The sequence below is a fragment of the Periplaneta americana genome, chromosome 7 (genome assembly GCF_040183065.1).
Source record: "Periplaneta americana isolate PAMFEO1 chromosome 7, P.americana_PAMFEO1_priV1, whole genome shotgun sequence".
Taxonomy (NCBI): domain Eukaryota; kingdom Metazoa; phylum Arthropoda; class Insecta; order Blattodea; family Blattidae; genus Periplaneta; species Periplaneta americana.
In genome coordinates this window covers 117460627-117532715 of record NC_091123.1, presented here as the reverse complement: position 1 = coordinate 117532715, position 72089 = coordinate 117460627, and the positions used below count along the sequence as shown (strand labels likewise).

General features: G+C 38.2%; 1 protein-coding gene across 1 annotated transcript; it reads left to right on the top strand.

Annotated features, from left to right (window-relative positions):
- Positions 1–26262: 26262 nt before the first annotated feature.
- LOC138703383 (glucose dehydrogenase [FAD, quinone]-like) lies at positions 26263–71750 on the top strand. The gene is made up of 3 exons (XM_069831209.1): positions 26263–26716; positions 63420–63682; positions 70308–71750. The coding sequence occupies exons 1-3, from the start codon at positions 26538–26540 to the stop codon at positions 71660–71662; spliced, it is 1797 nt and encodes a 598-aa protein (XP_069687310.1). The 5' UTR covers positions 26263–26537; the 3' UTR covers positions 71663–71750.
- Positions 71751–72089: the final 339 nt, after the last annotated feature.

The window sequence follows — 72089 nt, the reverse complement described above, 5'->3', positions numbered from 1 at the left end:
GTGTAGACCGTTGACTTTCATAGGGATAGTGCGAGCGCCCTAAGACCACGTTTACAAAACTAGAGCAACGTTCCTGGATCAAAATTGAAGTGACACGAGGTCGTAGTGCACAAGAATGTTTTCAAGGACTGCGTGAAGCATGTGCCGATGCAGCGTTGCCATATCGCACAGTAGCACAATGGGTTAAAGCGTTCCGGGAAGGCAGGGATGCCGTTCAGGACAACCTCCGTACAGGACGACACCGCATGGAGGACAACACAGTTCAACTCCTTGCTTCCCTGTTGGATGCTGATCGCCGATGGACTGCGCGTGAGTTAGCAGCGGAAGTCGGAGTATGTTACAAAACTGTGCTCCACATTCTGCAAGACATTGTGGGTTACCGCAAATTAGAGGGCATTAGATACCCCATGAAATTTCCTAGGTTTAACAATGACAAGCCTTGTTGGACCGGTACCAAAGGAAAGATGACGACTTTCTTGGACGAATCGTCCCTATGGACGAAACCTGGGCTCGCTCATACGAACCAACCAAACTTGAAACGTCAATCAAATGAATGGAAGCATCCAGGTTCTTCTCGTCCGAAGAAAGTGCGCGCTACACAAAGTGCTGTGAATGTGATATTCACTGTGGCGTATGACATTGATGGGGTAATACTGCACCACGCTGTACCTCCAAGGCAGACGGCAAAAGCGGACTATTACTGCAGGTTCCTGCAGCACCACCTTCTTCCAGCTCTCCACCACACTTGGTAGTACAGAATCCCATCATTCTTCATGATAATGCAAGGAGTCACACTGTTGCTGCTGTCAAGGACCTCTTGCGCCGTTGGCAATGGGAGATTCTGGAACATCCACCGTACTCACCCGATATGAGTCCATGCGATTACGATCTTTTCACCAGAGTGAAAGAACCACTGCGAGGGACCCCGTAAAATACCAGAGATGAACTTATCCGTGCTATAGGGCGGTCAATACGGAACATCAACAAAGGTGGACGCACTGATGGTGTACGACGCCTTCCAAACATTTGGCAAAAGGTAATAAATAAGGGGGGACTATATAGAAGGTACGCAAATGTTGTTCCCCTGTGAATAAAGCCATATTAGAAATATCGAACTGTTGCCATTACTTTTTATCCAGCCCTAGTATTATGATGGGAGTTTCCATGTATGACAATCAAAAGGACAAATGAAAATCGTAGATGATTCAAATGACTACTACGAATCAACAAGTATGTTAAGGCGCTTGCCTCCTGGTCTGAAGTTGAGCTCGGGCGCGGGTTCGATCCCTGCTTGGGCTTTTTCAGAGGTTTTCCCCAACCGTAAAGGTGAATGCCAGGTAATCAATGGCGAACTTCCGGCCTCATCTCGCCAAATATCATATCGCTATCATCAATCTCATCGACTCTAAATAACATCGTAGTTGATACAGCGTCGTTAAATAACCAAGTAAAAAAACAAATAACAAATCAACAGCGGGCACAATGTGTTCTTTGGTATGCTGTATGGTGTGCGTAATGTACCTAAATACGATTCCATAATGTTGTGGTATCGAACATTTGTAGAAACAGGTTCTGAGTTAAAAACATGCAGGCGAAACCCAGTACGAGAAGCAGCGATCTCTTGGCTTGGACCCCAAACTCTCCAGTTCAAACCCCTCCTGACTTCTTCGTGTGGGATTTTGTTAAAGACATTGTCTATTCACAGATATCCAGGAACATTGATGATCTGAGAGTGAAAATTACTCAAATTTTCAACAAATCACCCCTCTTATGTTACAACGGACATGAATTGAATCACCGTTATGAGTTGTGCAGGGTGCGCAATGGGGGTCATGTTGAACTCTGAAGTTTCAACAAATTAAGAGTTCAGTAGTAAATACACTCAGGGACAAAAAAAAACCGGACACTTCTATATTTGCTTGTATTTTGTTGCCAATTATTTCAAAATGAAACAAAACCCATTTAAACAAAATAATTTTTCATTTAGCACCTTATACGACAACATTTGAAAAAAATCTCTGATGAGAAAATTTACAAAAAATTACAAAGGGCGTATAACTATGGCATCGTTTGGTCTAACTGTTTTTTTCATTTTATGGTGCCTTAAACATTAAAAACTCTTTTTAGTAACGGGTATTACCCCCTCTGGCTTGAATAACTGCATCCATACGTCTTGGCATGCTCTCAATTTGGTTAGCAATGTCTTATTGAGGAATAAGTTCCCATTCTTCGCCAAGTACTCGCCTCAACTCTTGTAACGATTCTGGTCTCGGTCGTCTACTCTTAACAAGCCGTCCCAGCATGTCACACACGTGTTCAATTGGGTTCATGTCTGGACTCCTTGCTGGCCATGGAAGAACATGGATTCCCACTTCTTGGAGATAATCTCCGACCGCATGGGCAATATGCGGCCGTGCATTATCATGCATTAAAACAAAATTATCGCCTACAAATTGGCCAAATGGCACAACATGATCAGCCAAACATTTATTTATATACCTATCAGCTGTTAGTCTTCCATTTTCAACAAAAACCAACTCTGTACGAGCATCCGTACACACTCCTGCCCAAACCATCACTCCACCACCTCCATACGGCACATTTTCGGAAATGCAACACTGTGAAAATCGTTCTCCCCTCCTTCTCCAAACTCTTTCACGTCCATCAGGTGAGCACAGATTGAAACGGGACTCATCGGTGAACAGAACACAGCTCCACTGTCCATTTCTCCAATCCCTGTGATCATTTGCAAAACGCAGTCGTTCAACTCGATGCATCCTGAGAAGTCTGGGACCAGTTGCAGGTCTACTTCATATCAGTCTACTTGCTTTCAACCTCCTTCTAACTGTTTTGGCCGAAATTGGGCGTCCATGCATGTTAACAAATTGCTGGGCTACACTAGTAGCTGGCAGGTTTGCGCTCCCTAACAACTCTCAACACCATATATCTGTCTTCATTTAGATTTGTAGCTCTTGGACGACCCGAACCTGGTCTTCTGGTATATTCTAGGGTCTCTCTATACCGTTTTATGGCATCATGGGTTGTGCTTCTAGCCATATTCATAACATTTGCAATGTAACGTACACTGCGTCCATCATCGTAAAGGGCTACAGCTCGAGCCACATCTTCAGGTCGCATCTTGTTTTAAGACAAATGTTGCAACCCCACTTAAACTCAGAAAATGTAAAAATAAAGAACTAACGAATGATAACGATAATGAAGCACAAAATGGTTGAGACAAAATTGTTATTGCTGAGACTCCGAAAGCAAAATTGGAATATTTGGTTGTAATGGCTTGTTTATAAAACAAAAAAACAATCAACAATGTATACACGTCTCCATAACAACAGATGGCTACCATAATATTGTATGAGAAGATAATGTTTTGCAAAATACCAGCAAATATTAAAGTGTCCGGTTTTTTTTGTCCCTGAGTGTATTTTACGGTGTTTTTATTTTATCCAAACGGATCACCCTGCATAACGATTGCAATTATTATTGAATCTAGTCTAAACATCTGTTTGAGGAAAGTCCAAAAGTCAGAATGAGCGAGAAAATTGTACTAGCAGACGTTGCCAGTTTTATACAGGTTTTAAAATGTGAGCAAACTGCTCATATAGCGGCAAATGCCGGGTTAAACCATATCAATAATAATTAACAGTGGGAATCCGCGGATTTCTGGAAAAAATTATTAAATCCGGGGACATTCCGGGGACGAATTTTGTCCGGGGATAGAAAGTAAAAATCGGGGACTGTCCCTGGGAAACGGAGACGTCTGGTAACCTTACTCTATCGTTAATCACGATGTCTTATACTGCAAACTTGTAAAGCCATCATGTTCTTCATTCCGACAGGATTGAAGACGGTCCACCTGCAAATCACATCCTTATCGTCTGAGAGGACGAAGCAGAGATGTTCGCTGACCCACCGAGGGAGATAACTACTCACGTAGATTTTCAACTTAAATCCAGTTATTTTATGTCAATTCGAAAAAACAAGTTATAGAGTGTGTTTTGTGTTGTAGATTATTTTTCGGGGTACAGATTCAGTTGCATTCTTTCTTTCAATAATGTATTAGAATTTCTTGCAAATACTTTTTAGTATTGTTAAATTAAATGGAACTTGTTGAAGAAAGTACCTGAAACTGAGAAAATGAAATTATTTAATTCGATTCCGCAAATGGTGTGGAAAATAAGAATGCATGCTTAAAATTAAATTATATAATATAAATGCAGTCATGCAGGATAGTTAAGGTTATTTACAATATTTCTGTCCTATATTCTAGTCTTCACGTCTCAGGTAAACCTGTGCTATCAATCTTATGGAAAAGATCTTACTAGAATTGTCTTCGATTATGCTGCGTAAAACTAAGGAGAGGTAAATAATAGGATGTGTCGAACGAAGCCGCTGAATGTTCATTGAGTTGCCTCTTCGTCTAACAGATGGCGGCAGAGGCGTTATTGAGTCGTTCATAATAATGTGACAACTTTCATAGCAAAAATACATAGGTTGGATAAAAAGTAATGGCAACACTGCTGTCACGTGACGATGGTGCGTTCGAGAGCTGCCAGCTGTGTGGACATGAACAAGGACTGTTAGATGAGTTAGTGCAGCCAGCGGCGACAGTACTCCATCAATCTACTGCAGTGTGTAGAACGATCATTTTTCATAGGGATATTGCGAGCGCCCTAAGACCATCCTTACAAAACTAGAGCAACGTTCCTGGATCAAAATTGAAATGGCATGAGGTCATAGTGCACAAGAATGTTTTCAGGGACTGAGTGAAGCATGTGGCGATGCAGCGTTGCCATATCGCACAGTTGCACAATGGGTTAAAGCGTTCCAGAAAGGCCTTGTTGCACCGGTGCCAAAGGGAAGGTGACGACTTTCTTGGACGAATCGTTGCTATGGACGAAACCTGGACTCGGCTCGTATGAACCAAACTTGAAACGCCAATCAAATGAATGGAAGCATCCCGGTTCTCCTCGTCCAAAGAAAGTGCGCCCTACACAAAGTGCTGTGAAGGATATGTTCATTGATGGGGTAATACTGCACCACGCTGTACCTCCAAGGCAGATGGAAAACGCGGACTACTGGAACATCCACCGTACTCACCCGACATGATCCATGCGATTACGATCTTTTCACCAAAGTGAAAGAACCACTGTGAGGGACCCTGTACAATACCAGAGATGAACTTATCCGTGCTTTAGGGCGGTCAATACGGAACATCAACAAAGATGGACGCGCTGATGGTGTACGACGCCTTCCAAACATTTGGCAAAAGGTAATAAATAAGGGGGGCTCCTATATAGAAGGTACGTAAATGTTGTACCCCTGTGAATAAAGCCATGTCAGAAATATCGAACTGTTACCATTACTTTTTATCTAACCCTAGTATGACACATTTTCTTCAGAAAACCTCATTAACGCAGATGTTCTTCAATTATTCAACACTATTCAACATTGTACTTCGGATTGAACCAGACATAGAAACTGTCACTTTGCACAATATGGTGATGATACACTCAGAGATATATATATATATATATATATATATATATATATATATATATATATATATATATATATATATCAAAATGCATATACCAAAATTTAGAATAATTTAAATCAAATAGTGGTCTGGCTAAGGGACTGCAAATTAAAAAAAAAAGACATAAATAATATTCACAAGAAGACGTCCTCAAGAACCATTTAAATTAAAAATTCTGAATCATCCAAGGAAAACAGAAACAATATGTTTGAGAGTTAGGCCACGTCACAGATTGTCCTTCAGACACATAAATATAACAGCAGCCAAAGAATATGCAAAATTTCTGAAACTATACTCTCTATTCAAGTCACCATCAAGGATAGAGTGGGTCACGAAACTAGTAAGTTTGTGTTCAATGGTGATATTATATAAGTGCTTATAACTACATCCAGCAAAGTTCGTAAGTGAATTTAAACAGCTGAAGAAAGTGTGGAAATATTAGGAATATTTGTTTTACTCAAATAATATAATATTTAATAAGTTAAATACGAACAATTTGTTTATCTGAAACAGATAGTGTTTTGTTTTTATCATAAAATAAAAGAAGGCATTGTTGCATAGCCTTCAATATGCAATCACATCAACAAGACGAAGGCCAATTACCCTTCCCAAATCAAGGCCCTCTAGTTAACTCTTCTACATCACGTTCCTTGATATATTTTTCAAAATTAGTCACAAAACGACAATATGAAGAAATAACTGAAAATAATTCTTCTAATTCTGATGAAAGTTTTTTCACACCAAATAAAAAACAAACAATTTCAGCTTCTAAAATACATTCTAAATATGTAGTCGATCTAACTACCGTCCACAACAAGTTCTCCCCTCTCGAGGAGATGGATGATGAAACTGATAATGTGACTCCAGCATCAACACAAGAATCAACTTCTACTAAGCCTACTCCCAAAATCAGAGTACCACCAATATTTCTTCACGAAGTAAATAATTACCAGCAGATAATATGTGACATAGATTCCATTGTTTCCAATGAATATTCAACACAACAACAGAACAAATTCTTGAAAATTAATACTACTACTGCTGCTGACTTTCGTTTAGTTACAAAATTCTTAGAAGAATCACAGCTCCCTTATACTTTTCGTAATCCAGATACCAAGAGACTGGAAGTCGTTTCACGCAATGTTCCTCATTCTCTAACAGATAATGATGTTATCTTGGAGCTTAAATCCCTCAACCTGCCTGTTATTAAAGTTACCAGGCTTTTCTATAGGCACCTTGCGTGGATCTCAAAATCGTACTGGTGGCGCCGCGCAGTGTCTCAATTCCTAATTAACTACAGCCTCGCAGTCATTCACTAGTCATGTGTGATATAGAAATTACATGCAGCTTTCTGCCGATAAAAAGTTGTAATATTAGTAAGAACGGGTTCATTGATTCAGTGTTCTGCCCAAGGGCAGGTCTTTCACTGCAAACGCAGCAATCTCCAGTCTTTAATTATTTTATAGACTCAGTGGAAAGTTCAGTACTGCTAGAGGAGTGTAAAAATGTAACTACAAAGTTCCTGAAATATCAGTGTAGTTGTTTGGCATTTAAATCAGATTTCAGACCATTGAATGAGAGTGAACAGTCATATTACGAAAACATTGATACACTTATATTTGATGTCATGTCGTGTGTAATATTTATGCGTGTATAATGTCTCTATAAATTACGTATTTTAATGTGATTTAATTCTAATAGTAGTCTTAATTACACTTCCTGAATAATGGGCGACTGGAAATTCTCTAAAACACAACACATATGAACAATATCAACATTCTACCTCTGATTGAGGTTCTAGCTGATACGTACATCCGTTATCAGGCTGTACACCTCACTTGACGATATGTGTCAGAGTAAGAACAATATTGTTAGTATGCATATGAAGTCTAGACTAGTGTAATTTGTAAGCTAGTCGGCGATATATGCAATGGAAGGGAAAAGGAACTGGCCACCCTACCCCATGATATTCTGGCCTAGTTGCCTCATAAGTGGTGCCTTGTTGGTATCACTTGTGAGGTTCAGACTTCTCTTTGGACAGTTGAATAAACAACAAGATCAACATGCGGAAGCAGTTCAATTGATAGTTTGTGTAAAATGTTATACTGTATATTTTAATTCGTTGAATGCACTTTCAACATGAATTCGAACACTGGCAACGCTGTAAATAATTTCGACTTCTTCAGCTGTTAATTTACCATCATGCAGATACGGTGGAGTAACAACAATGATCCCTTTATCGGAGAGGTTTGTTATTATTCCAGGAAAACCTGACTTCATCACCACCTTCTAATAAAGTCAATAATCCGCAATCTGTTGTTATGAATGTGTCACTCGATCTGCCACGGTAGCATTCAGATTTGAAGGCCACCATCTGATCCACGTTGGGTGGCTGTTCCACTTCTGAACAATTAATTGTCACTCTACATTTTTCAATATTGCAGGCATTGTTTCCTGAATACTTTCTCTGCTAGGCCAAAACCCAAAATTACAGTAACCATTGTGGATGTCAACAACATTAAAGTGGCGGGGAAAAAAAATCATAATTATAATTTGTACGATTAACTCCGAACATCACCCTTATAGGAGACTACGACAATCCAATTTTCATTTTAATTTGAAAATATGAATAGGCGATTTTCTTTACTAATCTTACTCTTGGACAGAATTTTTCGAAAGCTTTTGATGTGAAATTCACTAATAAAAATGGCAAAAAAGAATATTTATGGTCTACATCTTGGGGAGGTTTGACTATCTATGGTAGCTATTTTTGGGTTAAATGATAGAATTGGAAATATTTCTTATTATGATTCTACGGGTATGATTGTGTTTCAATTGGCAGCAATTTTAACAATACAAATGTCACTCCCATTAAGTCAGGTAGTTCTGTCTCATATTTTATTGTAGAATAATCTCGGAGCCTTTCATTTCTTTAAACATATCATTTGTTCCTGAACTCTTGTCATAACATTTATGTGACTTCAGTTCGGCATGTAATGGAATAGACACTTGTATATACAATTCTCACAATTCAACTGTGAAAGAAAAAACAAAACCACTAAGAATGGTTTCATTTACTTCTGCCTATATGGCTGCTTCATTTTTCGAAATAACACTTGTTGAGCATTCGCCTTCCATAAAACTTAAATTTTCATCTTTTCTTCTTCTTTTTGCTTCTCTTTCGTACCTTTGCGAGCTAGTTGAGATGAGGCAGAGGTTTTCTCGTAATCTTTTAGAAAAATACTGAGAACGGTATGCTAGTTTTGGGGGTGTCCTAATCTCGTTCCCAATAAAATGAAAACCGTAAATTCTTGAAATCAAGAATTAAATATCGATATGAATACATTTAAGGGGAGACTGTACTGCTGTCACTGATATAATGCGATATATATTTGGAACTAGGAGGAAAGAATTTATGAACGTACTCCAGTCGTGTAGGGAATTGAATATTTGTGCTATTGGCGACCTGCTGACTTCATGCCTAAGTTCAGATCAAAACAACACATGGTTCTTTGTTTGAATGCAACATGGGTCGTCCGAAAAAGTTTGGGAAAAGAAAATTTCTTGGAAACCAATGGAGAAATAAAGATGGTAGTGTAAATACTGTAAATAAGTGTAAAAACAAAGTGAGTGAGTCCGTGAACAGTGTAAATATGAATGTAGAAACTGTAAATACTAATGTAGAAAATGTAAGTAGTAGTGTAAGTGCAACACCACATGTAGATAGTAGGCCTAAGGATTGTGAAACAACACCAGTTAGTGCTTCTAATAAAAAACTTGCTTCATCGAAGAAACTGTTTGATGATCTGTGTAAAGAGGAGTCTGACAATAGTTTCGTGGCAGGCAAACAAAAAACTGGTTACCTTCTTGTTGATATTGACTTCTGTCTGAAGCTATATCTAGTTTTGTACAGTGTAAATATTGTAGCAGCACAAACTGTATTTCAGTTTTAGAAAATAGTAATTGTCGTAGGGGTTTAGCTGTAGATTAGTGCTAGTGTGCAAAAACTGTGGAGAAGAACATACGTTTCCTTCCTCTAAATATACAAACAATGGGTATGAGGTGAATTTGAGATTTGTATATAGCATGCGTTGCATAGGAAAGGGAAGTGCTGCTAGTAAAGTTTTGTGCTCTGTATTGAATCTTCCCAAACCACCTACAAGATTCCAGAAAGTAACTGAAGCTATAGAAAGGTCTCTTGGAGAAGTGACAACAGAGTGCATGGTTGAGGCAGCAAAGGAAGCAGTTCAAGAAAATGCTGGTTCAACAGATATTGCTATTGCTATAGATGGGAGCTGGCAAAAACGTGGCCATACTTCACTGAACGGTGTGGTCATAGCATGGCTGTGTAGTGACAAAGAACAAAGTTGATCACACTAGTAACTGCGTTAAAAACTTTGATGGAGCAAGTGGAACGATGGAAGTTGAAGGAGCGGTGAAGATTTTCAAGAGATCTATAGAAGAAAGGGGTGTGAGGTATTCCACTTACCTCAGAGATGGAGACAGTAGAGGTTTCCAACAAGTTGTGAATGGGAAACCATATGGTGAACATTTTAAAATTGAAAAATGGGAATGTTTAGGACATGTACAGAAGAGGATGGGCAATCGACTGAGAAAATTAGTGAAAGATATGAAAGGGCAAAAACTAGCTGATGGTAAGATCATTCGGGGTAGAAATAGATTGACAAAAGACGCAATTGATTTATTGCAGCTGTATTATGGCAATGCTATCAGAAATAATACAGATGATATAAATAAAATAAAGAGGGCTGTGTGGGCAACGTATTTCCACAAGTTGTCAACCGACGAGCAACCTCACCACCAGCTGTTCCCTAAGGGACCAGACTCTTGGTGTAAATACATTGTGGATAAATCAGCATATAAACATCATGGATTACCAGTAGAAGTGATGACAAAATTGAAGCCAATATACAGAGACCTTGCTCATCCAGACCTCTTGAAGAAGTGTGTACACAGATTGACACAAAATCCAAATGAATCCTTCAACAATTTGGTGTGGTTGAGGTTTCCAAAAACTACATTTGTGGGCTTGAAAACTTTGAAAGCAGGAGTCTATGATGCAGTAATCAGTTTTAATGTAGACAACATAGGACGAGCTAAAGTGTTACAGAATTTAGGTATAGCACCGGGTTATAATACATTGACATTTCTCAGAGAGTTTGATGATATTCGAGTGGCAAAGGCAGATCAGGCAGTTGAATTGATGTCCAAGGCAGCAAGACAGAAGAAGGGAAACTTCAAAAGAAGAAGAGAAGATGAGGAGGCCAACAATCCAGATTATGGAGCTGGAAAATTTTGAAAGGTATATGTAAACTTTAAATGCAATTATCTCATTTTTAATTTTTTCAATATGTAAGTGCACTTTACTAAGAAACTACTAAAGTTAGGAAGCTGAAAATTTGTATGCTCCTTCCCTAGACTAAGCTCTTCAATCGCAAGCAAAATTTTTTGTGCATAGTTTCAAAATTTTCTCTTGGCGAAAAATTATCTGTTGAAAATTTCTTACAAAATTTAAAGTTTAAAAAAAATAACATTAATTCAAAATAAATGAAATGAGTATTGGTTTTTGCTTGCTTTTGCTCACAGAATCATAGATAATAACATATAAAAAATTCATTTTTGAACCTGAAGGCCCGCTCCCATTTACTGGCATCTTTCTTGATTTGACGGTTTTTTTCTGCTATTCCTTCTGTATGGCCAGTTTCTCTGGAGTGTCAGTTAGTATGGCAGTATGTCTCTTTTATGCTCGACCATGTCGAAATGTAGTAATTATACACCTGGTAGTAGCCCTTTAATGGACCTTATTAAAGTACACCTATTCATTAAAGTTGTTCTTCAACAAATCTGAAAGCGCCGTTGTACCAATATGAAAGCGCAAGTATCGATTATTCTCGGATATGCAATTGAAAGAGGACTAGCGAAACGTCACGGAGGCTGGAAATCCAATACTGTCGCAGAAGGTTATGTTCTGTTACTATAATTAGCGTTAATTGTAAGTAATATTCAAATAAATTCAATTTGTCATCTCGTTTTTCAATGTCTAAATCAATTTCAATGTTATATCAAGATTAATGTTCATTTTACTCTCTAGATTATATCAAGGTCAATGACATTTCTTCCTCGGAAAAAATCAATACTTTCGCGTCTGCGCACACTCACAATTTACGAGATTGCACAAGGTCAGTCACATAAGAATAACATGAATACTTATGAATAATTTCAAGTTAGAAATATGGTCGAGCATAAAAAGTCGTATGAAACTTGCCTATAATGGTACTTAAGACGCTCGTATGAAAATTATGAAACTTGCTTGCGCTCGTTTCATAAACATACCATTACTAACATTATAGACTCGTTGCATAATGTACTATTTTCTTTCGCGGTGTGATTGCTTTCTGGGTCCGGCTTTAGGTAGTGGACGTACAGATTCAGGTGATAATTCAATATCACGAATCTCCGACGTGGATGGCACTGGATCGACTGCATTGGAAGTAGATGGCACAGGATCATCTCTTGATCCGTTCTACGGAATTGATAGATTCATCTTTACACCCCAGCGCGTGGACGGGGACACTTGAGTGCTGCACTCGGCTCACCTTCACCTTCAACACTGGTAAGTGACACGTGGTCGCATTCCTAATGCTGGGAAATAGCACAGGTTACAGCGCCCATCAATTAGGAACGCGTCTGCGCATGCACGTGATGATTATGATAACGCTGCTAACGAAGTTCTTTGACAAAGATATTTTATAAAATAATGATATAAAAGTGTAAGGCTGGTATTACACTATCTTTGACAAAGAACGATCTTTTATAAAAAGGTATATTATAAAATATACAGGGACATCATTTTATTTTTACTTCAATTTTTATTCTACCTGAGTTTTTTAATGTACTTCACTCCCACCCCTTCTACTAATGCAGTTCAACCGTCCTCCACACAGATCCAAGACCGCATATACAGTCATAGTAGCCTTACGGTCATAGTAAACAGTACGTTCCAAAAATATGTTCGCGTTTTCCAGTGACGAAAGAGCTTTCAATATTCAATCATTTTCGTACAGGTACTGTCGTCCGTTTGCCTATGTCGCATCCTGGTTTCCCCCACCAGCTTTTATTCGCCAGCTAGTGGCTGGGCTGTCTTAGCTCTTTTCTGAGAACATTAATTTCTGTTGGGAATTGGACGTCTACATAATATTATACAACTGTTTAAAATAACTGAAATAAAAGGGCCTCGTTAAGTAATTAACTGTCACGTGATTTCCTCCCTTTCTACGACCCTATGACATAACCACTTGGACGGACAGTAGATAGTATTTCTGAGTAATTTTATCTTTTCGGATCGAGCAGAAGTGAAGATTGAATTTACAGTACGTAAGGTACTCTTTTATAGAGTAGGTACAGAATTATTTCAACATGAGTTATTAGTATGAAGGGCGAAACTAGTAATTGGGATTAGGTACAATAGTCTATAGTGCGATAATATGCACAAAAGAACTGAAGCCTGTATCGAAATGAACGGTCACCATTTAAAAAAAATGTGCTTCTAATATCCATATTAGATTATTTTTCAATTTAACTTCATTCTCTATGTTGTACGCTAATGTGCTGTAGACAGTATAATATACACTGCATAATGAATTCGTCCACATGGACAACTCAGTTCGTGAGTAAAAACACTCATTGTTAATACAGTACTGTATTTTGATTAAACAAAAACCTAATGAAAATGACCAAACTCAAAAGCGCGATATTTCCTAGTTTACGTAAGTGGATGAACTACTTTTCTTCCCTCCTATACCTAGTAAAGTGATTTGTGTGTATATTACTCCAGTGTCATCGAACTCCAGTCGTGGAAGGAGGTTGCAAACGGTGTTGATCCAGAGGTATAGCCAAGTTAATATTAAAAATGTTAGTAAAAATAAAATGATGTCCCTGTATAAAAGTGTAAGGCTTGAATTACACTATCAAAGTTCATTGACAAAGATCTTTTATAAAATATATGAGGGGCTCACAACCAGAGTGAACCAAGTCCACCTATGGTCAGTTTGTGGATTAATACAATCTCGGATCAAGAAAACATAGATTTATTCATTGCCGTAACAAACAAAGTCCATAATTCATTTGTTACTCTACAGAGGACAGCATTTCCTATTATTATTGATAATGTAGAAATCAGCAGTCTTGTAGGAATATTCCTGTTCATTACTAGTATAATCAACTACATTAGTATTTTGAGAAACAGAATAACTTATGAACTGGTGAAATCGACCAATATTACTAGTATAAAAATAAGGTTATAGGCCTACTACTATTATACTATATATAATGAACGGTATAGGTAAAGTGCTGAAAAGCTTGAAGAGTTGTTAAATATAGTGGGTCCTGTCATAACAAGACAAACAAATAGAAGTGTTGCATTATCAGCAAAGTTCAAATACAAATTGCTCTACAAATCGGGATGTTGATTATTTTCCAATGCCATCTGGTCTTTCTGTCCTAAACCAGCAATACTTGCAGAATTTTTTCCTAATAATGTAATACCAATCCATCAACTGCAGTAATTTTTACTCGCTTTCCTCCTCCACTGCGAGTTCTTCTGACATTGTCAACTTTAGCCTACACATTAAATATAAAACGACAATAATTTATAAATAGATCAAATATAAAACTGAAAAAAAATTAGAGAATTTTTCATCAAGTGGCATTCATGTCGGCAGAAGACTCCACTAGCTACATCATATGTTCATATTACGATAATGTGAACTTGAATTGGTACTTATCAAAGTTGCTTTCTTAATTTTGGGCCAGTAAGTGTCCCTAACGTATGCATAATCTTTGTTCTGAGTTATCAGTTCCATAGCTTCACACATTACAAAATTGTTTGTCCATTCATGTACTTCATTTTTTGTTAACATAACTGAAAAAGCACCGAATAATGTACCCACTGATTCATTAATTATAATGAGTATAGTTAATTTGCTTTGAACTGATGGAATTTCAACCAAAAAGAGAAATCAAAACCAAAACACAGACAACTTAGCCTTCTAACCTCAAATAACAATACATAACAATGACTATAAACAAACGAATTTAATCAGTTGTCTAGTGAAACCTATCATGTGACTAGTAAAAATTGTCACCAGTTACTAGACTAGTAAAATAGTTTGAGAAGTCGACTTGGTTGGCGAGTTGGCATAGCGCTGGCCTTCTATGCCCAAGTGTGCTTAAATGCGACACGCTCATGTCAGTAGATTTACTAGCATGTAAAACTCATGCGGGACAAAATTCCGACACATCCGGCGACGCTGATATAACCTCTGCAGTTGCGAGCGTCGTTAAATAAAACATAACATTTAACATTTAGTTTGCGAAACAGAATCTACTGGAGCTGGTGAAATATAGGCTACTCTAGTAACTAGTAACTGGTGAACTACTAAACTAGTATTTTTGAGAAACAGGCTCCTGGAGGCAGACATTCAAGAAAGACGACCGAAGACTACAAGTGACTTTGTAGCCTGATAATGTACAGTGTGTCCACAGAAACATTCCGTGACTATAAAGGTATATAACGTCACTGTAGATAATCGTATTGAAATGAAACTAGTGACATTAGAAAGAGAAACTCAAATACTTTTAGTACCTCACAGACACTAAATGTAGCTTCCACGTGTAACGTTGCAGACATCGAGGTTATATTCTCACTCATGTCACACGCGCTCCAACATATGTAATGGAATGGACTTGATGGCGGCAGTGATACGAAGTTGCAGTTCTTGCAGATTTTGAGGTAGTGGAGGTACGTAAAAACATTCTTTATATAACCCCATAAAAAGAAGTCACAGATGGTGAAGTCAGGAGACGTCGGTGGCCACATACAGAAGACATTAGCCTATCTTGGTTTCCGGCGCGACCAATCCATCTTCTTGCAAGTTGATCATTCAGAACTTTCCGAATATCGAGATGTCAGTGAAGAGGTACTCCTTCTTGTTTGAAAAGAAATTCGTTGATTTCTTCGTCTTCTTCATCATCTTCATCTTCTTCCAATTGTGGAAACAGCTACTCAGTGAGCATATCAAGATAATTCATACCGGTGACAGTGTTCTCTTGAAAAAAAAAAGGGTCATACACTTTCCTTTTCGATACGTCACAAAACATATTTAGCTTAGGGAGGACACGTTCAACCTCCAAAGTGAAATGTGGATTCTCGCTCCCTCAAATCCTATCATTGTGCGTGTTTATTTTTCCGCTGATGTGGAACGTTGTCTCGTCACGAAAAATGAATTTTACTGACAGGTCTTCATCATCATCCTCCATTACTATCAACAAAATAATGTTCACAGAAAGCAAGTCGTTTTGCAGGGTCGTGAGGTTTCAACTTATGCACTAATTGCAGTTTGTAGGGGTGAAATCGCAGACGAGTATGTAGGACCTTTGACACCGTAGGTTTAGGCATGTTAAACTGCAGGCTAGTTCTACGCACATACTTCTTAGGACTACGTACAAATGTCTCCCGCACATCTTTCACAATTTCCCCATTGGCAGGTATTTTCCCTGAATGGTCTTTCTTATGTTGACATGTTCATCCATGCCCTACAGAATATCTGTACTACCTCAGAATCGTCTTCTCTGTAAGTGCCGCATGTTGAAACTCTCATCTGAAGGCACACTGAACTCTCACTATACTCCGTGTGCTATGGTATTCCAACACACACCAACTACGCCACGTGGGTCCGCTATAAATGCTGCAGAATTCACACTGAGTTAAACATTCATAACCAGGGAAAGGATTTATATGTAAATACATATTTACTTATAAAGCTAATATAATTTATATTTTGCATTATCTTTATGTTTCACAATGTGTAGGGTTGAAAAATCCTACTTTTATTTTCCATATTTTTCCATATTTTAGAGTTTAGTACATATTTTCGTTAATTTCCATATATTTTCCATATTTCATATAAAACAGTCCATATTATATTAGGTTTAACAATAAAACAAAACAAAATTCCATTAACTTTTAAAAATACATTTCAACAATAGAGATTTAAACACATGTTCAGTAATCCCTTTAACATCGGAGTTATTTGAAAATTAGCAGTCCTATCAACAATGGGAAAGTAAGTTACAAAACTGTATTAATTTAATTTAAAATTTTTAACAGACTTCAGTTGTGCAGCTCAACAGTTAAATGCCAGTCAGAGTACACATAGGTTCAGTTTTGTAAATCATACTATAAAGACGGTAAACATGCCAAAAGTACGTCATTCAGTCAATTTAAAATCAAAACTAACAAGTTACATTTCAGAATTTAAAGAAGATGGTTTATCAACTGACAATAAAATATTATTTTGTAATTTGTGTCAGTGTGCAGTATCATCTACACAAAAGTTCCTGGTGCAACAACACATTACAACTAGTAAACATCAGGCCAACAAACAACTAAATTCCAAGCAGAGACAATTGTTTTTAACACAACCAACAACATCGAATGTAAGATCTGAGTTTAACATCGACCTGTGCCGTTCTCTCATCTCTGCTGATATTCCTCTCTACAAACTAAAGAATAAGGTCTTCAGGGAATTCCTTGAAAAATATACTCAACATACAATCCCGGATGAGTCAACACTTAGGAAGACGTATGCTCCATCCATCTACGATGAGACAATACAGAAGATAAGAGATGAAATTAAAGATAGTTCAATTTGGGTTTCCATTGATGAGACTCCCGACAAAGAAGGTAGACTTGTTGGTAATGTAGTTATCGGTTTGTTAAGTGAACAATATTCTGAACGAATTCTTTTACATTGTGATGTTCTAGAAAAGTGCAATAACAAAACTATAGTTAAACTGTTCAACGAAGCTATGGGTATCCTGTGGCCAAAGGGTATTATGTACGATAATGTGTTATTCTTTATTAGCGATGCTGCCCCTTATATGGTCAAAGCTGGACAAGCATTATCTGTTGTATATCCTAAATTGACTCATTTTACTTGTGTGGCGCATGCATTTCATCGTGTGGCAGAAGTGGTCAGAGACAATTTCCCTAAAGTAGATTTGTTGATTTCATCAGTGAAAAAAGTATTTCTCAAAGCTCCCAGTAGAGTTAACGTGTTGAAAGAAATGTACCCTGAAATTCCATTGCCACCAAAGCCAATTTTAACTAGATGGGGTACATGGCTAGAAGCAGTTGAATATTATGCCGAACATATAGACTCTATTAACAATGTTCTCCTTGCATTGGACTCTGAAGATGCAGTCTCAATTGATACTGCGAAAACAGTTACCTGTGACATAAGTGTGAAGAATGACTTAGCTCACATTCAGCATACATTTTCATGCATCATAAAAACGCTCAAAAGTCTCCAAAATAGGCACCTTTCACTATCTGAAAGTTTTGAAATTATAAATAGTACTGTGGAACAACTGAATCGTGGTAGAGGTAAAGTTGCAGATGCAGTAAGAGCTAAGGTGGACACTGTACTTTCAAAAAACCCTGGATATGAAGAACTACAAAAGGTTGTTGCTGTGATGAGTGGTGAATCAACAGTGAAGATTAACTTGGACTTATCCCCAGCAGACATTGTGAAATTGAATTATGTACCAGTTACTTCTTGTGACGTCGAACGCTCTTTTAGTCAGTATAAATCTGTCCTCAGAGACAATGGAAGAAGATTCACTTTTCAGCACTTGAAAGAAATGTTTGTAACCTATTGTTATGGTAACAGACAATAAAAATTGTGTTTTGTTGAAACTACATTGGAAGATAAGGTACGTCCATTATATTTTTTGTTTAGTTTGATTAAAATGTACCAATATTTAACGTACATAGTCATTTTTTTATAATTTTAAGTCCATATTTAATTCCATATTTTGGTAAAAATCCATATTTAATTCCATATTTTGGTAAAAATAACTACATATATATTTACATATTTCATATATTTTTAGTCCATATAAATCCGTTCCCTGTTCATAACATTTAACACAATTTGCTTCTATCCATCAATGCCACAATGACAAGCGAAAGATCGGGAGCAGCGTATTTTTTTCTTTTTTCTTATAATGCCCTCTATTGTTGTTGTTTTTTTGCCAAGAGTTACAATTTACACATTTTCTGAAATTCTATGAGCCGTTCTTTCTAATAGCATCGGTATGAATTTTGTAATACGCATAGTTACAAAATTATAGCAGTTTATAATCACGGAATGTTTCTGTGGGCGAAATGTACATTCACATACTTCTATCATAACTAGAGGGCGGAAAAATGTGCGTTACTACGCGATACAGGTTAGTTTGGTCTGGAGTATAGATGACGTCACAGGTACAAGCGCAGTAACATAAATGCACTACGAGAGGGCGGCAGTAAGCTTACAAGTCAAGTTTGCCGGCGACAGCCGAGCAGGTAACATCGTGTGTCGTACGTAGTCCGTGCGTGAGTGTTACATTGTGCGTTTGTTTTGATAACCTTGTAGTGCAACATGAATAGTGCAGTTAAAAGGGAAAATACGTTAAAAGCAATATTTAATAAAGAGGAAACGCGTCCTACAGCATTTGACATACATAGAAGGGTTACGTATCAAAGACAAGGAAATACAAGCGATTCAGTTAGTAGGAAACAAAATGGAGTGTATATTAAACTTACAAATAAAATTAGTTATGAACATTACCTACAACAACATACTGGATCATCATCCATTAAACTTATGAATGGAGATAATGTAACAGTCAACATAACCCCTGCAGACGAAGAAGTCGTGATGGTACGAGTGCTCAACATACCACCGGAAGTGTCCAATGAAAGAATACGACACGTGCTACAGAACTATGGGAAAGTGCAACATATAGAAAATGAAAAGTGGTCATCAAAATTTCGATATAATGTCTATACCGGTATACGCATTACACACATGGTATTAAACAAGGTCATACCTTCGTCGATTGTCATAGCCGGTCACGAAGCCTATGTAACTTACCCTGGGCAGGAACTTACGTGTTTTTCTTGTGGAAGTACAGCTCATATACTGCAAGCGTGTCCTAATAGGAATATAAAAGCCCCTGTGACGGTACAATCTCGAACACGTCTTACACTGAGTGACTTGATCCCTTCTCCTAGTGTTTCCACAGCAGCGACAACTCCTACTATTACTAGTGTTTCATCTGAAAATGGGACATAGTTTATCCGAAAAACAAGCATCTATTGGTACTTCGGATACAAAATTAATGCACGAGAGTACTTCATTGCAAAAGAAATCAATAACGCAAAAGAGTAGTGTAGTGACTGATAAGACGGTGACTATGACGATAGAACAGGGTGACTCGGAAACAGATTCAGCAGATGACGTATCAGAGATTCTTCACGAGCAACCAGTGAAAAAGTATAAAGCAATGGAATCTTCTGACACTGGTGAGTGTTCTGCTAATGGGCAGAAGAATCCTGTCGACGTTGTTCCTGTTACTATAGGTGATTCAAAGGATCCTGAAGAAATTCGAGGAGCAACAGCAGCAGTTCCAGAGGATTGGAATGAAGCAATGTAACAAGAAGAGCAAGATCCTGGATCGACAAACAAGTCCTCGTCACAGGAGATTGGTGTTAAGAAATTGGCTAAAAGCAGTAATTCTCCTAAACATCGTTCTCACCCTTACAAAGGAGAAGGCAGTAAACTAGGATTTCCATTATTACGGCCAGTTGACTAGATCTTTGACCGACGATTACTGGTTGTGCATTGTGCAACATGTTGTTGAAGTTTGTTCTGCTATTGGCTGAAGTGATGACCATCACTATAAGTATTGCCACTGTGAATTTCAATAACAATTCCTCGCCCACAAAACTTTATGCATTGAAACGTTTTTTAGTGGGGCACGATGTTGATATTCTTTTCCTTCAAGAGGTATCCACTGCAGATTTTTCGTTCTTATATAATTATACATCATATGTGAATCTAGGTACTTCTCGGTTGGGTACAGCTCTCATTACCAGAGCTGGAATTAATCTCCAGTCAGCTGTACGACTTCCCTCTGGTAGAGGTATTTGTGGACGTTTCAATGGTTATGGTTTTGTCAATATTTATGCTCCTTCAGGTAGCAATAAACGGCAAGAGAGGAATGAATTTTTTCAAACGGATGTTCCTTGTCTCATGCGTTCCCTGAATGATGCTTATGTGTTTGGAGGAGATTTTAACTGTGTACTCCGTCCACAAGATTGTACGGGAGAGTACCGATCTAGCAATACACTGCAGCGTTTGGTGACAGGACTACAGATGAGTGATGCCTGGTTAATGAAGCATAATGATGTTGGTTATACATATGTGGCTAGTAATTCTGCTGCTAGATTAGATCGTTTTTACGTCCATCAGTCAATAGCTCCAAACATTCGACGAATTAAGATCATTCCAGTAGCCTTTTCTGATCACTCAGCGGTCATAATGCATATTGAAATGAATATGTCGTTTTTGATATTTGGACGTCCCTGCTGGAAAATGAACACAAGGTGTCTTCAAATCCCACAAGTAATGGAAGAGCTACAGCAGTTGTTGACTGAATGGTCGAAGAAGAAATCCGAATATCATGATGTAGTAAATTGGTGGGAATTATATTAAATCCCAATTAAAGAAATATTTCCAAAGACAAACTTATCTTCAATATCACGCCGATGAACATAATCGTAATTTCTATCGTCAATGCCTGCTCGACTTGCATCATAGTTCCACATCACACTCAGAACGACGCACTCAACTCAACAAATATAAAGCTAAAATTTTGGGAATTCTTAGACAGCGAATGGAGAGCTTAAAAGTTCGAAGCGGACTAATCCCTCCCATAACAGACGAAAGAATCAACCTCTTCCATCTTATACAGACGCATAAAAGAAAACGCTCTACCATGATCAGGAAAATTCAAGACAACACAGGCCAGCACTATACTACACAACATGACATAAGTAACGCTTTTCTGTTGCATTTTAGCAATATTTTTCAAGAAAAATCCCACAATTCACCTTCTCTACGATATTTTGATTCAGTCAAGATCGCTACTGTATCAGAAGAAGAAAACCTATTGCTTGAACAGCCGATCACTAAAGAAGAAGTTTACACAGCGCTTTGTCAAGGTAAGCGCTCAAGAACACCCGGAATTGATGGAATTCCACTAGAATTTTATTTAACCTGCTGGGAAATAATTAAGGAGGACTTGACAACAGTGATAAATGCAATTCTACATCGGAAGAAGCTCTGTGCATCGCAACAGAAAGGTATTATTGTTATTATTAAGAAAAAAGTCGATGCGGTCACCGTGCACGATTACAGGCCTATTACATTGCTCACATATGACTATAAAATTATAGTTAGAATATTAGCCAACCGCATAACACCGCTTCTAAGTAAGCTTCTACATCCAGCACAGTACTGTGGCTCGTCTGAGCGTACTATCTTTGATGTGGTGTGTTCCCTGAGAGATTGTGTTGCTACTTCGCTTGAAGATAAAATCAAGAGATTATTGTGTTCCATCGATTTTGAACGTGCCTTCGACAACGTGAATCATAATTTCATGTTCCAGTGTCTAGCATGGTACGGCTTTAGTGACACCTTTATCTCGTATATCAAATGTCTCTATAGTGGAATTAATAGTCAGATTCAAATAAATGGTTTTCGTTCACAACGATCAATATCACTAAATCGATTAGACAAGGTTGTCCTCTTTCTATGTTATTGTTTACTTTAGTACTTAATCCACTTATATGTAAATTGCATAATTCTATTACTGGTATTTCCCTTAAGGAGCAGAAGTTAGCGGTAGTTGCGTATGCGGATAACATCAATGTTTTGCTTTCAAATGAAAAGGATGTTGAACAACTTAAAACTATTTTGAATGAATTCAGTAACATTTCAGGGCTACGTATCAACGAGCAAAAATCCAAGATTCTTCCGATAGGACAGTGGCAAGTACTTCCGCAGATACCTCCACTGCAAACAGTGAAGACCATCAAAATTCTTGGGATTGTATTTTCGGCTTCTATAGGAGAGATGATACATCTCAATTGGAAGAGAATTGTTCAAAAGATTAAAGTAACAGCGCAAGACTTATATTTTCGTGATTTGTGTTTGTATCAACGAAGTTGGGCTATACAGACGTATATACTGTCCAAGTGTTGGTATTTAGCCCAAGTGTTACCATTAACAAATTCTTACGCACGACAAATTAATTGTGCAATATCGTGGTATATTTGGAGAGGTTGTGTGTTTCGGTTACCTATGTCAACATTAACCTGCAGTCCATCACAAGGTGGTATTGGATTAATACATGTCATAGACAAATGTCTTGCGTTATTCCTAAGCAGAGGGAGAAGGATTCAACTTTCTAATGCTTGTTACTCAGCGGCATGGCTCCAACATTGGTCACTTAAATCGGACCTTCGAAATCCACCTGATCTTCATGTAATCCTAAGGTCGTTACTATATCTTCAAGTTTATTTGCTGGAATGGTGTTACATCGACTCAATAGGTGCAGATCGGAATACGAGACTTGTTCAGGTAGTGTACCAGAATCTTAGAGGAAGGTCTCCTCCACAACAAATGCGTATACAACGAATCGCCCCTACCAATGTGCATTATGATCGACTCTGGCGTAACATCAGCTCCCCTGCTTTGTCTTTTGATGTCCGCTGCACCTGGTTTAAGGCGGTACATGATGTGGTGGCCACACGCACTCGCCTTTTCTCCATCAGGTTGAGTCCAACGGAAGTTTGCCCCTCGTGTCAACAACAGGACACTATTCTGCACCGCATCTCAACATGTTCTTCAGTTAGTGACATTTTTGAAGCTGCCACGAGTTATGTACGGAACCTAGGTTTAATCAATTGTTCACCCGAGAAGTTCCTTCGTCCCGATTTTCAAATTTCACCTCGTCTTAGACTAAATGCCATCTTGTGGGTTTTAGGTAATACAATTTCTTATGTGTTGCAAAATTATGGAGCTTTAGACAAGGCTGTATATTTGGATTTTCTCAAACGGACACGGTGGAAGACGCGACAGCACAGTCAACATAAGATTATGTTTGGCAATTTCATTGACATTGTAGATCAGTGATAGTAATATAAAGAACGGTTCAAAGATCACAGGGAAAGTGTTAAACTTATATATTAATTTACTTTTATTGTTGTATTCTTTCATATTTTATGTATAGTATGAGAACGGTATAATAAAAAAGTGGCTAAAAAAAGTAGGAAGCAACAAATGACGTTCAGTGTCAACTTTTAGTCATATGGGGAAGGGAACCAGATCTTCACAGTATTGTTTATTGCCTTTGTTCAGGTGGTAGTGTTGTGTAAAAGTGATTTAAAATGCCGAAGTCGAAGGATTTAGAATTAAACAGTCTAAGAAATAAATACGGAAGGGAGATTGTTATTGCGCTAGGGGAAAATATTTTCTGTGCCGTGCGCAATTTTATAGGAGATATTACATAAAGCGGCATTGTAACACCAAGAAACATACCGAAAACGTACAAAGGTAGTCGACATCAAATAATGGAAAAACATACACGATCTGAATTTAATGTGGATTTATGTAATATGATGATTTCTGCAAATATTCCGTTCAAGAAACTTGATAACCCACATTTTAGAGGTAAAAAGGTGAAAGAAAAATTCCACAAATTCTGAAAAAAAAAAAAAAAAAAAAAATACCGGTTATACAGTTATGTGTAACATTTTGAGTGGAGAGAAAAACAACATACTACGGCGTTTTTTACATTTGCACCTTTAACATCTTGTGACACGGAAAGAAGTTTTTCGATGAGAAACCGTTTGAGCGAGAGACGTCGAATTTTCTCTTTTGATAATTTACGTATATGTATATTGGTTCAGTGTAATGCATTCTTTAAACATGCAGGTAGTGGCAGTTAACATTTGAGGTATGTTTTTAAATCATCATAACTATATTACAACTTCATTCCAGTATTTATAGATCGATTGAATGGAGTGATGAGGTTCTCATAACCAGACTGTACTCTCTTGCCGCTGTTTACGTGACTTTTTATTTATTTATTTTTTTATCTATTTTGTTTTCTGTTTTCGTTTTTCATTTGTTTTCCTTTCTTTTACTTATACAAACACAACACCCATGCCCGAGGCGGGACTCGAACCCACAACCCTTCGGACCAAGCGATAGGGACATGCCGTGCCCCTACCGCTTGAGCCATCCGGGCCGGCTTACTCCTCATCGTCCCAATTTTCCTGATCTTGCTGCGTCAGATTATCATCAAAGTAAACTAAGTTACTTTATTTAATATTTCTTTTAGTTTCTGTGTGTATTCTCTCCATATTTAAATTTAACAAGACGGAGCCTTCTCCTTGACACATTTCTTATTGCTTCCTCATGCCATGAGGCATAGTCTTGAAACAACAATGCGATTGAAAATCGAAGCGATTCAAACATCAATATCACGACGCCAATGGGTTTGAAATAATTTTAGTGAATAATAGTCTAGCATGTCATTCATTACAGAGAATTCGGCCACTGAAAAATTGAGGAGGGTAAATTACACGGATTTATTTTAGTTCATGTTCTGATCTATGTTTTATTGTAGTACGATTAAGAATACGGTAAGCTATGTCAATATTTATCTTTATTCCAATTTCAATTTTGTAGCAATGAAAATTTTCATAATCTTCATTTAACAATAATTATCAAATTGATTATAATCATAGTGAATGTATTGTAGGTATAACCTATTCAATAGTATATAAAATTAATGACATCGTAATAGGTAATCAATTCATAGTTGATCGATGCGTCCTTGATGTTGGTTTGTTGGTGCATAAAATACATAGCACAAAATAAAATGCAGATTAAACTGACCTATTTCATGAGGACAACTCCATTCTGGCCAGAAGATAATATGCGAAAATGTTAAGAAATTATTCTCAATATTATACTTAAGGACAGAATTTGGACACAAACTTATCTTCCTATCAGATTTGCAGGTCTCGGTGTCAGAAAACTCAGTATTCGTTGTCGTAGATAATTGTTGCAGCGAGAGTCTCCAGTAATAGTCTACCAATTGTTTCGACAGCAAAGACAATTACATATTCATAGTCTTTGCTGTCGAAACAATAGGCTTCTGGTGTAAAGAAGCAAAAGACCTGGTAGAAATTTGGCGACTATTACTGGAGGCTTTCGCTACACAATCAACGAACAGGATTAGGCATCCAACGTGGAAACGCAGCCAGCATTTTGGGAACCTTTCAAGGCTGTAATTCTCTGTATGAAATGTTCTTTTTTTTTAATATCTCATGTAATAGATCACATTAGTTAATTTAAAAGTAATTTAAAAAACAAAATAAATAAATAAGTAAATAGCTGAGTGAATAAGTAAATAAATAAATAAATAAATAAATAAATGAGTGAATGAATGAATGAATAAACAAAAACAAAACTAAATCAATGAATAAATTAAGTAAATAAAACAGTTTGCATGGGAAGTTTTAACGCAGTAATGGAAAGTATGTTCTGCATATCGTGGTATTTTGTATTTACAAGTTGCCCTAATTCGGACTTGTTTTTATTACTCTTACGTATGATGTCATGAATTCTTCAACAAAAAATGTACATACATAACTCCGTTCTTGGAAAACAAGTGATAACGATATCTAAAAGCGGGAGGTAAGGTTTTAAGTATCTATATTCTACTAGTGATCACTGCATTTCAAACTTGAAATTCAAGAATGCAGCAGGCTACTGTTGCTTCATTTTTTATTTAATTAAATTATACATTATGTTATCAGTATGCCTGAAAATACACAATGAGTTCGTTTTATAGTAACATATGTTGTTCGTATATCAAACAGGACAGGTAATTGATATGCAAATAGCCGGTGTGGGGACAAGCTAATGGCAAACTTCCTCGTTGCAAATTAAATAAATAGCCGAGGAGTGCCCGTTAGCAATCAAGAGCAACCGCCACGATGCCAGCCTTAACCTGCGCTGCCGTCAGTACGCTGCAGAGCTTCGTGAGCATCATGGGCGTCTTCTTTGCGACGCAGACCCCGGCCGATTTGTCATCTCCGAAGACGCTTAAAGACGGCGAAGTATTCGATTTCATCATTGCCGGAGCAGGATCTGCAGGGTGCGTTCTGGCAAACAGGTTCGTAATTAATCCTACTCTCTTTAACCATTTTGAGATATTTAGGAAACTTTCACGTAAAAATCTACATTAGAATATCTGTGGACTAAAGCCTTGGTTTTTCTGAACCGACGCATGCGACGTGCGAGGTGCGAATCCCGCCTCGCACAAATCCGGACTACATGAGAGATAGTGAGTGGTTTCTATGGCTACGAGGTGCGCAGACCTCTCATCTCGCAGTTACAGAAACCATTCACTATCTCTCCCGTAGGCCGGATTTAGCCTCGCACCTCGCACGTCACATGCGTCGGTTCTGAAAAACCAAGGTTTAAAAGGTTGTGTCGCATTTTTTGTAGAAGTAATGATTATGTCTCGTGACCACAACATAGTACGAAATGGAAATATAAAAATTGTATATTTGTCCTTTGAAAAGGTGGAAAAATTCAAATACCTTGGAGCAACAGTAATAAATGAAGAGTCCACTGCAAGAATGATGGATGTCATTTGGAACACATTTTGCAGGAGAAGCAATTGAAAGTTTGAAATGCTTAGCGCTCAAAGCTTAACTGTGATTTTCCGATCATTACTGGACAATGACTATCAGTGTTAAAGCCATATAACTCTATAAGTATATTCTATATGCCTTAAGCTATGCATTGACAGTCTTGGTTCATTTTCGACAAGAAAGTCACATCCATCATTCTTGCAGTGGACTCTTCAAATATAAATGACACTCGAGAGGAAATTAAACGGAGAATAAATATGGGAAAAAGCCTGCTGTTTTTCAGTTGAGAAACTTTTGTCATCTACTCTGCTTTCAAAAATATTGAAAGTTGGAATTTATAAAACAGTAATATTACCGGTTGTTCTGTAAGGTTGTGAAACTTGGGCTGTCACTTTCAGAGAGGAACAGAGCTTAAGGGTCTTCGAGAATAAAGTGCTTAGGAAAATATTTGGGGCTAAAAGGGATGAAGTTATAGGATAATGAGGAAAGTTACACATTATAGAACTGCACGCATTATATTCTTCACCTAACATAATTAGGAACATTAAATACAGACGTTTGAGATGGGCAGGGCATGTAGCAAGTATGAGTTCATAAATACCCATAGAGTGTTAGTTGGGAGACCTGAGGGAAAAAGACCTTTGGGGAGGCCGAGACGTAGATGGGAGGATATTAAAATGGATTTCAGGAAGGTGGAATGTGACTGGACTGGATTAATCTTGCTCAGGATAGGGACCGATGGCGAGCTTATGTGAGGACGGGAATGAACATCCGGGTTCTCTAAAAGTCATATTTTGTAAGTAAGTAATTTTTACATTCAGAACGATTATATTATTATTATTATTATTATTATTATTATTATCCATTCCCTCCCACCGAACATACTCATATTCATCTTCTTTCACTGTGGCTGTTCCTCGGCTTTGGAATTCCCTACCGAATAATGTCGGGGACTGTCAGACATCAAACCAATTTAAGAATAGGCTAACGAAATGTTTTTCTCACAATTCTTGTTAACAATAATAGCTGTTTCAGGTTTCTCAATGTTTAATGGTTATATAATATTATATCACAGATAAATATCTAAATTATCTAATTATTATTATTATTATTATTATTATTATTATTATTATTATTAGTACAACTATTTCTTACCAATGTTTATTACTGTCATACTAACATTACTTATCCAACAATAACTGTATTCAATTAGAATTAGAGTCTCGCTGGGCGGAAAAGAAGGCCTACTGGCCTTAGCTCTGCCAGATTAAATAAATAAATAAATAAATAAATAAATAAATAAATAAATAATAATAATAATAATAATAATAATAATAATAATAATAATTATTATTATTATTATTATTATTATTATTATTATTATAACTAGCCGTACCCTTGCGCTCCGCTGCACCCGTTAGAAATAAATATAAAGTAATTACATAATTAAAATAGGACATTTGATCCAGGGAATATTCGTGTTTGATAGAAGGATAAATCGTTTAATATGTTACTTAATTTAAATTATATTTAAATAATTAAAATGGAATCATTTTGGTCCAGAGAGCACTCATTTGGTGCAACGACAATTCCTTTAACATGTTTCTTAATTTTATTACATGCATCCATAGTTGAATGAACATTGACATCATTTACATTTAATGTGTATACTTTATTTTACTTGTTATATGTTTCCATTGAATTATGGTAATAACTTAATTTTAACTTTTGTTTTCTACGTATTCAGTAAATGGCGCTTGGCCCACTATGGTTCTGAACCCTTCAAATAACTTAAATAACTTATATTATATTATATTACATTATATTATATTATATAAAAAGTGTGTTGATAGCGGATGTACCCCGATAAGTAAGTTTTCAATTTGTTATGAGGGCTCTTGAATCTCAGGAGGAACAAATTTTATTTTACAACAGGGCAAAATAATCTGCTTGGCTCATTACCCAAATTTTTTGCATTGCATTTAATGCATATGTATTTTATGTATTTTAACTCGATTCAATTGAGCATAGTTAAAATTTGGATTATAAAATAATGAAATGCTAAGCTAACATATTATTACTGCATACTAAATCAATACACTCTCGTTGTTCGTTAATTCTCTGAGATAAACATTATTTTAAGGAATACAGGAAACGAATACACAGAATAGCCTATCAAGTTTTCTGTGCATAAGCTACTTTAATCTTACCTGTCCTCAATTCACTCAGAAGTTACTGTAATAACATTATAGCATTATGTCCATCTAGAGAAACTACACTTTCCAATGGTGAAATAATAATTAATTATACAAATCGGTTAATTTAGTTTCCGATATTGTTTCATACAAACACAGAAACATTTTCTGTAGGCTATGATTCATAGCTTTCGATTGTTGTTCACCAAGGCCCCTTATAGGCACCGTGCAAGCTCCTCTGGTGGCGACTGTTGTTACTAACTGCAGGACAGCAGCGATAGAGTTGTGCTTGAAGCGTATGAATATACTTAACATCTCAGGTTAAATGATTAGAAATATGGATGATCCTAAAAAGCGGAAAGGTAATACAAATTGCTGTGTTCTTGAGTAGTAATGCTTATAGGAACACACCAACCGATATTGTTTTTATTTATTCCCAGAAGTACAGAGTTCATAATTACATAGGTGTAATTATTAAGATTCTCTTTAATATTCTATGGACATCTAAAAATGTATACCTACCTTCCTTTTTTAAACAGGGGTTTACAATGAGCATCATATGCGGATCCAGCCATGGAAAGTGAATTATTGTGTTAATATTGAGAAACCTGATATTTCCTTAATCACATATCAGTTGTCAAAGTTGTGCGGGAGTAGAAGGGTTGCAATCACTATGTAGCTAAGAGGTTGTAACTTTAGCAACTGTAACAGCCATGTTGCATGGGAAAACACATAGTTTTTTTTTTTTCATTTTAGAAAATGAAGCATTTTCTTCATGGTTTTTTTTTCAGTTCAACATAATTATTGTTATACATGTACTAAGGAATGGAAAATAAAAATAGAAAACATTTTCGAATGAAATTTTAGCAGGAATTGAAAGTTTTCCTTTCTCGTAAAATTTAGAGTTTGCATATTACAAATGGCTTTCAGAGAACCCGGAGATTCATTGCCGCCCTCACATAAGCCCGCCATCATTGGTCCCTATCCTGAGCAAGATTAATCTAGTCCCTATCATCATATCCCACCTCCCTCAAATCCATTTTAATAGATTTGAAAATAATGGACCTACAGTTTTCATTTTTTACACACACGTTATTTGGAATATAAATAGTATAGGCCTACATACAAATTTTCAGTTGAATTGGTAAATATTTTGTACTTTTTTTAAGTGTTTCATAGCAAATATACCTCTGAGGTTCTGGCTGATGTGTATCTATTATCAGGCACTAAATCTCACTTGACGATATAGGCCAGGGGTCGTCAGCACATAACACGGTGGGGCTAGTCTCTCTTACCCGCGGAAAACGCAGTACACTAGAGTGCACTCCGTAGCTGCTAGCGGGTATACTCTCTATCTCTCCCTGTTGCACGACGGTGCACACGGAATAGCACCGCGTACCCTTTGCACATTTCAGCGAGTGCTGACGACCACTGATATAGGCTATATCAGAGGAAGAACAATTATTTATTGTTTGTATGCATCTGAAATCTGATTAATGGAATATGTAGCTATTCGACAATGTATGCATTGGAGGGGGAAAGAAACTGGCCACCCTACCCCATTATCTCCTGGCCTCGTTGCTTCATGAGTGATGCCTTATTGGTGTTACTTATGAGGTCTTCGGACAGTTGACTAAATAACAACATAAAAATTGTAAGTTTATTTTTTTCACCTTTTCATATAAAATTATTTTTCCACACTCTCATTTTACTATCATGTTCAACATACACCCATTAATAATAACTGGCATGGAAATTTTAAGTTAGTGCATTAGTTTTGTGTAACAAATTGTTTACATTACTATAGTTCAAATGCGAAAAAAATTGCCACGTCTATACAAATTATTCTATAAAAAAATCCATTCGAAATGATACTGAGATATCCATGCGAATTTCCATGCAGTTTAGATTGCGAGAAGTGAGGAAAAAAATTCATGGAGCTAGCTCAGAATTTATGGAATAATATTGATTTCGAATATGGGCAAAAGTGCAAAAACTAAGAACCAAGATACTACAGGAATTTGAAGCGCACCCACCTTTAAAAATGTCTGACAAAACAAGTGTTCTAAGGAGCGCAAGCCTCTGAAATTTTTCGAGAAGTATCCATAAGTATCGAGTATATTGTAGAAGCATTTAAAAAAAATATATAGATATATTTTTCGTGAGAAATGTCATTATTTCACTTTGGTGTACCCTTAAAACCTTTTGACTCAGTTTGTGTGTTTCATTATGACATGTCTAACATCATCCTTAAGTTTATTTCGACGGTTATCATGCTTTTCCCTTCCATCGTCTAGGAATTTACCACATTTAATTTGAACTTGGAGCTTTTGCAAACGTCTGGGAATAATTTTAAATAATTTAAAGCTACAGAGTGTGTTCGGTTCAAAATATTGTCGGATTCATCTGTACATCTACAGTATAGAAGCAATCATAATGTCCTACAGACCTGGCCAAACTTTCTCGAGGAAGAATCGGAGTAACACTTCCACCTGTTGTAAGTTTGCATAATCTGCCTTGTTTGTATGATAAAGAATATAGTGTATTCGTGGAAAGGAATGGAATCTCATTACTACGTGCCAATGTATTCCAAAAATGTATATTAAGTTTTATGAATACTCGGACAAGAAACTTGGTGATTTTTGCTGTGAAAAAACGAATAAAATCACAAAAAATCATTCATTTCTAGTGTTCAGAAGTAACTAAATAATTTATGTAATTATTAATATTTTGTATTGGTACCTTTGGAATATTATACGGAAAGAGAGACTTCATGAAAGTCAAAAGGTTGTAACTTACAATGTAAGCAACTGGTTCAACATTCTTTGCAGGGAAAACATATCATTTTGTTCATTTTAGAAAAATAAAGCACTTTTTTTGTTACTCGACTTGTGAACTTCATTGGATTCCAAGAATAATGACGCTCCACGAATCTAACAATCCCCTGACACTTTTTTTAAATCCAGATTTTTCAAGACTTTTGTAAAATAAGTTTTTGGGTAACTGAGTAGGCTATATTTCGAAACATTGAACTCTTTGAATGCAAACATGCAGAAAACGTTATTATTTACAACTACGTAGAAACAGAATGTATTCAGATAATGACCGGTTGTACAGGATGAATTTGTTCTACTTTCCGTGTGCCACGAGTTCTGAATATGAGTTCAATCGAAGTAAAGAGGGTAACAAGACACAATTTATCTCAAAACATACACCTGAACTACAAACTTAACTGAAATATTACTTTCTTCCCTTTCTCAAGACTGACGTGAGCAATTTCCCCTTTAGGCACGACGAGCGAAGATAATAATAAAAAAGTGTTGATTTAACCTTGAAAAACATGATCTATTAACTGAATGTACCATGAAAATACAATTTGTTTCAGTTCCATAACCTCCTTTTGGATGAGTATCCCGCAAGCACAAAGAAAGTTATAAACGTTCTGTTAACTTTTTAAAAGACACCGATCAGCGTAGTTCAGATGGTAAACGCGATTATCTGCTGATCCAGAATTGCATTCGGGAGTGGATTCAACTCCCGCTTGGGCTGATTACAGGTTCGGGGTGTTTCCGATGTTTTCTCCAACTGTAAAGCGAATGTCAGACAATTCCATAGCGAATCTTGTGCCTTATTTCGTCAGATTCGCTCTCAGTAGCACAAATTTGATTGATGCTAAATAACCTAGTAGTTGATACAACGTCGTTAAATGACCTACTAAAGAGAATTCGTGTTAAACGTCAAATTTGAGTGGATCAGAATTTTTACTTTAGTCGTGTACGCTATCCATAAGAAAATCCTGAGAAAGAAAACGAACTTTGGTACGTACTTAAACATGTCATGAGTTGTACTAAAAATTTTTTCTTCAGTACGTACAGCTTCTCCGTTATGACAAACATATTTATTTATTTATTTATTTATTTTTAATGCTAGTTTCGGGTAATGTTGAAAGAAGTTGGTGGTCAATGTTTTCGCAACAAATGACACACCCAAACTTCTTGACTGCTAATACAAGATTTACAGGGACAATTTACTCCAATTTAATGTGTTTCGTATTTTCTTACGAAAGAAGATATCGTTACACAATACTAAGTCCTATAGCAATTCGATTGTAACTTTCAAGAGTCAAGTATAACCACAAATGATCACACGACAAAGTTTTCTCCTCTCTGGTAGATTACTGTATTTTCACCATGATCACGGAACTCTCTCTAGCATCTCCTACCCATGGATTCAAAATCTTCAATTAGATAAAAAATTCCAAGTAAGGCCATATAGAGGCATTGTCACTGAGGATGGCTTTACTTGCCTTTTATTGGAAATAGTTTCTTTTCTTATTTTCAAATACGCGTACTGCATCACACTGAGGTCAGGAACGTGAGGAATAGAATTTGTTATGGATAAATTTCCTCCAAACATTCCAACATGCCTTGCCATAATTTCACAATTTCTCACTCCTTTTCTTTCCTTGAAACATAGTCCTACATATCGCGGATTCAAACTGTAGAGACCGACTGATTCTTTGGATGAAAAAATACGAAACAAGTCTTCCTATGGAAGAAAATCAACGACGAGATCATATATGTAAAATGTTTTCTAATAAAAAAATCCTTATGATATTCGACCGATTAACGTTCATGGAAAAATTATATCCTTTAACTGTATTTCATACATTCGAATGAAGATGACTAGACTCTGAATGGCGTTCTATAATGATTTTCACGCGACATAGTTCATATGCCTCACCTTCTTCGTGGCTACAATATTCTGCCTGAGCGCATGCAATATTTAAATTACAACCACTAACAGTGACTAAGTCTTAACATTACAACTAGGCAACGTTGCTCGAGAGCGAATGGCTCATGTTCTGGGCGACTAAAAAGCAGTGACCTCTATGAACTAAGTCACGTGAATAATAGGAGTATACAAATTTATAATTAATGCCAAAATTCCTGAATCCTACCGTTATATTACCACAGATAAGAAATTCAACCTTGTAGGCGAGGATGATTTGAAAGAAAAGAATCCTGACATCATTACGAAGGCTAGCCAGTAGAACTATTTGCATGTACGACTGTCTGAAAGCTATCGGGAATTTTGTTTAAGATAATCAGTCTAGTATCTATTATTTATCAGTAGGGCTGAAGAAAAGTATTGGTGTCAGGGTAGTAAATAATTTCTGTATACATTGTTAACAAAATGTGTCCCGTTGCCGGGTGTTTCTACTCGCAGCGGTGACCAAAGCGGGTGTCGTGATAAGGCCTACATCGTGTAATCACAGACATTCAAACGGGTATACGAGGAGTTTCTTATATACTGATGTGTTTCACGTAATGAAGGCAAGCAATGGCGGTATCGTGTCGATCTATAAAGTCTGTCTCTACAAGCAATAAGAGGTGGTTTCGTAAAGAATGAGGAGAACTTTTTTGTTTTTATGTCGGACAAAATGTAATATGTTTACTTTGCTCAACAGTTCAATTACGAGTATATAGAAGCATTAATTGCCACGCTGAATAATGTATTATTATTATTATTATTATTATTATTATTATTATTATTATTATTATTATTATTATTATTATTATTGACCACTAAGTATGTGTTTCTATAATTCTTCTCTACGTACATGAATATTGATATTTTAGATCTTCTCCCTAGAAGGATAAAATTATTAGGTTTCATCTCAATTTTAACCTTCTTAATCTTTGGATGAGGGTAACTATTTATTAGTTATTTACTTAATAATAATAATGTAGAAAAACTGATTCGATATTACGTGCCAACGAACTGTTAAACGCCAGGAATTAGCATGTCTTAAATCATAGCCAGGAAGAGAAAGATGAGATAAATAAATGTAAGGAAGTCAGCTACCTAATGGGGTTTGAAATATCTCGTGCTCTAAAGCCTTTTAATAGAACAGAATTTCTCAAAAGAGCAGTGATTAAAATAGCTTAAATAACTTGCCCATAAGAAGTTTGAAAAACTACGAATTTCTCGACCAAGTACTGACAGAGGAATTTAGAAAATTCCTGATTATATTCAAGAGGAAAGTTAAAAAAAGAAGCTCTTGATGACAGCAATGACATTACTGATAGAGCAAAGCTTGAGATTTTTATCCGTGGGATTGGGTCAAGTTGTTAGTACAGGAACCACCACTAGTTGCAGTTTTCATGCCAAGTACCTTTTCTCCGTCTCTTTACTTCATAGGCTGTCTGTCGCATGTAATAATCACTGCAGCTCGAGTTTTGGTCACCGCTATCTACTGTCTGTAAGGATCAGAGAGAGTGAACATTCGAAACTCCTCAAAAGTAAACCTGCTTAAGTGACGTGAGGTTGTATCAGAAGGCCGAAACAAAAATGCAACAAAGAACAGATAATAAGGAGACTGAATTCAGAACATGGGGAAAATGTGTTTGACTTAATTGATAAGAATGATATGTTTTGTAAATGTAGTGTTTGTTCCTAGAAACACAAGTAATTCTGTAAATGTAAATTCTATTATGAGTTCATTCATAGGGAGCGGACTGTACAACCAGCCGCTACTGTAACTAGTCGTGCGTGCACACACAAGCATTTAGTAAACACAGAATTCTACGTACGATGCAGCTTAGCCTATAATCAATACTTTTTTCACTCCTAAATTTATTAGGCAGTACATCTCACTTGACGATTTGTGTCAGAGGAAGAATGATTGTTTATATGCATATGAAATCTGACTAGTGTAATATGTACCTAGTCGGTGATGTAAGTAATGGAGGGGGAAAAGAACTGGCTACTCCACCCCATTATCTCCTGGCCTAGTTGACTCATAAGTGGTGCCTTGTTGGTATCACTTGTGAGGTTCAGATCTGTCTTTCGACAGTTGACTAAACAACAACAATCAATCGAATGCCGAGCAGCCTGATCGGAACATAGATATTATACATAGACAGCAACAGAGATAGGGACATAGAAAAAGGAATACAAGTAGGGACAAAGGCATATGAAGGTAGGGACTAACTTACTTACTGGCTTTTAAGGAACCCGGAGGTTCATTGCCGCCCTCACATAAGCCCGCCATTGGTCCCTATCCTGAGCAAGATTAATCCAGTCTCTACCATCAACATCCCACCTCCCTCAAATCCATTTTAATATCTTCCCATCTACGTCTCGGTCTCCCCAAAGGTCTTTTCCCCTCTGGTCTCCCAACTAACACTCTATATGCATTTCTGGATTCACCCATACGTGCTACATGCCCTGCCCATCTCAAACGTCTGGATTTAATGTTGCTAATTATGTCAGGTGAAGGATCCAATGCGGGCAGCTCTGCGTTGTGTAACTTTCTCCATTCTCCTATAACTTCATCCCTCTTAGCCCCAAATATTTTCCTAAGAACCTTATTCTCAAAAACCCTCAATCTCTGTTCCTCTCTCAAAGTGAGAGTCCAAGTGTAACAGCCATACAGAAAAACCGGTAATATAATTGTTTTATAAATTATAACTTTCAGATTTTTTGACAGCAGAGTAGATGACAAAAGCTTCTCAACCGAATAATAACAGGCATTTCCCATATTTATTCTGCGTTTAATTTCCTCCCGAGTGTCATTTGTATTTGTTACTGTTGCTCCAAGATATTTGAATTTTTCCACCTCTTCGAAGGATAGGTAGGGACTAACACGAATGCAAAAAGACAAAAAGGTACATTGAAACAACCAGGCTGAGGGGAACACAAATATTTTCATAAGTAATATCAGGAGTAAATTTCATCTTGTGGATAATTTCACGAGTCATATTTACTAAGATTATTTCGTGAATAGAATATTCAATAAACAGTATTAATAAAGTAAAGATAATAACTAGGCTTCGTATTCCAGCTTCCTAAAGACTGAAGTTAAAGACACATTGGGTAGGCCTATATAGTACTCCGAAAACAGATAATGCAACGGATAAGGATATAAACAAACACATCGTCGTTGCGTGTTCGTGGGGTATAGTCAAATCCCGACATTCTGAAGTTATACTAGTAAACACATGCTTGAGCAATGATGTTCATTTTTTTCGTGATATTTGCAGTGAATAGGCCTAATAACGTGCATTCGTAAGTTACGGAACTGGATCATATGCGGATGTCACTTGAAATGATTTTATATTGCAAGAAATTCTTTCAGTAGCACATGACGTTATTGGTGCACGATGTAGTACAAGATATTCCTATTGTGTGATTTTTTTCGTGTTTCATTAGGATATTGCACCTCGCTCATCACTGAAAACCCACTAATTTTCTATGTATTTTTCTAGACATTTTCTAAAATGGAGATTATTTAATTTATTAATTGGGATGTTGGCATTGAACATCATGGTAGGCTACTTACATCCATGCTAAGAGTCGAGTTAATATCTTCATAATTTTCAGATTTTTATGGTACTGGTTCTTTTTTTTATTACGTTCAACATACTTTCTGTGCCTTTTGGTATTTCAGTCTCTTTCAGTGCACTGTTTTGGTCACTTTTACGTGTATTTTACACAATTTATATGTAATGTTGTCTCTATTGACAATAAAAATATTAGTTCAAGTATGCCCTGCAATGTTACACGCTCTGCACTGAACCTTCAATCAGCCACAAAGGTGTAGTTATTTAAATAGTCGTAATACGATTAGTAAGGGCAGTGATCGACAAGATTACTCACTATGGCGCGTCCCGATGTTCACTTTCTAGAGGAAGAGGGCAGAGGATGCGTAACTATTTTGTATACGAACGTACCTGTATCTGCGCTGTGACGTCACATATACTTTGAATCAGGCAACTTCATTCCGGTTTATAGGTACCTAGCTGGAATACGGAGCCTAGTAATAACATAATTTTTAATTCAATTTAAATTTCTTACATATCGAATTTTGTACGTTAGAACGGCCTTGTATATGCTTTAATACTACTTGTCATCTAGTGTTAAGAATCTGAACTACAGATGAAGTATTGATTTTTTTTTTTTTGTGAATCAAGTACGACAACATGCAGACAACTGCTAATGAGGTGCGATAAGATTATTTCTACAATATTACAGTGTTAGATAACCGTGATTGGTTGAGAATGGACGACTTCTAATACGGGATTGGTCACTGACTGCATGAGTGAAATAGATGTTTAGAGACTGATAAATGCTGGTATAGTTTATTAGGAGAGCAAAGACATCTAGAGACAAAGAAGGGAAAAACGGACTGCTAATGCCCTTTGAAAAGCTCATGTCTTGACATTGAAATAAAACTAAATTATGACTTGAGGCTTTACCGGCGTTTCATATGGAATAATTTTGTTCTTTTCGAGTTCTCATCCAGGTTTGTTGGATTGTTGCTCCGAGGCTTTCGATGACTAGCTCTGCCATTTTCTTCAGGGATTGAAGTATCGTGGGAGATTGGCACCATGTCTAGCGGTATATGAACTGTCAGTAGGTCTTCCCTTTGGCGCTGAGCCCTTCAATTGTAGTTCATGTTTTCGGCATGAGTGAATATGGCTACTGGGATCCTTATATGAGTGATGTTTATCAGCACCCACAGTGGAGATGAGATAAACTGTTCTTTTTAAGAAACAGTTTCGACTCTAACTATTTCATGAACAAAGCTGTTCCAAAATAACAGTTTCAAAGAAACAGTTTCATAAGAATATGTTTACATCATCAGTGTCAACTCTTCCAAGTGTTCCTACTGTTTCAATTTCTCATCTGCTTCAGAAACATGTTTCAAAGCCCTTGAATCGTCTTTAAATCAGCTGTTCAGTGTATTATGACGACGAAAGTCATTTTCCGTAGGTTACTGTTAAAGAGTACAGTAAATAACTACAATTCGAAGTGAATCGATTTTGGTAAAAATAACGCATATGACCCTAGGAGTTTTTAATAACGATAAGACATTAGGCGATAATATTTTTCGCGGTATATTAATATAATTAGCACTATGTTTGGGCACCATGAAGATATTCTCCATCAATGGGCGGCTAATAATAATTAGTATAAGATTAGGGAATTTCATTCGCACAATTAAATTGAGCTGTCCTACATAGGCTACTGTAGCAAGAAGGCCGTGGGGAACAGATATTATATCTACTTTCGATTGGAGATCATGATAGCGCTACACGTGGTCTTTGCAGACAGCAAAGCTGTTTAGAAATTGAATTGTTTATCTCTTGGAATCATGTATTACATTGAAGTGATAACTGGAGCAATGTAACTCTCTTTGGAACAGTTCGAACAGGTTATTTCACGCAACTGTTTCGATACGAAACAGTTTCAATTGTGAAACAGTTAAAAAAAAAAAAAACTGTTCCAGCTTTTTTTACCCATCTCTAACCCACAGTCATGAAGGTTATAGTCTTCTTTTGAGCATCCATCAATACTGTACGCCAAGCAGGAGAAAGTCATGGCGATCTGAGGCGGGAGCATGTTATAGTTTCGAGCTGACGACATGGCATGCACAATGATGCATTTTCATTCAGTAACCTGCCCTTATTGTGAGATGTAAGTGCTAAGTCTATACCCATATATCTTGTATGCGTAATATCATTAGTACAGATCTTTCATTACATCTGTGTCTCTGTATAACGTCACACTTTGGGATGAAGAGGAAGAGAGCGCAAGAGGTTGCATAGCTTTTCAGTACTTCGACGCTCACGACCAAGATAAGGCACTTTAACGGTCATTCTCCGCCAGAGACATAAAGCAACATATGTATTGTCTCCTCGCTGCATAGGTTATCTTTCCTCGTTGCCCACGCACCTCAACCTAGAGGTCACTGATACATGGTATTCCTGACACTAGCCTTCTCAGCTCGTGGCAGTACTTATTGATATCATTCGACTACACACTTGGGTCCAAACACATTCTTACCTGATATAGCCTGAACATACTACCCATTAAATAACAGAATGTTTAATAATTAGATAGAACTAGAAGACCTCTGATTGAGGTTCTGGCTGATACATCTATTATCAGGCAGCACATCTCACTTCACGGTACTATTTTGTCTGTATACATCTGAAATATATTTAGCGTAATGTGTTACTAGTCAGCGATGTATGCAATGCTGAAGGAAAGGAAGTGGCTACGCTACTCCAGTAACTCCTGGCTTAGTTACCCCGTGAGTGATGCATTATTGGTGTTACTTGTGGCATTACAACAATTCAATCAATAACCGTCGACATGACAATGTGTGCAGTATCCTTACTTCTATCTTGCTGTCGCTATAGTGGAAAGCACTGTACTATCAAAACTTCTGTGGCTTTGACCTATAAAATCGAGCGCTAGTGCAGTACTTATCACTATCAGCTCGGGCGTGGGAGTGCCGAGCTACTTGGAACTAGAGATGGGTAAAAAAAAAAAGCTGGAACAGTTTTTTGAAACTGTTTCACAATTTAAACTTCGTGATATAACCTGTTCCAACTGTTCCAAAGAGTGTAACACTGCTCCAGTGATCACTTCAACGTTCCAAGAGATAAACAGTTCAATTTCTAAACAGTTTTCCTCTTCTTTGTTGTCTGCAAAGGCCACGTGTAGCGCTATCATTGACCTCCAATCGAAAGTAGACATCATATTATCCATGTTCCACACTGTCTTCGTGCAACAGTAGCCTATGTAGAATCGCGCAATTTAATTGTACGATCAAATTCCCTAATAAATCTGATATTAATTATTAGCTTTCCATTGATGGAGAATATGTTCATGGTGTTCTAACATAGTGTTACTTATTAATATATCGCGAAAAATATCATCGGCTAATGTCATGTTATTGAACTCTCCTAGAGTTATATGCATTATTTTTACTGAAATCGATTCACTTTGAATTGTAGTTATTTACTGTACCCTTAACAGTAACCTACGAAAAATGACTTTCGTCGTCATAATACACTGAACACCTGATTTAAAGACGATTCAAGGGCTTTGAAACATGTTCCTGTAGCAGATGAGAGGTTGAAACAGTTAGAACGCTTGGCACTGATGTTGTAAACATATTCTTATGAAACTGTTTCTTTGAAACTGTTATTTTGGAACAGCTTCGTTCATGTAACAGTTACAGTCGAAACTGTTACTTAAAAAGAACAGTTTGTCCCATCTCTACTTGGAACTGGAGTACGATTCTCATGATTGCGTGAGTTACTGTGTTGCCACATCTGCTGAAATCACCATTAAGGATGGTGAAAACTATGTTATGTCGACCACTAATCAAGATAGGTGACAACACTGGAGACACCAGAGAGAAATTCAGCAAGCTGATAATGACGAGTTGGAACTTAGGGACTGGGTGAAAGGTCGGCCAGATAATGTCAGTCGATCTATAGTAGTGATTCGCATATTTTCCTCGTCGTCAGAAGTTTTTGGCGCATAGCCTATATTTGTGCAGGTCGTGCCACAGAGCACGAGAAATATTCATTGCTCAGATTATAACACGGTAACTTCTACACGCTCTCCTGATATGGTGGCACTCAGATAGCTCTGTGTGTTTTTTAAATTTCGTTACTGTATTTTGCTCTTCGACAAATTGTGCGCAAAATAAATTCAATACCATTTATGTTATTTTACGAGTATATTTCAGACACCTTCAGCTACCATTATCAAGAGTATTCAGACGTCATCAACGCAGCTCAGGCGGTAGGTGTGTTTACTTACTGACCCTTAGCTGTACTGGGGCGTGGTCTCGATTTCAGATTGTGGTATTTATAGTTGCGTCGATATGATGACCCATTACATCACTCGTATTTTCTTTAATTTGTTCTTTTAAATACGCTATATCAACTAAATGGCTATTTTGCGTCGATGAAACTGGTGATGTGGAGATGGTAACTGGCGAGAGAGGTCGAGGATTCGCCATGAAATTATCTCATATTCGCCTTACGGTTGAGAAAATCTCTGAAAAAGTCTGCCACGAAATCAGCCTAACCAAGAATCGAACCCATGTCCAAGTGTAAATTCGGATCAGTAGGCAAGTACGCCTGCTGACCAATCTTGTATACAAACTTCATTTTCGTAATATGATCATTTGTGGAGTGTCGTTTCAAATCGTATTAAATACATCCTCGGTCGAAATTTAGTTTGAAGCGGTTTCGCATAGCTGAGACGGTATTCTTTAAGACCCTGATCCCATATTGGAGCAATTTGTATTCTTTCCCGCCTTTTTTCTATGATGAAAATTATGTGTTGGATCAAATCGTATTATGTACAACTCCCGTGATGTGTCGGATCAAATCGTATTATGTACAACTTCCATTAGTTAAAATCTTAATTGGAAAGCGTTGGCCAGTGTGCTGTATCTTCCCACCATTATTGAGTTTCCCGCTGTTTTATAACATTGTGATTATCAAGGTATGTACAATAGGAAAATCTATTAAGAGCAGTAAGGGAATCAGAGAGAGGAGAGGTGGTGCCCGAAAGAGAGCACTATATCGTCGCTTCCAAGTCAAAATCTGCTATGTGGTTTTTCACAAATTTCACAGGAGAGACAAAAAACATTCTATTTTTTAAAAAAATGAGAGTATTTTCTCGGTATATTTTTATTTATGTAAAGTAAGTTAATACACATCATATTACAAAACATTATAAATCTAATATTATTTCCGTGGACACAATAGTTTTTTTTTAACTATTTTAATCCACATAGCAGATTTGAATTGTCAGAACTGCCACATAGCAGGCGTGTTTCGTGTATTGAATATTGCACTCAAGCATCTATTAAAGCATTTATTTATTAACTAGCCGTACCCGTGCGCTCCGCTGCACCCGTTAGAAATAAATATAAAGTAATTACATAATTAAAATAGGACATTCGTGTTTGATAGAAGGATAAATCGTTTAATATGTTGCTTACTTAAAATTGCATCCAGAGACCACTCATTGGTGCAATGATAATTCCTTTAACATGTTTCTAATTTTCATTACATGCAACCATAGTTTAATGAACATTGACATCATTTAGATTTAATGTGTATACTTTATTTCACTTGCTATAGGTTTCCATTGAATTATGGTAATAACTTAATTTTAACCCTTGTTTTCTACGTATTCAGTAAATGGCGCTTGGCCCACTATGGTTGTGAACCCTTCAAATAACTTAAATTATATTATATAATATTACATATTATATTATATTATATTATATTATATTATATTATATTATATTATATTATATCAGAAGTTACTGTAATAACATTATAGCATTATGTCCATCTAGAGAAACTACACTTTCCAGTGGTGAAATAATAATTAATTACACAAATCGGTTAATTTAGCTTCCGATATTACTTCATACAAACACAGAAACATTCTCTGTAGGCTATCTTTCATAGCTTTTGATTGTTGCTGTCCAAGGCCCCTTATAGACGAAGTCATTTGTTTTTTAATTCATTACACGGCCTTAGATGGCAGTTATTTTAATTTTAAAACTCATTTATCTCATTAAATATCAGTCCTATCAAAATTTTTGAAGGAATAAAACGTATCGCAAATTATATTTAAAGAAACTTTTGTTATTTAACATGTTTCACAAAAATCAATAATAAGCGAGATATTTCGATTTATTTAATTCAGGCCCCCTTATAACCCCCCTTTTAAATAATGTATTTTGAATGCCATATAGCCTAAAATCTAAGTTACAACGAACTTAATTTATATTCCAATTTTCATCGAAATCCGTTCAGCCATTATCGCGTGAAAAGGTAACAAACAAACATACAGACAGACAGACATACAAACAAAAATTTCAAAAAAGCGATTTTCGGGTTCAGGGTGGTTAATTATATATGTTAGGACCAATTATTTTTGGAAAATCGAAAATTACCAGAAAAAATTTCGGCTACAGATTTATTATTAGTATAGATTTATGTATTAAAATTAATTAAAACCTATTTATTACTATATATTTATTTTTTAAACTATAACATGTTCATTTAATAATTTGAAATTGTAGTTTAGCAATAATTATTCATGTAATCGCATGATTGACTTGAATTTTTTTATATTTGCATATAAAACATTGGTGTACATTAAAGGAAAACTATTCCCAAAATTACGTTCATCTTTTCATAAATTCAAAAATCCAATTTTGCCTTTTTCCTTGTTCCGAACAATTAGAATGATACTGCTCAGATTAATTGTCCAGATCAGACCGACTACTCTAACAGAAGAGAATCGAAGAAAGGGTGATATTCTACTGGCATTGAGGACGTCTGTGTCTGTAGATGAGAATAGCTATTTATCTTTGCTTATCCTTCGTGGACAAATCTACAGAGGTGATCTATTAGTCGCATATCCTTTACTTGGTCTTTTCAATCATGAAGGTATATTGCAAAGCACGAATATCTGTCATCAACGTTTTTACCAGATCCAATTGAAACAAAATTATTTCCCTGGCTCTCGTAATTCTAGAAAAATCGATGGTCTACTTATATCACATAATAAGCCTTTTTTGGTGGTGTTACTCTCATCCTACCGACATAATTTCCAGGACTGTAGCTGGGATGTTTAAATACTTCAAGTATGGAATGTACACTGTCTAACTCCATCATCGTATGGCCAGATTCCAGTACAAGTCGGTCAATTAAGATTTTCTTTCATTGAAGGTTTGACAGCTCACTTGATAGCACCTTGTTTTGATTCTGGTAGCTGCATCCATCAGAAATTAACACTATTTCTTCATATTTTTCATCTAGGTTACTGATGAAATGAGTTATGCATGAAACAAACTCATTTGAGGCGACATCTCCTTCCCTCTCATGCTATACATACAAAAATACTTCCCAATCATTAAGAAAATAAATCGTAAAACAATGAGCCTGCATTTTCTGAGAATAATAAATTCTAGAAATTAATAGTTTTGAACAAAGAAGTACACTTGGTAATGACCAATTTCTTGGCACTGGCATAACCTTTAGCTTTTTGTTTTGCTTCTCTGTTTTTCGACTTCTTCCTGTATATTGGAGATATTGTTTTTCACTTACACCTCCTACTTTATACTAAAAACATTTATCGCATTAATCTTTACGTGGTTCATGTATTGAGATCATCAAATTTTATACGAATGTATTCCTAGAAGCAATATTTCCTTCCTCATTTCCTTTACACCATTCCTTATATACCTTGTGCATGAGGAATTATGAAGAAAATGTACCTTCAGTATAGATTCTGCTAGTATTACTTCTACAGTAATGACTTGATACTTTAAGTAGTACTTTCAAACATTTCAGAACTGACTCTGACTTTTCTTTATTCTTCTTCATTGTCACTGTTCTTGCCTTGATCATCATCTTCATCTGGTTGCACCAGCACATCATTTATCAATCTTCTGAAAGTATCTCTACTCAGATCAAGAGTATTTAGAAAAAAATATTTCTACAAAATGTCATCTTGATGCAATCTTTATTGTGCATAAAACAGTCCTGGGTTTTCCTACTTCACCATTATCGCCTTCCTCTATCTCCTTTTATAAGGTTGACCCCATTACAAGTACATGTTTTGTATCCCATGATTTCATATTCCCGAATTCTTCAAATTTTGCTTTTCGCAACTCATTGTCTTTCAAGCATTCTTCCCCTTATACTCTTTTCCTCCTGTTCTTAACATCTTACTAGCCATCCTTTAAATTGCTTTGTTTTCTGCTTATAATTTTTTTCGGATAACAATTCTGGACCATTCACTGGAAGTTCATTTTCATTGGTAGGCCTAGAGATTTCTTCACTGGCTGATACATTATTCTAATTGTCATTGTCTCCAATTAGTAGATTATTCTCTGTCACGATGAATTTTTTTCACCTGTTGTATAATTGACATTTTCTTCATCAATACTGAAATCAGAATCTGTATTTTCTCTCTCCATTCCATTCCTGTTGCTTTCCATTGCAGCCAGTTAATCAAGCAAAAAACTATATACATTTAAAAGAGTTCTTGGAGATTCTTCCTCTTCGTTTACGTTATCTAATGCTATTTTGATTTCAGATTCTTCATTTATCCTTTCACTTCCAATTTGACTGATAGAACTATCAGGTAACATATCACTCTCTTCTTGATTTACTCTTTCTGTAATTAATGCGCATTGTGAAAGCTTAGGAAGTGATTCCAAGAGAAAAAGAAAATCTATATTCCAGTCAGTAACAACAAATCTTGACCAATGACTCGAACAGCTGATGATGATGCTTCACTACAATTATCCTCGTCATATCTTACAGGTTCTCTTTCCGAAATATGGTAGAAATACAGAGTACTCACTTTGATCTTTTACATAAAAGCGCTTTTTATTTGAAGCTTTTGTTTTACGCTAAAAGCACGATTTTAAGATCAGACGCTATAAATGGATACTGTATAAAATTAAATAGCTTTTAATGTCCTTTATAAACAAATTAATAAGCGTACTGGACTATATAATTCACCCTTTAAACGCTATTTCAGACACTTGTCCACCATGTATTTAGCTCTTTAAAAACACCCCTGTACATTATTGAAGCTCCTACAGATTTAAGGAGTAATAACTTACTGAGTTGCAGCAGACGTATTGGTTACTATTCATAATAATTCCTGTTGTACTGTTTAACTGTATTCCTTACCTTTATGGAAAGTTATTGTACATCCTACTCAGATATTTGGAACACAGTTACGGTTCTTCACAAGCAACAAGTATAAAAAAAGGATTTAATTTATGTGTCAGTCTCGGTTAATATACGATATGAAACGCAAAACGCTTTAAACATAATTAGTACAATTTTATATTAAAAGACCTGTCTCGAAAATCCCTATATTTGCACACTTTATTTTTAAAAATCTCCCTCTCACTTTTGGCACTCTATGGAATTATTCCCTCAGTCTGGCAACATGCTCAATTATAGCTTTAACAGAGCAAAATCAAATTCTTGATCTCACATAGCATCAAGAAGTTTAATAGACACGTAGTAGGCATGAAGAAAAATCTGCTATGTGGAAGGTCAATCCACATGGCAGATGTACGCTTTCAACAACCAGCGCATATACGAATATGCTATGTGGACATTTTCACATAGCAGATTTTCTTTTACATGCAAACACATAACATATGTGGGAATCGTGATTTACGCCCTTATGATCGACTTTCGCTACATAATTGATATGTGAAACGATGCAGGATTAAATAACCTGTTATGTGGTACCAAAATCTTAAAATCCACAATTGCTCCACATAGCAGGTTTTGACTTGACAGCGACGATATGTAGCTAAGAAGAGGGAAGTAGTGTAATTTATCTCTAAATTAAGAGCAAGTGGTCCACACCTGTGGAGTAACGGTGAGCACGTCTGGCCGCGAAACCAGGTGGCCCGGATTTGATTCCCGTTCGGGGCAAGTTACTTAGTTGAGGTTTTTTCCGGGGTTTTCCCTCAACCCTATATGAGCAAATGCTGGATAACTATCGGTGCTGGACCCCGGACTCATTTAACCGGCATTATCACCTTTACTTCATTCAGACGCTAAATAACCTCAGATGTTGATAGAGCGTCGTAAAATAACCTACTATAAGAAAGAGCAAGGGAATCACATTACAATAAAAGTAAAAGTCAGAGACTTTATTTGGCTTCCGAATTGAATATTACAGAGCTCTTCAAAATGTACAATTAAAGTGTTAATACCCGACTTAAGAGTAAAAAGATTGTTTCCCCCCCCCCCCCAAATATTTCTCGGACAGAATTCAATAGGATTTTGTACACCAGCCAATGATGAATGCAGTTATTGCGCACACATGCTGTTCCCAATAAGAAACTGCGATGATACACTGAAAAAGACTAGGCCTAGGCTCTTAGTCGATTTAGGCGCACATAAGCTTCGTGCCAATACGTTCCATAAAATTATGAGAACAGAACCTAATGAGACACAGTCATTTTGTTTCGACTTACAGCAACTGCAACCGCTCCCGAAACTCAGCATAGGTGAAATATACAGGGACATAATTTTATTTTTACTAACATTTTTAATATTAACCTGGCTATATCTTTCTATTAACGATTGAAACAGGAAACACCGTTTGCTATCCCTTCCACGATTGGAGTTCGATGATACCGGCGTAAAATACAAATCTCTTTACTAGGTATAGGAGGGAAGAAAAGTAGTTCATCCATTTATGTCAACTAGGAAATACCGCAATTTTGAGTTTGATAATTTTCATTAGGTTTTTGTTTAATCAAAATACAGTACTGTATTAACACTTAGTGTTTTTACTCACGAATTGAGCTATCCATTTGGACGTATTAATTATGCAGTGTATATTGTACAGTTACAGCACATTAGCGTACAATATAGAGAATGAAGTTAAATTGAAAAATAATCATAATATGGATATTTAAACACATTTTTGAAAATGGTGGCCGTTCATTTCGATACAGGCTTCAGTTCTTTTGTGCATATTATCGCACTATAGACTATTGTACCTAATTCCAATTACCAATTTCGTCCTTCGTACGAGTAACTCATGTTGAAATAATTCCGTACCTACTCTATAAAAGAATACCTTACGTACTGTAAATTCAATCTTCACTTCTGCCCGATCCGAAAAGATAAAATTACTCAGAAATGCTATCTACTGTCCGTTCAATTGGTTTTGTCGCAGGGTCGTAGAAAGGGGGGTAATCACGTGACAGTTAATTACGTAGACGTCCAATTCCTAACAGAAATTAATGTTTTCAGAAAAGAGCTAAGATAGCCCAGCTACTAGACTTAACAGAGGGGCGAACAGAAGCAGGTGGCGGAAACCGGGATGCGACTTAGGCAAACGGACGACAGTACCTGTACGAAAATATGATTCAATATTTAAAGCTCTTTCGTCACTGGAAAACGCTAACATATTTCTGGAACGTACTATACTCGCTAACTCAGTACTGCTTATTCGCCCTCGGCTCTGTGTCGTGAACGGTTGAACGTTTACTAGTAGAAAGGGTGGGAGTGAATTACATTCAAAAACTCAGGTACAATAAAAATTGAAGTAAAAATAAAATGATGTCCCTGTATTATTCCAGACAATTAGCTTTCTATACCCTCTGTGTAACTGATAAAGCTTCACAGAGGCCAAATTTCTTTACATGAAATGAAGCAAGCTATTGAAGTGGAATCTTGTGTCACTACATTTATCAGTGAATTTAATTTCGACAGTTCACCAAATGTATTAGGCTGTTCGCCGATGAATGTGGTGGACAAAATAGCATGCATGTTGTACATGCTCTTGGTCCTTGGCTCCAAAGAAAAGCACGTCCTCAGGTTTCTGAAAATCTGTTAGTTTTTCCGGTATGGGGCCATTCTTTTCTACCAGCTGACAGAGCCTTTGGGCTACTAGAAAAGGTTTTGCGTAAGAAGAATGAAATTCTTACTCCTGAGGAGTATAAGGCGATATATGAAGCAGTGGGGACAGTAAAATATTTAGGCACAGATTGGCATATCAGGGATTTCAAGCTCTTGGCTAATGAATTTCATAACTTCAGTGGCATAAAAGAAATGAAAAGAATAATGCTAAGAAATGCGAGAAGAATGGGAAAGTGAATGTCACTTTCAAAATGGAACCTACATACCGATGTCACGATCCATCTAAATCATGTGCTTGTCTGATGAAACGTGTTATGTTCATGGATCATGTCAAAGTACCTCCGAAAGTCACCACCTTGAGATCAATCAGCGATGCCAAAAAATTTGAATTGCGAAACCTACTCAATAGTACATTCGGAGAAAATTGGAAAGAGGTTGATTCAGTGAAATTGTATGATATTTTTATTAATACAAATCAGGTTAGTGAAAGTTAAAACAATGAGAATGAAGAATCTGATTGTTTGCATGAAGAATCACGTATAGGTAGAATTTAAAATATTAATGAAATTGTGTGTGCAATCTAAAACATTGATTAATACATTTTCCAGTATTCACGCCACATTTCATAAATTTGGTACAAAGCTTACTTACTTAAATATTGTAATACTGTATTTTAATACAAATCATTACAACATATTTTTTATAATTTTATTATAAAGCTTACAAAAATATATAATATTGTAATTTTGTTATTAAAGCTTACTTAGATATTGCAGTAATTAATGTAAGTGTTCACACCATATTTCATAATTTTGTTATAGAGCTTAATAAAATACTGATATATAAGGATTGTAGAATAAAGTATACAGGATGGGCAAAAAGTCCCATTACTCCATATTATTTTGTGTCATGAGAATAATGGGGAACATACTGACTCTTTAGATACTTAGGTATACACAATTAGTGTACAGTGGTTATTTTGTTTGTATGTTTGAATTATGACCAGAATTACATCAATAGTGTGCATATTTGAGGTATTTCAGATATTTAAGGGGGTAACGGAACTTTGTGCTCACCCTGTAGATACCATAATTATTTAAAATTTATATTCAATGTGAGTTAGAGATCGACCCGGGTGGCCGCACGATCCAAAGTATGTCTCTTTAGGCAGCTCCGTTCGAAGGGTTGCAGGTAAGAAACTCGCCGTTCCTTATCATTATTTTCCAGCAGAAAGCAATAAAAACTACTGATGTATCGGCCTACGTAGTATGCTGCTGTAAGAACCACAGAAAAAAACTGACAAATGACAGGGCACAATTCAGCGTGGTTTATAGATGCAAATCGTATTATGTGTCAAAATCGCTTCAAAACGTATTAAATACACTGTGTCGGTGCAAAACGTATTAAGTGCAAACTTCAATTGGCAATATCATGCATTAGATTAAACAATCAGTGTCAGTGTTTATTACATTTGATGTCATTTCACAATGTCTAAAATGTGACATTAAGATATTAAAAATTTTTCCATTATCTTAGCCGTGAAACGTTTTTTACGTTTCCTGTAAAATTTGTTTTTCTGCATTTAATACCATGCATAGCTATTTTTTTAACTTTAATTACTGTGGAGATCCAATGATATACTGTTCTCCAACCAGGAGATAAACCGTGAAAGGAACGTGCTTACTATTGCGTCATCTATTGGAGCGAAGTAGATACATAATATTAGAGTTATAACGTCAGTTTAAAAATCATACGCTCTCTTGCATATGTTATTTTCTGTATGGAGGGATTAAAAGACCAGGAGATTAACAGTGATCTAATTTTGTAACTAGGGTAGTATAAAAATGTGTATATCAGTGTTATGGTTTGTGCTTTGAGTGATAGCCAATAGAGATACGAGTACCCACGTGTGTGACCTTATGACATCTTATGACATCAATATTCATTCACAGCATCACCTCGCTTCGTCTCATTCCCTGGAGACTTTCTCGTGGTTGGAGTACAGTACTCAGATTGGGAGGGGGTTACGAAATTACTTCATATAAGCTGATATATACAGGATGTAACTGAAAAAAAACTTTTTTTTTAATTTGTGGGGATGAACAATTTTTACGAAGTGTGATAAGCGTCCAATTACTGTAGGGATATAATTGGTATATTTATAATCGGTATGATTGTAATTGGTATGATTGTACTTATCATTATTAATACTGTGAATCTAAAATGTATTCCATCCTCATAACTCGTGCAGACTTGACCTAGAGAGTATAGTTTGAGTCATGTATGTACTGGGGTTAATGACTGAAAGATTATCTGTCCAAAGTCTAAAGGCAGGTCATCGCACCGGCCACGGGGTGTGTACTTCATCGAGTAGACGCGAATCACGCGGACTTCAAAGGTCACAGTAGCGTCACTGGCACAAGTCTAAAAAAACGGGGCGGAGACCGCTGGAGGATCCTCATCATCATTATTATTATTATTATTATTATTATTATTATTATTATTATTATTATTATTGTATGACTTGAGGCTTTCCCGCCGTTTGATATAGAATAACTCTTCTCGAGTTCTCAGCCAGGTGAGTTCGAGATTATCTTCCAAGCTTTCGACGGCTAGCTCTGCCATCTTCTTCAGGGATGAAGTGATGTGGGACGAAATCGAAAAATCGAAATAGAATTGGGAGGACAAATTTAAAAGGTACGCAAAACGCGTCCTTGCAAAGGGTTGGGGGCTGTACAAAACTAAATATGTGAGCTCCAAGCCTGTTGGCCACTACTGATGTGGGACGAAAATCGAAAAATCGAAGGAGAATTGGGAGGAAAATTTAAAAGGTACGCAAAACGCGTCCTTGCAAGGGGTTGGGGGCTGTACAAAACTAAATATGTGAGCTCCAAGCCTGTTGGCCACTAGTCTCACTCCGGGTTACGCTGCTCCCCTGAAGGAGCTCTAGAAAATTTTGAAGGGGAAGCCGAAATTGGACGTAACCTCTTAGGTACCACATACGCGAGGGGGGCTGAGATTGATCAATTGATCACGGAACGGGGCGAGGAGGAGTTGGCTGGTGTTTGCCGTTAGGATGGCAAGACGCCGTCATCTGTTGTTCGATGACAAAGCAGGTGAAGGCCGTCGGAAGAAGCGCCGTGAAATCTAAGCTGCAATTTGAGATATCCCTGTCCTTTCAATTTGCGACTTATTGAGTGACCTCATATGTTTAATAGACTATTAATATTATCTGAACTAGGGCATACATAATTTATAATAAAGGTGGAATATATATGGGGAAGTCGACCTGGTTGGCAAGTTGGTATAGCGCTGGCCTTCTATGCCCAAGGTTGCGGGTTCGATCCCGGGCCAGGTCGATGGCATTTAAGTGTGCTTAAATGTGACAGGCTCATGTCAGTAGATTTACTGGCATGTAAAAGAACTCCTGCGGGACAAAATTCCGGCACATCCGGCGACGCTGATATAACCTCTGCAGTTGCGAGCGTCGTTAAATAAAACATAACATTTATATGGGGAAGGGCATATAGGTCCGTGGCCCATTTCTTATAGGGCTCATCCCGACATTTGTCTTACGCCTGAGGAAAACTACGGAATACCTTAGGCAGGATGAGTTGTCTCATATAAGAGACTAGCCAATTTGGCTATTATGTAGGAGGTCATGAGCCTTGTTGATTTGTCTCAATTTCGAGACCAGCCATTTGGCTATATGATGGCTCAATTGCGAAGAGGGGGGAGAGATGTAATTGTTAATTAGGGAGATTCATGGGGATATGAGTGCAGGTCCGTGGCCCATTTCTTTTAGGGCTCATCCCGACATTTGTCTTAGCGCCTTAGGAAAACCACGGAAAAACCTTAGGCAGGATGAGTTGTCTCAATATCAGAGACTAGCCAGTTGGCTCTTAGGTTGAATGACTCTATGAATCGATGGATATATACTAGCCAATTGGCTCTATTAGATTTCCATCGATCAAAAAAAGTAGATAATGTTATGGAGGGATTTTGTTTAGCCCAGTTAAGACAAGGTCATTTTACAGCGGTTGCACTATCCAAGGAGTCTCATGGAGTTGAGTCGTGGCTACCAAAACCTGGGAGTAACGCCAGCCTCCCTGTCCTCCTGTCTCAATAGTATAGCTAATGGACCTGTCTGGTGTCTACGCCGTAACCTAGGATCATACTGGCCGAGGCCAGATATGAGCGGGTTGGGGTTAGCACGAGCTTCCGCATACAGGTTCCTAGCCAGTCGAGCAATGAACTCGTCTATGGTTGGCATCTCTAGTTCATCATGGAACTTTCTTCTCGAGGCGACTCGGGGGAGATGGGTAATGAGTCGAATCACCTGGTTTTGGACAACTTGGAGTTTACGGAGATGGGACACTGCCGCAAACCCCCATGCGGGTGCGGCATAGGTAATGACAGAGCGAATGAGGGCCTTATACATGGTAAGTCCTACCCTCAGGTTGTCAGGAGTTAAGGCCGCCAGAATGGGATAGTGTCTAACTATCAGCCCGTTGGCCTTACGAAGAAGGGATTGGATGTGATCTCGGAAGTTGAGATGAGAGTCCATAATGATCCCTAAATATTTAATTTGGTTCATCCACGGCATTTCTCGTCCAAAAAGTGTGGGTGGTGGTGGTATGTCTTCGAGCCTCGCTCTTAGTGAAAAGAGTATGGCCTGACATTTCTCTACATTGACCTTGATTCTCCAGTCGAGGAACCACGGCTGGAGGTGATCTAAGATCGACTGTAATCTACGGGACGCTAATCTATAGGTTTTGCCCATCGCCAAGAGGGCAGTGTCGTCTGCATAGATATACAGATGACTACTTCTGCCGTGGATATAGCGAAACGGGAGGTCATTAATGAATATATTGAAAAGTATGGGCCCGATAATGGAACCCTGTGGGACTCCTGCGTGAATTTCACGGGGGGTGGAGAAACTAGTGCCTACACGGGTTTTGAATGTACGGCCTCGGAGGTAGTTAGAAATGAGGCGTATCATTCCATCTGGGACTCCCATGCCCAGTAACTTAACGAGGAGTCCCTCATGCCAAACCTTGTCGAATGCTCGCTCGATGTCCAGGTAAGCTGCAGCTACTACACGCTTCGTGCTCATAGCCCAGGTAATGTCCTCCGTCATGCGGAGTGCCTGGAGTGTAGTGGAACGACCAGGGTGAAAACCGAATTGCTCGTTCCTGATTTGGGGCAATACTACTTCAGTGAGGCGTCTATGTATGACCCGCTCCGCCAGTTTGCTGAGACAACTGAGGAGACTAATAGGCCTATAGTTGCTTGGATTCGTCTTATCCTTTCCGGGCTTTGGAAAGAGAACTACGTGAGCTTCTTTCCAGGGAATGGGATAGTGACCGGAAGCCAAGATGTTATTAATTATCTCTGCTATGCGCTTCATAGCTGACCTTGGGAGATGCTGCAATATAATTCCTTGGATACCGTCGGCTCCTGCGGCCTTATGAGGGCTGAGGCGACGAATGAAATGGGCGACCTCGTGGGTGTTCGTAGGTCGTATCCCATTTTCCGGCTCCCTGCTAAGGAGGTCTCGAACCGATTCCTCAACAGCTCTGATATGGGGCAAGTTTAAATTTTGTTCCACGGGTTGAAAAGTGGTCTCTAGAACGTCTGCCAGTGCGGTAGGCTTCTCCTCAGGAGTAAAGGCCGTGACATCTGGACCGACTACTAATGGGTGAATAGATTGAGACGGATTGGACAGAGCTCGAGATACACGCCAGACATCTGACATGTTTCTGCTGTCCATCGTCTCAACCTTGGATTTCCAAGCATCCACGACCGTTTCGTGGACCGCCTCACTGATCCGCCTGCGCAAGCGGTTCATTTATATTCTATGTTGATCTAACCTAGTACGCTTCCACAATGTTCTTGCTCTATTGCGGGCGATCTTTAGGTCTCTAATATAGGCTGGGAGCTGCATCCGTCCCGGTTGTGAAGACCGTTTCGGTATTGCAGCAACCATTGCCTTCTTTATGCACTCCGTCAGGTCGCTAACTGACCTATCTATCCCTGCCGGAGTGACTTCAGGGGGGAGTGGTGGAAGCGTATCGGCTACCTGGTCTTGAAAGAACACCCAGTCTGCCGCCTTGTAGTTGAATTTCTCAGCGGTTGGGGAGAGTTCGACTGGGTGCATGATCTCCATTATCACCGGTAGGTGGTCGGACGGAAGATCATCCAGGGTTGTTAGTCTCGCTCTAGTTGTGAGACCTTTCACCAGAGCGATGTCTAATATGTCAGGCAGTTGATTTGCAGCATCCGGTACGTGTGTGGGTTCCCTAGGGGCCATCACGACGTATCCGTTTCCTGTAGAATTAAGAAAAAGCCTATCGCCCTGCCGATTGGGGCGTTGACAGTTCCAGCTAGCGTGCTTCGCATTGAGGTCGCCGGCGACTACGAATCTATCGGATAGACTTGTCACTATATCTAAATTGCGTTCATCTAGTATGCCCGGAGGACTGTAGGCAGCCATAAGCAGAAAGGGGAGTCTGCCTATGTAGGCTCTAATAGCCACTGCCTCTAATGCCGCTAGCTGGGGAAGGAGATACTCACAGTGCGCGATCGTAGAACGAACGAACACCGCTACACCTCCGCCTCTTCTACCCGCTCTATCTTGTCTATAGACTTTAAACCCCGCGCATCTTAAATTTACTTGGGGTGTCAGGAACGTTTCTGTTATAAATGCTACGTCTATATTATTAGCGTCTAGGAAAGCCCTGAACTCATGTCTATCATGTCTAAGGCCCCTGGCGTTCCATATACACATCCTAGCAACTCCGTCACTTCGTCTGGCCATTGAGAGAAACGAGGGAGGTTAGGAGCTTAAATATCTCCGGGAGGGCAGACATAGGATTCTCCATAAGGAGAACTATCACTCTAGTTAATCCTTCTAGGATTGGGGCGAGCGGGAGGTTAGGGTTTGCTAATTGCAACGCCTCGGCAAAGTGCTGAACTTGGTCCAAGGTCGCGCCTTGACCGGTCGGGCCTTTCGAGGTGCTTGCAATAGCTTCCTGCTGGGCCGGTGGGACAGGGGCGGAGATGGACTCTACCGTGGTAGCCTTGGTGGCTTTTCTGCTGCCCCTGTTGCGCTTAGGGCGCTGAGAAAGGGGTCCTACATTATTGGCAGCAGTTTGGGGGGCTGTCGCTGCCACGGTGGACCACAGAGGCGCGGCAACGGGCACTTCCAAAAGCGAAGGGATGGTCGCCTGCTGCTGCTGTTGGCGGACCGGCCCGAGTTCCGTGCGTCGCTCCTGCACAGGGGCGCGAGCCTGTGGCTGCGGCTGCTGTTCTCGGAACAGCTGCTGCTGCCTCGCAGCTCGCTCCACACGCTGCTGCCGGAGCCACTCGTATTGGAGCGTCCGCTGTTCCTCGAGCTCTGCCCTCCTCCGTCGGGCAGCCCTGCTCGTTCCTTCCGTGGCATCTCTAACCTGTAGTGCTACGGGACACCCTCCGTAATTGGCGGTGTGAGCGCCAGTACAGAGTGCGCATGTAGCGGGGACATCGTGCGGCTTGCGACAATCTTTAGTCTTATGGAGGCGTGCACAAGCTCGACACATAGGCTGCGCTTTGCAGCTAGCCTGCGTGTGGTAGTACCACTGGCAGTTGCTGCACTGAGGCGGGCGCTTGCTGGGGACATAGTCCTCAACTGTTACCCTCATCAGGCAGCACTGACGCAAGGCTCTCATTCTATCCCGGGTTTCGGGGGAATTCTCCACATCGACAATGACCATTGGGAGTTTGGCCTTTGTCCTGGATGAGTGCATCCTCGTCACTCGCCGGACGATTATGCTTTGGAATTCCAGGTCGCCCTGGATGTCCTCCTCATCTGTGTGAATATCTATTCCTCTTAGAACGAATCGCAGAGGCTTGTCGTTCTTGGGGCGCAGCAAGTTGTACGCTACTCCCCGTTCGGTCAGGAACCTGCAAAGATTTGCGTAGTCCCTTTCGCAAACAGTTTTCACGGCCGTCCCGCCGCGCGCCCTGTACGAGCATAAGCCCAACGGTTCGTATTCGGCCTTGAACTCTAAGTTCAGTCGGCCCAGCGAGCCAGTGAAGGCTGGCGTAATAATAACGGGTGGGATATCACCACGTCGCCTAGTGAGGGCAGTCTCAACATCATCTTCCTCGTCCTCACTCTCCGACACGTGAGTACGAGCTGGGGAAGGGGGGCGGGTAACTGCCTCATCTACCTCGGGGGCAGCAGCCGTCTCCTGTGGGGCCTCAGGTTCGGCGGGGGGTGCTGCCTCCTCGGTCACGACTTGAAGAGTCGCCGCCTCCAATTGTTCCAAGGTAGAGAGAGCCGATCTCTCTTCCTTGGTGAGCTCACTAGCGGAAGGAATGCCGCCCTGCTCAGTCTTAGCTGAGCCCTTCTTCTTCTTCTTTTTGGCCTTAATGACCTGAAGTGCGCCGGACCCAGATGGAATCGGCGGCACTTCATCAGCCAAGACCGTAACACCACGGCTATTCAGTCCGCTAGGACCGGGCAAGTCAACACGTGTCACCTCTGTGACCTTGGGAGCTAACTTGGGAGGGGTGGGCTTTCGTGGGAGTCCTGAAGGGACTGGGATGGTGGTAGGGGGACGAAGCTCAAGGATCTCCGCAACGGGAACCGGGACAGGCAGTGTCCGTATAGGTCCAGCCGATCGCAAGTTCCGACGCCTGGGCGGAGTAATCTGCGCGGGACGCGACACGCGCAAGTAGGAGGTGGTGGGCCCTGTCTGGCTAGTGCAAACTAGCAACCGTTTTACGCCACCTGCAGTAGGTTGGCTCGTGGCCTTGTTGCTCTTAACTGGAGCCATTCGAATTAGAAATTCGATCCTGTCAGGGGGGGAACCTAAGCGGCACTCTGTCCGCAGTGCAAGAACCTGCTAGGCCCCTTTCCCACTAAGGGTGGAAGCCCAGCAGTTACGCCCGACCGGTCGCCGAAGCCTAGCCCGGTTAGCCGATAGCAACAAGCGTTGCGGAGCCCGCCGGGGACCGTCGGTTTGGTTCGCTAATTTCGTTGGCCCTGATAAGGGCCGGACGAAAATTTGCGTAGCCCTCAGAAGGGGGGACGGGCAATAGTAGAAGAGTGGAGGGCGGAAAGCAAATTAGCCCGAAGGCCCTGCCTTTGGTCAGTCACTCCGGCACGAAGGCACAGAGTCTCTCCCTAGCAGGAAGCCTGCCTAGGGGCCGAGGACGGCTAGGGGTCTCCTCGAGAGAGGACCCAATCCCCGACCGGGATCCGCCTGGCCTAGGGAAGTTAGTGCGCACAGCCCTCCGTAGGCTGCGCGGCTTTCTTCGCGCTGAGCGCCGGTGCGGCAATGGAACCAATAGGCTGCTCTTTAAGAAGTGCCGATTACGTAGGTGTCCGTGATGTGGGACTCGAAAAATCTCGAAAAATCGAAGGAGAATTGGGAGGAAAATTTTAAAAGGTACGCAAAACGCGTCCTTGCAAGGGGTTGGGGGCTGTACAAAACTAAATATGTGAGCTCCAAGCCTGTTGGCCACTAGTCTCACTCCGGTTTACGCTGCTCCCCTGAAGGAGCTCTAGAAAAATTTTGAAGGGGAAGCCGAAATTGGACGTAACCTCTTAGGTACCACATACGCGAGGGGGGCTGAGATTAATCAATTGATCACGGAACGGGGCGAGGAGGAGTTGGCTGGTGTTTGCCGTTAGGATGACAAGACGCTGTCATCTGTTGTTCGATGACAAAGCAGGTGAAGGCCGTCGGAATAAGCGCCGTGAAATCTAAGCTGCAATTTGAGAGGTCCCTGTCCTTTCAATTTGCGACTTATTGAGTGACCTCGTATGTTTAATAGACTATTAATATTATCTGAACTAGGGCATACATAATTTATAATAAAGGTGGAATATATATGGGGAAGGGCATATAGGTCCGTGGCCCATTTCTTATAGGGCTCATCCCGACATTTGTCTTACGCCTGAGGAAAACCACGGAATACCTTAGGCAGGATGAGTTGTCTCATATAAGAGACTAGCCAATTTGGCTATTATGTAGGAGGTCATGAGCCTTGTTGATTTGTCTCAATTTCGAGACCAGCCATTTGGCTATATGATGGCTCAATTGCGAAGAGGGGGGAGAGATGTAATTGTTAATTAGGGAGATTCATGGGGATATGAGTGCAGATCCGTGGCCCATTTCTTTTAGGGCTCATCCCGACATTTGTCTTAGCGCCTTAGGAAAACCACTAATGTCGGACCACATCTAGCCGGTATATATGCAAACGTAGGGCTTCCCGCTGCGGGCCAATCAGGAGCTAGTTCCTAGTCCCGACCGCCAGGCGCATTCTGGTTGGTGGACGCGGCAGCCAATCAGGAGCTACTTGCTGGTCCCGACTGTCTGCCGTGTGCTGGTGGTCTAAGCGTATTGATAGCAGGTTTCCATGCTGTACTCAGCTGTAGACCCCCCGTCTCTGTTGAAATTATTGCCATCTAGCTGGATTTCAATGGCTTCCTTTATAACTAAGTCCCAGTAACCTGATGTCTTGTCCAAGATGGTGGTGGCGCCGAAACCTATCTTGTGACCAGTTTCTAGGCTGTGCTGCAGACTTATCAGGATAATATAGTCTTATGCTGCGTTGATGTTCCTTGCAGCGTTCCATAATTGTTCGTCCCGTCTGCCCGATGTAGCATTTCCCACACTCACAAGGTATTCTGTAGACACCAGGTGTCCTAAGACCAAAGTCGTCCTTAACTGGTCTCAGCAAGTGCTGGATCTTTGTGGGCGGCTTATGGATGGTTTTAATCCCGTGTTTTCTTAGCATTCTGCTAATTTTGCCCGAGATGTGGCCGTAGAACGGGATGTATGCCATGCCATTCGTCTCATCTTGTTCCTCGGCAGGTGGTTTGTCCGAAAAGGCCCTTATGAAGGCCAAGCCGATTTCCCTGTTGCCGAAGTTGTTGTGTTGGAACGTCTTACGTAGGTGACGGATCTCAGAAGGGAGACTCCCAAGTGGCAACTATTAAACATCATCATCATCATCATCATCATTATCATCATCGAGTAGTTTTAAGAACTTTGACGTTCACATTTACAGTATGTTCAAAGTGACAACCACCAAATTCATTACATAGCGTGCAACGACGAACCATGTTTTGTCTCACTCTCTGGAAGATTCCGCGTTTCCTTCTTATTATATCGAACGCTGTAAAGATGCGTTTAGTAAGCTTATTTACTACTAGCCGTACCCGTGCGCACCGCTGCACCCGTTAGAAATAAATATAAAGTAATTACATAATTAAAATACGACTTTGGTCCAGGGAACATTCGTGTTTGATAGAAGGATAAATCGTTTAATATGTTACTTAATTTAAATTGCATCCAAATAATTAAAATGCGATCATTTTGGTCCAGAGACACTCATTTGGTGCAATGACAATTCCTTTAGCCTGTTTCTTAATTTTTATTACATGTAACCATAGTTTAATGAAGATTGACATCATTTAGATTTAATGTGTATATTTTATTTTACTTGTTATAGGTTTCCATTGAATTATGGTAATAACTTAATTTTAACCCTTGTTTTCTACCTATTCAGTAAATGGCGCTTGGCCCACTATGGTTGTGAACCCTTCAAATAACTTAAATTATATTATATAATATTACATATTATATTATATTATATTATATTATATTATATTATATTATATTATATTATATTATATTATATATTATATTATATCAGAAGTTACTGTAATAACATTATAGCATTATGTCCATCTAGAGAAACTACACTTTCCAATGGTGAAATAATAATTAATTATACAAATCGGTTAATTTAGCTTCCGATATTACTTCATACAAACACAGAAACATTCTCTGTAGGCTATCTTTCATAGCTTTTGATTGTTGCTGTCCAAGGCCCCTTATAGACGAAGTCATTTGTTTTTTAATTCAGTACACGGCCTTAAATGGCAGTTATTTTAATTTAAAACTCATTTATCTCATTAAATATCAGTCCTATCAAAATCTTTTAAGGAATAAAACTTATCGGAAATTATTTTTAAAGAAACTTTTGTTATGTAACATTTTTCACAAAAATCAATAATAAGCGAGATATTTCGATTTATTTAATTCAGGTCCCCTTATAACTCCCCTTTTAAATAATGTATTTTGAATGCCATATAGCCTAAAATCTAAGTTACAACGAACTTAATTTATATTCCAATTTTCATCGAAATCCGTTCAGCCATTATCGCGTGAAAAGGTAACAAACATACAGACAGACAGACAGACATACAAACAAAAATTTCAAAAAAGCGATTTTCGGTTTCAGGGTGGTTAATTATATATGTTAGGACCAATTATTTTTGGAAAATCGAAAATTACCAGAAAAATTTCGGCTATAGATTTATTATTAGTATAGATTTCTACCGGTTTTGCGTACACAAAAGCATTCACATACTCCCATAGAAAGAAGTCAGGAGGAGTGGGGTCGGGGATCGCGCAGGCCAAGGGACTAGGCATCCCCTTCCAATTACTCCCTGTCTGAAGAAACTATGACATACGCGGGCCAGGCGATCAATGTGCGATGGAGCACCGCTGTGCTGGTACCACATGCTAGCGCGCATTTGCAAGAGAATATCCTGGAGAAGTTCAGGCAAGAGACGCTGTTTTATTTAGTAGATGAAAGGCAATTTGACTATCTCTGAGGACCGCTACTATTCTTACACCAATTCTGTTGTCCTGTAAAGTTGCTACTTATAATAATTTTATTCTGAAGTTTCCAGAACTCAGATCTGTTGTGCTTGGTTTTTCGAACAGTGGCCATATAACTTAGTTTTTATTCTATGTTTTAGTTTTCCGTTTTTGTTTTATTATCCAATTTAATAAACCCTATTTCACCCTGAGGTGATGGTATCAAAATACATATTTTATAAGCAATAAACAATAATAAAATTATAATACAAAATTGTGGTCAAGGTTACAATTCACATGAATTATGTACAAGAATGCACCTTAATGAAAGAATGCATCGTTTCATAAAGCCTCAAGGCATGTCTCTATAATTATATCTAATGGTTATAGGAAGATATATATATATATATATATATATATATATATATATAATAGCTATTAAACATGTTATTTTAGAAGCAATAAATAGCTATACTAAGAGATGGCTTAAAATTTACAAATTAAATACATTATTTAGTAACAAAAATTGACAAATTGACAATAATCAGGTATTACAAGAAATGGCTCAAAATTAGAAATCAAATGCCTAATTAAAATAAAAATTAAAACCAATAGTACAATATTATAGTATGCGAAATTGAAGACTTACATTTTCATCATAGTTGATTAGAACTAATACGGTTTTTTTTTCCCCCGTAATAATTTAACATTTTACAGTTTCACGAATATTCTATTCAAGAAGGACATGAAATACTTACATGATTTGGAGTTGGTAAGTATATTGGTAGTTTTCCATTTTTGAAGATAAAACTCCTTTATAAGTCACATATCTGATCTGTTACAAAATAGCCGTATTTATCATCATTATACTGCAATTTTACATGGAATCTTATTTTACCTGAGAGAGACATATTAGAGTTGTAATCACGCTTACAATGTTGTAAAACAATGTTAAATGCATTAATTAAAGCTTACGTTTAAAGTTATAAATTATTGTGAAACAAATACATCACACACCAATCATAATACAGACAGCTACAGTAGGACACATAATATCGATTATAATCTCTGTTATTACAAAAATGTGAATGATTGCAGGTTGACGGAAGTGGGGAATTGGAATGTCTTGTTGCTGGAGGCAGGAGGTGAAGAACCGTTCGAATCTCAGATACCGGCTTACGGGAATAATCTGAAATTAACTAATCTCGACTGGCAGTACACTACCGTGCCTGAGAACACGTCCTGCGGGGGAGATCCCTGCCAGTGGCCCAGGGGCAAAGTCTTGGGAGGTAGCAGTGGCATCAATGACATGATATACAACCGTGGAAACAGATACGATTATGACGTATGGGAACAGTGGGGTAAGTGTTTAAATTTGTAACAAACCTGTGGCGGCTCGCGTCCCTGAGGCTGTCTGAAGTTTTAAAAGAAAACTAAGTAGGTAGGCTTAATTGAATATGTTTAGGGAACTATGCTCAGTACCGGAGAAAAAGTAATGAGCAGTTTGAATACTTTGTCAAACACAAAATACTGCGCATACTCAGAGACCTAGAGCACAGATAGGCTACACAAGCTATCGCTAACGGAGTTATTGAAATTCGTTCTATTTCAATTAGCCTATTACAGCATCGCGAAACGTCACAAATTCATGACGCAAAATAAATACTACCCGCTACATACAAAGTGAAGACAGGGTGTGGGGATGATCGGTCGTAGTAAGTTAGCAGAGGCGGTTTGTTATCGTCCTACCTTCCGTGTTCATAACAAAGAAGTAACAAGAGAAAGAAGGAATGAATATCTTTTAGGATTATATTATTTGCATTGCATTCTTTTATTTTTTTATTACATTTCCATTCGGTAAGATCACAAAATTAGGGATTGTCTCATAAGTAGCCACTGCCAAATGTGCACGAAGATTGTTAAGCGTGTCCCCTTTTTATATTAATATATTTAATTTTGGAAAAAAAAAAATAAATTCACAAGTAATATACGTTGAACCGAATTTCTCAATATTTAATCGAAATAAAGGCAGGTATTACACATACGAACAACGTAATTTTCATAGTAAAATAATATTACTCGCAAGTGAATTATGTCTTATTCTTTTAAATTTTATTAATGCAATTACACTACATTTTAGAGCAATATATGTTACTCTTTATGCATTCAGACTAATTTACATGGTTGAAACGCGAGTAACATGGTCTGCCTTACGGCCTGTATTAGATCACGATGGCAGTGACACACACTATTGTTCATAGTACTCACAGCGCTCTAAGCGGCTAGCAACTATCGCGAGAAATGCAAAAAAATCATCCCAAGCTTCGTGACTGAATATAGTAAAAAAAAGGTAAAGGTATCCCCGTAACATGCCATGAAGACACTTGGGGGCATGGAGGTAGAGCCCCACGTTTTCCATGACCTCGGCACTAGAATGAGGTGGTGTGGTCGGCACCACGCTCTGATCGCCTTTTACCCCGGGGAAAGACCCGGTACTCAGTTTTATAGGAGGCTGAGTGAACCTCGGGGCCGTTCTGAAAGTTTGGTAACGAGAAAAAATCCTGACTATATAGTAGATTGTGCTAATACTAACAATATTACCTACTAATACTAACAATAGTACCTACTAAAACTAATATTACTATCTGCTAATACCAACAATACTACCTACTAATAGCAACAATACTACGTACTAATGCTACCAATACTACCTACTAATACTACCAATAGTACCTACTAATAGTAACAATACTAAATAGTAAAACTAACACTACTACCTAATAATACCAACAATATTACCTACTAATACTAACACTACTACCTACTAACCCTACCCCCATTATTTCCTGGGCTAGCTGCCTCATAAGTGGTGCCGTCCTGGTACCACTTGTGAGGTGCAGACTTGTTTTCGGAGAGTTGACTAAACAATAATAGTAACAATACTACCTACTGAAACTAACAATACTACCAAATACTAACAATACTATCTAGTAATACCAACACTACTAATTAATACTAACAATAGTGCCTGCCAAAACTAACATTAGTGTCTACCAATACTAACAATAGTACCTACCAATACTAACAATACTACCTACCAATACTAACACTACTACCTATTAATACTGATAATACTACCAATGAAACCTACTAATAGTAATAATACAGCCTACTAATACTAACAATACTACCTATTAATACTAATAATACTGCTATTAACATTAGTATTAACATTAATAGAACTACCACTACTACCATCACCGCTACCACCACTACCATTACCACCGCTACTCTTACTGCTACTATCGCCGCTACTTCTACTGCTACTTCTATCACTCCTATTATCACTACTAACAAGGGAAGTATCATAGCCTGCATGCCGAAACTTGCCTCGAAACTTTGGTGACAACCGATGTGCTACGAGAAGACCACGTGCAAAATATTAGCTGCCTGTTTTCACTGCAAGGCCTCGAAATAAGCCCCGGAATTATGCATATAAACAATAGGGAAGAGGATACTAGTCGCTACAGGTTGGAATGGACAGGCCGTTTCTGTATGCAAGCCAGTGGAGCGGTGCAACCAGCAGCAAAGAGAAGGGCTATTCCATATGAAATCGATCAGTAAAAAACCTCGCATTTTTTTAATACTCTAATTTTTTCCCTATTTATATAAGGTGCTGAGGACAGTGCATTTTCAAAAATATACTATCGAAAGTCAAACGTTTTTCGTACTATTGAGCGACAAATTTAGCGTATTTTATAAAAACAAGCCTCTTTCAGCGCTCAGAATATCGAACGGGAGCTCATTTTGAAGCTGATATTTGATAGGTTATGTTAAGATGTAATCCTTATTTTTATTGTACACAGAGAAGCAGATAATCTGATTTTACTTACTTTTAGGCTTTTTTCCAATTTGTAAAAATGTAAAAAATACTGAGAAAAAAACCTTGCATTATTAAGAGGGATTCGGCATTGTTTGCTTAGTGGCTTGGCAATAAGTTTCGAGGGTATTAAATAAATTATTTTCACACGCCTAGATTTGAACGGCGCAGTACCGCACGTACTGGCCGAGAGCTGAGTTGGGCGTCATTTTACTCCTGTGTTTATGAAAACTTGTGATGAAGCTAGCCCAGCTATGCGCTACTAGACGAAACATCAAGTGTTTGTCTCATCCTGTTCTATGCTCCACGAGGTCACAGGAATTTGGGACATCCTATGAAGCATTGGCAGAAGACCGTAATGGTTCCACTAGCATCTAATACTTGATTTGCAAATGATGATGATAATTCTCTTGCTTGAGGAAACATGCCTCCATGAACCAAAGTGTGGTTTGAGACTTCAATTATCTCTACAGGATAACATTTCGTGAGAGAGCAAAACAGAAAATTAATGTAAGATAATTAAACGTCTCAGATCTAAAATTGTCTCGGCTAGCTCCCGCCTCACAGTCAGCTGGTTACTTCACGTGCGTACTATTTATTTTCTTTATTTGATATTTTCAATACTTTCTTATCAACGGTGCACCAGTAAAAAAATATGTGTTTATTTATAATTTCAATGCGGAATCTAACCATATATTTTAAAAATATTTTTTCGTGGTCAAAGGCGTCTTAATGAAGAAAAATCTAAATTTCTCCATTTCCATAAAAAGTAAGTAAAACTGTTTACTTACATACTTGCTTACTGGCTTTTAAGGAACTCGGAGGTGCATTGCTGCCCTCACATAAGCTCGCCATTGCCCCTATCCTGAGCAAGATTAATCCATTCTCTATCATCATATCCCACCTCCCTCAAATCCATTTTAATATTATCTTCCCATCTACGTCTCGGCCTCCCCAAAGGTCTTTTTCCCTCCGGCCTCCCAACTAACACTCTATATGCATTTCTGGATTCGCCCATACGTGCTACATGCCCTGCCCATCTCAAACATCTGGATTTAATGTTCCTAATTATGTCAGGTGAAGAATACAATGCGTGCAGTTCTGTGTTATGTAACTTTCTCCATTCTCCTGTAACTTCATCCCTCTTAACCCAAAATATTTTCCTAAGCACCTTATTCTCAAACACCCTTAACCTATGTTCCTTTCTCAAAATGAGAGTCCAAGAGAAAACTGTTTACATGTCAATATAAACTTTAATTTCTCAGCATCAAAATAAAACATGATTTTGATCATTGGGTGAAAGGGTTTCGGAGCTACAACTGTTTAAAGTTGCTAATTTTATGAAAATACGATAAATTGAAATATTTTTAATTTGAACACTATGAAGTTCTGATGCCTCAAACTTTGCACAAAGCATTGTATCACAGTTGTCAACGGACGGAAAAAGTTTCATTGTATTTAAAAATTTCAAGGTCAATTTTCTCTATATTTCGGTCGATTTGAGATGGAATAGCCCAAGCATGTGAATCAAGGTCAGTAATAGAAGCGGACAGCTACAGGATTAACGTATCCAGTACGAAGTTGAGGGTTGTATAAGAAAGAAGAACTGTTGCAATGAGTTCCACAGAGCAAGACGTAAATTCGATTAATCTACTTGAGTTCGCCACTATTTATTTCCGTAAGAATATTGTTTCGTCTTCGGAAAATATAAACGCGAAAGAAAAGGAAATAGCCCAATTCTTTATTGAACTGATTGAAAATAGTTGTAGGGAAATATGGTGCAGGACGGGGTATAACCTCTATCTTCCCAACAAGTAGTGCAATCTACCGAATTTTTTTTTAGAACTTCGTCAACTCATGTAAATATATCATCACACAACACTTACTGCCATTCCTTGCATCTGTTGTATGTTATTCGGTTGCTGCATCATATTGTATCATTCATTTGCAACTTTAAAGTGTTCTCTTGTCATACTTAAGTACAAATGAGATTTATTTAGATAATCTATTTTAATGTCATATTATAGAGTGCTTACCTGGCTTTTACTTTCGAAACTTTCTTAAATTTCGTGCGTTATTTTTCCTGCCAATACCTCATAACTTAGAAATTGTGACTGTGGGGCAAAACGGAGTGGGACATAACAGCACTACCCCGTCCTGCCCCACGTCATATTTAATTAAATTTCATCTCCTGTAATGGGTTGTTAGTTCTGTTGTTTGTCAGAAGAAGGTTGGATTAGATGCGTATCATGTCTAAAATGGACTCACAATTGTTGCGCAGGAGTAGACAGTGAAGACGAGGATGCCACGCACATTTGCGAATTACTTTTTCTCAAGTAAACTTGTAAAATGTTGTAGTATTCACACTTTCAGTATATAATTTTTGTCACTTTTGCCATTTAATTATTACAAAAAATTAGATACTCCATTTTGCCCCATACGTGGGGCAGAACGGGGCAAAACATACATTTCGAAAAACTAATTTATTTTAAGGTTATAATGACCGGAGTTCACTCGAAGTGCATATTTTTTTTTTTTTTTACTTGTTTACAGTGTAATAAAAACATATATGTCATAAAACCCATACATTTACATTATTTGATACCGAATAAAAGCATTCAAACATGAACTACCCCGTCCTGCCATATGTTCCCCTATAGGAGTGGACTGGTATGAGGAGACAACTCTCGATGTATGTGAAGGAAGTGATTGTGATTCAAGTGATAGTGATACCGATAGCAAGACCCTTGCCCTTGCCACAGGTAATGTTGCAGGCTCGAGTTCGATATTTGAATCAGACAGTGACTCCCCAGAAGCCAGTGATACTAAGAGTCAGTCTCCCTGCAAATCGTCCAATTCAAGCTATGTCGCAATCCCTTAAAAAAAAATGTAAATGTGTCAGCATGGACTACAAGAGGAAAGCTGTGAAATTCTGGCTGAATGAAGATGTTAAAAAGCGTCATTCAATATCATACGTTCGCAGGAACTTCCGTAGCGTTACTTCAGAGCGACAACTGTATTTATGGAAGAAACAGGTGAAAAATATAACGACACATCTCATATGGGAAATTATTTGCTCGTTTTGAACATGCTAGAAGACCATCGAATTGCTCCAGATTCCTCTTGGTACTCTGGGAAAAACCCAATCTCTTGATAAGTTCTTCTTCCGGCAGTGGAAGGCCCTTTACCGCCGCATATCAGAAAAAATAGCGGCGCGCGAAGATATTCACGTCGAAGTTTTTCATAGGGACACCATACTGAAATTGCAATCCTGTATCTATTTTCAATTTTCATCTCCACGATCTTGGTTTGCAAGCAGATACACCACAGAACGACCTCCTGAATTTATAGTACCCGTCAAATATTGTCTTGAAAAGATGGAAAAACAATGTGAAGAACAGTGTCACAATGAAATGTTTTTTCGTTGTGCATGGTGCCAAAAAAATATTGTTTTCAACATTCAATCAATATGAGTCACTTCTGTCTCTTGTTTATGCTTCATTGACGCGAGAGAGTTTACTCTATTTCACACGCGCACTCCACTACGCTCGCCAGTGAGACAGGGATGTCCAGCTGCGTTGCGTTATCGTCTGACCACAGAAGGATTCCAGCTTCGATTTCGGGGCCTTGCAGTGAAAACAGGCAGCTAATATTTTGCACGTGGTCTTCTCGTAGTACATCGGTTATGTCACTAAAGTTTCGAGGCAAGTTTCGGCATGTGGGGTGTGATACTTCCCTTGTAAGTACTGCTACTACTACCACTACTATTTCTGATATTACTATACTATTACTACGTTACTACTTCTGATACTACTACTACTACTACTACTACTACCACCACCACCACCACCACCACCACCACCACCACAACTACCATTTGTTACCTTTATCTCTATCTCTATCTCTATCTCAAAGAAACGGAGTTCTGTATTCTGTATTCGTTATCCTTCGTAAAATTTTGTCACCGTAGAGTTTCCGCGTGTGATATGTGTAACTGATGCCATTATTGTTTGATTTGCTTCTTTGAATCTTGTTATGAACTAAAAAAATTACGTTCTTGTACGAAGCGTGGAAGAGCTGAACTAATATGTTTTCCTTGATTGCAGGTAATGTCGGATGGGGTTATCACAAAGTTCTTCCTTACTTCAAGAAATCAGAAAATAATCTGGATCCAGATATTGCTAAGGACACGAAGTATCATAGTGTTGGTGGTTATCAGAGCGTTGGAAGGTTTCCATTTACTGACGACAACCTCAATCCAATAATAAAAGGATTTGAAGACATAGGTTACAAAGTAGTCGACTTCAACGGCCGACAGGTCTTGGGTGTCGCTCATCTGCAGGCAACAAATCATCACGGAGTGCGAAGAAGTACAAACCAAGCCTTCCTAACGCCAATCCGACACATTAGAAAAAATCTCAAAATAGTTACAAATGTTAGAGTCACCAAAATTTCATTTCATGGAAAAAAAGCGGTTGGGATTGAATATGTTGGAGAGAAAGACAAAAGTATCAGTGGTAAGGTTAAAGCTTTGAAAGAGGTTATTGTTAGCTGTGGCTCAATAAATTCGCCACAACTTCTTCTACAATCAGGCATTGGACCTAGAGAAACTCTTGAAAATCTCGGAATTCCTGTCATTAGAGATCTGAAAGTGGGATATAATCTTCACGATCATACAGGATCTTTCGTCGTCAGCTACATCGTGGGCAATTCAACGAGACCGAACAGCGATGACATTTATAGAGATGCCATATTGTATTCTGAAACTAAGAGAAATGGACCTTGGTCAGGAATAGGAAGTCTTTCTATCACAGCTTACACGAACTCAAGATATGCGAACACATCAATTGATTTTCCTGATATACAGTATTCAACGATCCCTTCCACAACAGACAGTACAGAACTAGGGTATTGCGAATATAATGGTGTATCCCCATGGTGTTACTATAACAGGATAACCTTCATGCCAGCCATTCTTAGACCTACTTGTCGAGGATTGCTTACAATAAACTCAACGGACCCCTTCGATAAACCACTGTTATACCCTAATACCTTCTGCGACGACCACGACATGAATACTATTATTGACGGCTTTGTAGCTGCTACGAAATTGGCAGAGTCAAAATCATTCAAGGAGAACGGGTTCGTCCTGGACAAGACCCCTCCTCCGAAGTGTGCACACCTTGAGTATGGCACCGATCCTTATTGGAGGTGTGGGGCGATTCAAGAAACACATAGTAATTACCATCCAGTGGGGACGTGCAAGATGGGTCCAGACACGGATCCTGATGCAGTAGTTGATCCTCATTTGAGGGTATATGGGGTGCAGAACTTGCGAGTAATAGATTCTTCCATAATGCCTCGAGTCACAAGTGGCAATACTAATGCCCCTTCTATCATGATAGGCGAGAAAGGTGCTGACATGGTCAAGGAGACGTATGGGATAGTGTGGGGCTATTAGAAATGAGATAAATATATTAAACTGTATGAGTTATTATGTTGGATATTAAATTATAATGAATAAATTAATAAACAAATAAACAATAATATCTTCCGTCCTCCTCCATGCATATAGAGAACCGTTCCTTGAACCGTGCCCACTGTCTCCCAAGTGATCCTCATTCCTTTCAATATAATTTCAAACATCAAAATTCTTACTCATTACTAGAGCCCTGGGTTTGGTTGCTTAAGACTTCCAAGCGAGTCACAACAGTGGAGGTATGTATGGAGTATAGATTGACAGCATCCAAAGCTACTTATTTTAGGTCTGCTCTTCAGTGAACATATGAAAACAAAACAAAGCTGTCCATTGAAAATGAGTGCTACAACAGAAGAATTTTGTAGCGAGCACGTCATTAGGAAAGAGGAAAATGTATTTTACCAGTAAG

Excerpts from the sequence above, each read along its gene's own strand:
- LOC138703383 (XM_069831209.1), top strand. The coding sequence starts at position 26,538 with ATGCCAGCCTTAACCTGCGCTGCCGTCAGTACGCTGCAGAGCTTCGTG. Across the intron at positions 26,717-63,419 it reads GGGTGCGTTCTGGCAAACAG|GTTGACGGAAGTGGGGAATT; the intron begins GTTCGTAATTAA and ends GAATGATTGCAG. Across the intron at positions 63,683-70,307 it reads TGACGTATGGGAACAGTGGG|GTAATGTCGGATGGGGTTAT; the intron begins GTAAGTGTTTAA and ends CCTTGATTGCAG.